At 33.5% G+C, this 72089-nt stretch overlaps 1 non-coding gene across 1 annotated transcript; it reads right to left on the bottom strand.

Annotated features, from left to right (window-relative positions):
• Positions 1-42435: 42435 nt before the first annotated feature.
• On the bottom strand, positions 42436-42509 carry TRNAS-GCU (transfer RNA serine (anticodon GCU)). Its single transcript has one exon. It is a non-coding gene; the product is annotated as a tRNA-Ser (tRNA).
• Positions 42510-72089: the final 29580 nt, after the last annotated feature.

The following is a 72089-nucleotide window of genomic DNA, read 5'->3' as shown; positions in this document are numbered from 1 at the left end:
AGAACTGAAAAGAGACCTAGCCCTTCTACAACCCGGACGACGGTACCAAAAAGAAAAAATAAAAGCTTTCAAACTCCAGCATTAAGAAAAACAAGAAGGCAGATGCACCGCGTAAAGAAACCGTGGTAAAGAGCAACATACAACGTATCGCAGGAGAAATTATACATCAAGGAGAACGCTCCCAGGGCCAGAGAGTCAGGTGCAAACAAGGCCGCCGTTCCGGAAACTGAAACGGCAGCAGGAGGAACAAAAATACCAGGAACAACAGAAGAAATTCAAAAAGGACTCCAGACCGGAGGACGTCAAGACCAGTCGTCCCATGGAAAAACGGAAACGACAACAACCCGACGATTACTCTGCCAAGAGGCCAGCATGCAGAGGACGCAAAAGAAAAACTAATGTGGACGACACTCGGAGGTCAGTAAGGAAACTATTGACGTCCATGAAACCTATAACTTGGGAACAATATTGCCAGAAAAGAATGACGGAGTTTCAATCATCGAAAAGTCAAAGATAAGTTAAAATCTTCTATAATTTTTTTTTCTCTTTTGTTCCGAAATGTTATGCATAAGTACGAAGTTCTATGTTTTGACGAAAGTTAATATGTCTCGGTTGAGACTTAGTTTTGTTTTACTTTATTTAGCTAAGGCAAAAGTATTATTTTCTTTAAGTGTAAAAGTTAAAAACAAGCATTTTCTTTTGGTCGAAAGACTAATTCTGTTATGTTAAAGCCAAAATTTGGCCGAAGATAAAAATAACTTCGTATTCTTGTATTAATAAGAATTTTAGTTTCAGTGCCGCCAGTTTGGCGAAGAATGAGTAAAGTAAAAATTTATTTTCTCTTATTCATTTTATGGTAAATTGTAAAAATCATATGTATTAAAATTTTGTAAATGTACGTAAATACTTGAATGTTATGTAAAAGTAGAATTTAGTCTAGAAGCATAAAATTTTAGATGCTAAAAGTAAAATGCTCAAAAGCAATGAATTTAAAATTTAAGTATTAAACTGTAGATAAAGTCATGCTTTAGAGCGAAAGCCTGCATGTTTAAAGATGAATGAGGGGGAAGTTAGAATGAATGTGTTTTGTAGGGTTCTCCACCTACACTTGAATTTCTAAGAATGTTAAAGTAGCTCATCGAGTTGTAGAATGTCGAGTAAGGTGTGTCTATTTGGTCGTTGAATTCTAACAAATCATGGTGGTTAGGGGAAGTGTTGTAAGACTAAAACACGAATATTCCCGTTTGACACCACACATGGTGGAGAGCCAGGGTAAAGTTAAATTAATGCTTGAAAAAATTGAATGAATGTGAATTAAGCAATAACTAAGGAAAACGAATCGCTTAAAAACAAAAATTTATTGTGTCAAGAAAGTGTAAATTATAATGTATTTAGAAAGATACTGATACTTATTCCTTCCAGATGCTGGAAGGAAAAGAACAAGATTGATTGATGAAGTCCAGGAAAAGTTGCTGTAAGAAGAGAGAGTATAAGTATCCACAGAAATTTAGTATACAATTTGTTACATAAGATTTTTTTTGTGTAAACGAGGTTCTCGAGAGTTAGTTCAGAATTATAGAAACTTACAACAGGTCGTTTGTAGGACCTGCTTCCAAGTTTTCCAAATTCTGGCAGCGGCAAATGTAGGGTTTATATTTATTTTAACTAACATTTATTTTAAGTTTAAACTATCTTTTCTGTCAAGCCTTACTTTACCCTGGAACTGCCAATGCCAGAGTATGTAAATTTTAGTAGAACGCGCAAGGATTCAAATTATCAGCAGAAGTATTCTGAGTTAAATAGAAAGGAAACGAGTTCGAGGTGTGCTGTTCTTACTTCACGAGCGCGGAGGTAGTTAGCCAGAAATTGAAGAACCCCGCGTTTCGGCCTGTGTGCTTGCCTGGAAGAATTGTTAATCGTTCAAGTGATCTTCAAGTTTGCTGAATTAGCAGCGGTATTGTAAAACGCGGTGAGGTTAGTTACTTTTAGAGAGCCTCGTAGTTAGAGTTTTGTCATTAGTTTCTTTTCAGGTTATTATTTTTATTTTACCGCCGAGTTGGCGGGGTTTGTGAGCGTCAAGAGCACGCACTTGTAATTTATTACGTTGAATAAAAAGGGACTTAAATCCTTGACAAGACTCTGTCATTTATCCAGTTTCAACAGTCACCTCTTGGTTGCGTGCAAGTTGGAGGCGCGCAACGCTACAAAGTTACTGCTATATTTACGACTATTCTTTATATATATATATTTAAAGTAATATAATAAGTATATAATAAGTAATATACTATTTATATATATATATAATAAGTAATTGATAAAGTAGTTGGTTTTAATAGACTGAATATGCCTTATTGTGCAGACGTAAGTTCTAAAGTAAGTTTACTTCATAGATAAAAGAATAACGCTTCCTGATAGACATTCAACATAATTTTATTATTGAACAAAGCTATTATGTAGACACAATTATTTGATTCACACATCATTATGGTTTCAATATGCATATTTTTGGAAACTTAGCTCATCTTAAGACTATATACAATACACAGAAGCGAGCAGCAATAGTGTTAGCCAGACCGAAGCAAAGCGGAAAAGAGGATTTCCTATTCAAAAGAATCATGAAATACAGAGTCAAAATTTCCATTTTTTGTTGAAATCTTTAAACTATTTAGAGAAAAAATATCTGAACTGCAACGTTACGTAAGATCTTATGATACAGTTTAATTTTCAAATGACGCAGTTTAGACTGATATCTTAAAAGTATTCTATTTTTAGAACAGAAATAAGCGCCCAAATTAAAATTAAAATGCTATTGCAAAGCTTTTTTAGTTTGCTTTCATATTTTACAACTTACATATATATATATATATTAGTTTGCGGAAGGATCGAGAAAAGAACACTTTGCGTTTTGAAATTTTTAATAATTCTAAGATCTCATTAATTAAAGGATGCAAAGTTGATCATACTTGCACATTACACAATACTTGATAATATTTACCTCATGAAGACAACATGTATAATATACTTTCTCACATTTGAGGCCAAGGGTTTAATATCGCTGAATACTGGGACAAAAAGGGCTGCTATCAAATTTTATGGTTACATACCTAGAATAGATCTCATGCGAAAGGGATAGCTCAATAGTTGATTTTCGTAGCTTTCCCATGTGTTCTGTGAATACGACACAGTTTCCCTTAGAAGGTCCTCTAGAAGGTATTCTTTCCTTTAGACAGACAGCCCTCGGGGGCTTTGCAATATTAAAATATCTCATATAATGTAATTTACTATGGAACGACAATATAAGGCGGTATAAATCATAACAATTAATTAACTAGTGGCCAGCTTCTAAAAACGACTCTTTGAACAAATGAACCTAATCCAAAATAAACCTCTGCTTTCTGCTAAACAGAAATACTCTATGTACACAAAAATATGGCAACTAAAGCATTAATGTTCAATAATATCAGACTAAAACTGACTTTCATTTAAATGAGCCAATTAACTGTTATAGAATCTAATAACCATAAAATCTGATAGAAGCTTTTTATCATACATAAAGATTTCGTTTATAATTAGGATAATCTCTCATGTTTTGTAGAATACCTGTAGCCTCATAACGCGGGTTTAAATTTTAGCTCCATCATTCAAATTATAATGAGCATGCTAAAAGCAAACGCAGTTCTAGCAAACAGAGAAATGTTTGTCTTTAACTTCATCTATTTCTTTATCATTAGTTTACCTTAACTTTAAGTTAAATAAAATTTACGAATTACATAAGCAGTTCTTCGATATGTGCTAGTATTTGTTTCGTGGAGTATTACAGTTTTCTTCTCACGCCCTTATCTGCAAAGACTACATGTAATGTTCTAAAAGTCTTCAAATGGCCTCTTAAGGTCGTAAAAAAAAGACAGAAAATACACATCGACTGTTTAATCAACTGTACTGAAATTTCACTTTCTTTCGCTCAGATGTGAAAAGACAAGCTCTTCTTCTTATAGAAAAACAGATTTAGAAAAAGCTGATAAAGTAAGTATGCTTCCTTAAATATCTTCTTTTATCACGAAATTTTTCCGCTTGAATAAAGAAACTCTCGACAGCTCCGTCTTCAGCGCTGAAACGAAGATAAGAGATATGAAGAGTGAAAAGATTTTTCGACTACTTTTCTTGAAATAAAAATCACATTTGAACCTAATCTTTCCTCAAGGTGTCGTAGCTATTTTTTCCTTATTTCAAATTCATGTGAGAGATTCTTTTTCTGTTACTGATGTAACACGAGAGTCAAGAAAGATTAAACTTCTATCAGATAACAAATCTCATTTTTAAACATTTTTTCATTCAAAAGAAAGCGCTTTTTCTTATTTTAACAGAAGGTTTTAGAACAGAGCAAATCAGTTTTATACCTTTTATTTTGTAACTTCTAAGCTGATAAATACATATATTCATAAATTTCGGTTTAAATATCCAACTGTTAGAGTGCCTGTGTAGTGAATTATTCCCCTTTTAGTATCAAATAAATAATTCTAAAGCAAAGCAACATAAAAAGTCAATCAAATATCATCAAATATCATTAATTAAAAGCTCTCATCTGTAACTGACAAACCAGAACACCTCTAAACAGAAAAACTGTTTTTAGTATTGGGTTGGAAAACAAAATTATAATGATTTCGTCCTTTGTTAGAAATACAGAGCTCTGAACAAGCTAGATTAACTGTGGGTCAAGGAACGAAACTACCGATGTATCCCATCGTCTTTGCTACGAAATTTAATCAAGTACTTATCTTTTATCTATAGCTAATTTCCGGCAGCTAGAGTTTCAAATTTACTCAGTTTCCGGCATCTCTTAGCTCTGCTGGATTGCTTTACTAGGTCGCATTTAGTTAGCTGAGAAATTACTTTTTGCCTACCTTACAGCCATTCTACGTAATTTATTGCAACTAGTGATCGAGTATTTTGAAAGCAGAAAATAGACAGTACAGAACTGTAGCTTTAATAAAATTACTGTATCTTAGAACGTGTGTTACAATAATAGATACCACTGAATAAAGTCTCGGAGTATACGGTTATGCTATTTGAGTTAAAGTTTCAATTATCTTTTTAATAACCGTAAAAGCATGTCGAAGATATTTTGTTTCATTTGATTCTTTAGCCATAAGAATAAAAGTAAAAGGCAAATAAATTTATTTACACTTCGACGTGATGGCATTCAGTTTAATTTCAGCACAAATTGAAATTAAATCGAATGTCGAATACAAAACTAGCACTGGCGTAAACATTGGCTTCCCTTCTCAGGACTTCTGTTCCTTCTAATAGCCTTTAGAAACACCTTTAAATTGTGAATGGGAGCAGGGAACTTACTGAAACTATTCTCGTGTGTGTAGAAGGTACGACAAGGATTTGAAGGATTAAATTACCCTTTATTTCTCACAGTTTACAGCCGTTCCCGTACTTTGGGATACAAAGATCAGCACTTATGATCTAAAAGGTAGAAAATAAGAAGTAAAACTAAACTAAATAAGAGCTAAATTTTACATAGACTAATAACGCAAAGATTGGCCTTTTACCTCCACGTATGTAGTGAGCAGAACACAGAAAACTACAATACGTCTTCAAGTATCAAAGAGCAAAGCCATATCTTAAATACTCAACAGTTTGCAAGCTCATTTGCATAAACAAAACTAATCGCGCTTATTCTGGCCGGAAATGGAAAATAAGAGAGAATAGCAAAGTTTTAAAATAAAATAAACGTTAGTAAAACTTAAAATCTTTACACTCTAACTAATCACTCGCGAATAATTATAGACAGCAAAATTCTGATGAGAAGCTGTTTACAACACCAAAATCTAAAATAGAGTAACAGCTAATCCAAGCTGTCAAACTTTCTCTGATAAATTTTGAAATTTGACGTTTATTTACATTGTAAAGTAATTTACATTCTGTGGGGAAAAGATGAAAAAGAGAAGACGCCCAGAGAAAAATTACGTTCATTTAAACTCTGGGCATTAATTTTTGCTGATAAAAAATATTTTGTATCCTTACATATGCTAGATTTCTGTGAAACTAGATCAGCTGGCTCATCCACTAGCAAAGAATTTTATCTTCAAATTTGAATTAACAACACAATGGCTACATTCACGACAAAATGAAAGATTTGCAATCTTGAACAACTTGAGATATTCGTAATGAACACTATAAAATTAGATCACGTTTATTGTCAAAAATGAACTGACGTTACTTTCATTTTGGTCTTTGTTATTAGACACCTAAATTATTCTTAACAGAAGGCATTCAAACTCTTTTTAATGCAAATACCATCTGAATATTGAAACAACTCTGATCGCTATTTTGTTTCCTTCTAGTGCGAAAATGAATGAACACGTGTATTTAAGTGTAAGAGAGAATCATTAAAGAATTATAATAGTCAGATCTGTTCTACAGAACATGTAAACGCTTCTTTCAACATTTATTTCATTTTTGGTCTATTTAATATTGAGACTGTTTATAAAAATATGAGAAAATAAAAAAATAAACAAACAAAACAAAAAGCTGAAAGGTTTCAGATTTTAAATTACGTCCAAAGGGACTTTTTTTAACACTTTGTGTGTTGCATTTATTTAATCAATATCACGTTTTTCGCACTTAAACCATAAAATTCAGTTCAACAGCAATATCGCAAAAAATTTTAAAATGAGCATATCTTTAGAATTTCCAATACAGAGACTCGCAGGCTGGAGATAATTTTTTTTTTTTTTTTTTTTTTTTTTTCTGTAGAACATTGCCATTGCTCGCTTTGAAATCCTTAAGTTTGTTAATCAAAAATTTGTTAAAATTTTACATAATATGAAATCCATAATAAAACAAATTCCAAATTTGGGCTTTCACATGCCCATATTCGTAGGAGGATTACGTCATTCAAAACATTCGATGGCTCTAGGTACCGTTGTTTTATCACAATGCGAGAAATATACATACATTTATGCAGATTTTTCATTATTTAATTTCTTCAGATATAATGCAGGACTCTAACAATTGGTGTCAACAGTTTGAAAAGTGAAACGCACATTTGTAGTGAACCAACGCAAAATCTCAAAACGAAAACATTAGTTCTTCAGGGACAAAGCCCCTTTAGACTAAAAATCTAAAAAGTTTCAGATTTTAAATTACGTCCAAAGGGGCGTTTCTATAACATTTTGCGTGTTACCTTTATTTATTAAATAACATGTTCTACGTACTCAAACCATAAAATTCAGTTCAACAGCAATATCGCAAAATAGTTTTAAAATGAGCATATCTTTAGAATTTCCGATACACAGTCTCGCGCGCTGAAGATAAAAAGTGTTTTTTTTTTTTTTTTTTTTTTTTTTTTTTTTTTTTGTACAACGTTGCCATTGCTCGCTTTGAAATCCTTGAGTTTGTTAATCAAAACTTCGTTAAAGCTTTACAAAATATGAAATAGGTTATAAAACAAATTCCAAATATAGGCTTCCAGATGCCCATATTCGGGTGGAAACGGAAGTTATTCAAAATTAGATGGCTCTAGATACCGTTGTTTTATCACAATGTGAGAAACATATATACATTTATGCAGATTTTTCATTATTTAATTCTTTAAATATAATAGAGGGCTCTAATATTTGGTGGCAACAATTTGAAAAGTGAACCGACATTTATAGTGAATCAAAGCAAAATGCCAAAACGAAATTAAGCGTCCTTCAGGGCAAATTTCCCATTTGGACTAATAAGAAAAAAATGTCTGCATTAATGCTTAAAATTAAAATAATTGCGTTTAAGTGTCTGTGTCTAATGAGTCTTCCTCTGAACAACTATCCAAAATCTTGATTTTCAACACACAAAAATTTAGTAAAATTAGAAGTAGCATTTTCTACACTTTTTTACACTGCTTCTCTTTGCTCGTTTAATTTAGAAAATACTCTAAGGGCTCAAAAATCCATGTAATACATTGGTAAATATTAGAATGGTTTGAAGGAATATAAATAAGGGCAAGTATTCAATACTTGTATCTTATACTATTTTCGCAAGAACATTATATCGTGGCAGACAAATACTTTTTCAGTGTTCTAAAAATTAAAAGCAGAAATTTCTTCTTTAAATGTGTTTTGAAGTTACGTTGTTAGTGTATATTTTGATATATGAGCTTAATATTTGTTTCGATTTCTCTGCTGCTTTCTTTTCGCTGTTCTAGAAATCAACAATAACCATATATCTTTACTGAAGCTCTTACTGGCTTTTTTGAAGCTCTTATTGGTTTGTCGGAATGAATATTTTTGCTCGTTTTATGCTATAGTAAATCGAAATTTATGACAGTCATTTAGATCAATCCATGCTTCATCAACAGTCGAAACGAAAGTCTCTTTGACTCTGGCTAAAGGATTATGGTAAAGCCATTGTATTCGTCATATGCTTGGATAAAACACGATGAAATGCTGAGTTTTAACTTTGCAAAGTTAAGTCTTTTCTTTATTGTTATTTTCTTAACTGTTGACATAAGCTAGATATATATGTATAAACTGTGCTTTGAAAGGTAGGATTTTATTTTGAAGCGAAAGATTCTATTTTTTAAAAAATAGTTCAAAAAATGGGATCTTCTGATACCTGTTCTTTTTCTCCTTCGTACAATAAAACGGCTCGATGATATTTCCGTTATTATTTATGTTTGTATCTGGCTAAAAATAATTAATTAATAATTAATAAAATTTTTAACTGTAAATTTTAATTGAATTTTTAATTTGAAATGAGACTTTAAACTATTATTGTTTTTTCGGATTTTATAATTATCTGTTATAAGTTATATTATTTATTTTGCATTCAAAAAATTTAATCAAAGACTTTTCGCAAAACTGTTTAATTAAAAAATAAGAGTGGTTTATTTTTTCTTTCCGAAAAGAACAAAAACGCAATTTTTGATTCAGATCTTGCTTACGTACGCTCTTCTTAAAACAGTTTATTTCTAACTACAGTAGACAATAATTCACTTTTAAAATGATGAACTATTATCAACTTCACCATATTTCAGTTTTTTTTTTCATTTTTTCATAAAATTCTTTCTAATATGTGCAGATAGCTTATATATTAATTTAACTGAGTTTTACCAAGAATGACAAAATGATAACATTTAAAGAATGCAATACTTGCTCTAGAATGCTGAATGGAATGTTTACTTTGAGTCAATACTCTTATATGAATTACAGGACTTGATTGTTCTTCATTAAATGTCAAAAAACGTATCTACATGTTTGCCTTATTTTATTAATTTCAAATTCACAAATCCTTTTATTCTAAGATCGCAGCGTCAAGGTTTACAAAAATAGAATTGTCCAAGCAGGTTATTAGCTTTAGAATATAATTAAAGCTAATAAATTTCCCATTGCGTGCAGATGTCTGCAATATTTTAAATTTTTCTGACCGGTCTGAAATATAAATATTCGAGTTGAAAAATGATTTGTAAAGAATCTGTTTCCTGATATATTTACAATTTAATCAGAGATTAACCAATATGTATAGTAAACTAAATCACAAGAAGCAAAGTTGTTCCATGCTCTGAATTCGCATAACAATCGATATGCATTATCTATTTGTTTAGAATGGAAAATCGATAACATTTGCCAATCTGATTAAAAGAACTCGTAGACGCTTAATAGGAAATCGTTTAAAAGCACAAAACGACTAAAAATGAAATCATTGAAAAGAAAAATTTGACAACATTCTTAAACAAAGATGCCAAAACTGAAACGGTGATTATCTGAGATTTGTAACATTTTCAGATGAAAGAAAACTTTTCATCTTGTGTGTGACAGCTATGTAATAAACCAAAACACATGTTCATAATAAAAGTGGAATAACGTCCTTGAAATTCGGAGAACAAAGCAGGATGATATGGCAACTGATTTATATCGATATGACTAAAATATTAAAACAATTATTTGCTTCCAATAACGGACTATAAAGTAGCAGGAACACGTGTATCAGTATGATAACGATACATTAAGAAGGCTATAAAGATATTTGAGTTCAAGGATATTTGAGTTGGCTTGTTTGCCCTACGCAATAAAGCCGATACAGCGCATACAACCTCTTCATAAAAGATGTGTCCTAAATTATTCTGATGTTTCAAACTCTGTGAATGAAGTATAGATATGCGTCAAAACAGAATGGAACAATATTACAGTAGCAGGTTTGTCAAACATTAATGCTGGTTGTATCGCGCCAAATTCGCACTTCAGCATTTGTGAAAGCGAAACAAACCTACAATAAATATTTAACTCAGAAATGTGTTTATTATTCAAACGGAAATTGCGATTTTAATTTAGCATTAAAGTCTTCCCAATGTTTATGTATATGTTGACTTTATTTTGTGGCATGAGATTGCAAAGGAATTCACAAACATCTGACAAAAATTTAAAGGCAGGTAGAAGAGACTGGAAATCAAAACATTTTCTAGTAGAATTTGTATTTGAAAATGGCGCATTTAAACGCTGACGCGCATGAACAGCTAAGTATATTTGCATGCGAAATGTAGTGACTATGATGGCAAGAAATAAGTCTCTCCGGTAGGGTCATAGGTACCGTCAAGATAATTTCCGACGTTACAGCTGAAGTGAGCTAATGTTTCATCGTACTGGAACCATATTTGTATGCGAACAACTGGAGGAAAAATGAAAGAATTTAATTTCTGGCAAAATGTAGTATAATAATGCTGATACGAGCGGATGTTCAAGCAAATAGATAAATTCTAATCTGCTCTATTCTACACTCCCATACTGGCAAAAGACCTGTTGTTATGCTCAAGCTGTTGCTGTGTGAGGGAAACGAATATTGTCTGAGTGCCACGGCCATGACCCTGGAAGGCGTTACAAGAGCCTACAAGTCTCTTGAAATAAATACACTGATTACCTATGCTGCTGCCTATGTTGCTACAAGTGAACAGTATACCATAAGCTTAAAGTCTGCATTGCATAAATAGGATTATTTACATCAGTTTCATAGAATCACGTGCTGTGTTAGATATTATAGAAAACTTTTACAAAATATATGCAAGTATCAAAATAATAATTCACAGACAGTTTTGCATAATATTTACAAAATAATTGTACGACAGTGTGAAGAAAAGATGCGTGTTATAGATTATACGGTAGATAAGACTAAGCAATGTACTTCGCAATAGACAGTTCTGAGTTAGGAGTAATTTGCTGTGCGAAAAGCCTAAATATTATCAGCATTAGAGCTAATACAGGCAATTACCTGAAAAGTTTTCTTTAAACCTTCTTCATTTCGTACTAGCTGAGTTCTCCATGTCTAAAGATTATTTTCAGGGAGTCTGAGAGATGTATTTCCTGTATTAGGGTGCATTCATGTAAGTAATGTACCGAATTGCCTTGCCACAGGAGTACTGGTCTGAGTCTCTAAAGTCGAACTTATGTAGATAGTCTGGCGTAGGGCAGTGTCCAGCGTACAGTGTCAGAATGGAACTTTCCGATTTGAGGGTTGATGAGACTAATGGAAAATAATCATGGGTGATATTCCCCGTTTTCTGTGTATCCCACTGTCTTTGCCAGTTATTGCCCGCATTTAGTTTGAGTTTTCTTTTCAGCGTTGACTCTAAGTTTGGAATATGTCCCGTATCAGGGAAAGTGTGTGGTTTTGCCAACTTTGTCAACATATCCGTCTTTTTGTTTGCCTCATGCCCTGCATGGGCTTTGATTCATTACAGGGTGGTGAAACAATTGCTACCAAGGAGAAGTTCTGGCTACTAAAGGAGTAGCTTCAACACTAGACAACCTGTCTGTGCGTATAACTGTTCTGAAGTTTTTGCCGAGAGTTCACTTTACTGCTTTGAAAATTGCAAATCATTCTGCCTGAAAGACAAATTAAGGTTTCTTAGTCTACTTGACCATTGAAAAATATAGTTATTCCACCATTTCACTGTACCGTCCTCAGTTTTGAATCATCGGACTACATTGCAATTTCTGATGGCTCTCTTGCTATATTACTCATAAAAGCCTCATAATTATATCGTACAGGATAGGTTTTTGCCGACCGTGCTATCTTCTTTTAGTCAGTATTCAAGCAGTGGCATTCGAGTGTGGTAACTTCCACTCTTAAAATCTTGAGATATTTGCCGCTTTGCTTCGTTCTTGCACTTTTAGGTATTATGATTTCAGGCCTACAAGAATCAGAATTGCATTTGCCGGCGCAGGCTTGTATGCTTTGATAATTAAAAGGGATATCCATCCGCGTTTGCAGCCTCAACATTTTTCTGACTTTATGTGCATTTTACTCCCGAGATGTTTTATCTTTAAAATATTCTGTATGCGGAATCCAATTGAATTTATTGTCTAGAAGCATTCCAAAATATTTTAATATTTTTCTTATTTTGATTGAGTGCTTTTTAATACTGAAAATTCTAGGCCAGATTCGGTTTTGGGATTTTCAGTTACTACGATAGCCATTTTTTCATGTTGGAGCTTGTGCTGGGAGTACCAGTTCTAAACAGACTAACGCTTGATTTGCCCTGATCTCTAATCTTCTGGTACTCGCTCCTACTCTTATCAAGATGCATGCTTATGCTTGTGTATGTATAGTCCCAATGAGACTGTTCAGGAAATTAATCGCTCCATCCAATACCACGTTCCACAAAGTTGGACCAAGGCACGATTCTTGTGGGTAGCCTTTGTCTTTGTTTGTAGTGAGGATGCCTCTCTGTAGCGACTCTTAATATTCTTTGTGACAAATAGCTGCTGATTATTCAAAAGACATCATTACTAACTCCCAGTTGGTCTAATGAGACGACTATATCTGGCCACCAAAAAGCGTCAAAATTTCCTTTGATGACAAGCTAGGTTACCGTTTTGCCTTTGACTCTTGCATAATTGCTGTCTTTGATTGTTTTAAGGTTTTGCAGGGAGTGATCCACTGAAAGTCCTTCTTTAAAGCCAAATTGAATATAATTTTTCCTAGAAGCCCTATATAGATAATCTTGCTTTTTTCCTAGGATAATTCTATCAAACAGAATACGTAAGGACAGCAACAGACAGATCGGTTTGCAGGAGAAGGGTAGTGTCGTTGAGCTGCTTTGTTTGAAGAACAGGACTTCTTTACCTTCCTTTAAAGGAGTTGGAAAATATCCCATTTGCCAGCAATGACTTAGAAATCAGATCGCAAGTTTAGGAACAGCTTGAAAATTTTCTATTTTGATGGTGTTATGTAGTCCATCTGCTTCTATAGTCTTATTTTAATTCAGCTTTTCTATTAGAATGGCCACATACGAGTAAGAAAAAGATTTACTTTTGAAGTGACCTAGGCTGCATGTAATGTTTCTTGCTTGTTCCCTAACTACTGTATGGCAAGACGTATACTTATGTATAATATCTTTGGGAACAGATTCTTAATAATAATACTCACTGTTGCGGTAGTGCTAAGGGCTTGTGAGTAGTTGCTTTCATTAAGGATGGTGCTACTGTAGATTGTTAAGGGAATTAAGAACGCTGCTTCTGTTATTTTCCATTTTGGAAGCTGTACCAAATATCTCTGTTGCATTTAACAGAAGGTTCACCAGGCCTTGTTTCTTTGCATCTAGTACTGCGAACATATATCTAGCACATTCTCATTTGAGAAATAATCAGTAGTGCTCTCGTAGTTCTTCATCACGACTGACCTGATAGCGACATCTGCATGTATTACGTTTTTTCTTGTGGATGCGAAAATTTTTGTCCATCAGCTGGGATAATTTTTAATCATAGCATTTTTCAGTTTGTAAGCTGCATAAACCCTGCTGTTATGCTTTCTGTCAGACCTTTTGCAGTTATATCAGCAGAGGCTGTATTATAACTGGAAGCTATTTGCAGAGCGAGACTGTCTTCTGCTTCTTTAAGGGGTGTCTGTGGAGCCTGGAATGTTTCTTGTATTTATTCTTAAATTTGCGTTTATAATATTTAACTGCCCTATGATTTGTTATGAAAGAAATGGTTTGTGGTCGCTGAATGAACCTGTATCGAGGACTTCTCAGCTCTTACCATTATTTGCGAGGTCCTAAGAAATGAGCGTGACATCTGGTCATCCTTTTGCTCTTTATGTTTTGAAAGTTAATGATGAGTGTCTTGAATTGAGAAAACCTAGTCGATAGGCAAGTGAAGCTGAATGGGGAAAGTGAGCTGGGAAAGTTCTGAGTTCTAACATCTACAAAATGGATACCCTAGACAGAGCGTTTCGCGTTTTTTGCTTCTCCAGTTTCATTCCTACATTGTTCACTAATTTTGAAGACTGGAAGAATAGAAATGTTTCTTCCATATCACATGTCAGTGGAAAATAGAAGGAAGTGAGTTTTGTGGATGCAGTTTGGCCTTCTATAGGTATTGAATAAACAGAGAAGTGAAGAAGTGGATCATGTGACCCAGCATAAATTACCTCAGCTTTACCTTTGTCAGAGAAGAATGTTTGCCAGGCTATAGGAAAGCCTGTTAGAGTACCCATGAGCAACAAATGCGGTTCTTGTATGAGAGCAACTGTAATTTCATTTTGTCATAAATTGCGTTACGTTACGGCCGCTCTAGCTGTTTGTAGATTAACTTAATTTATTGAAGAACCTTGCTCAGCTTCTGTTGTTGCATATACCCCTGAGCAGCTCTTTTAGCCGAATTCCTGTATGTTGGACAGATTCTCTCGTTCTTCCCATGATTGATGGTGTAGGTTACTCCTTTCTGAGCATTATGTTTTACGCACTTCATATACTTTTGCAGCTCGAGAGGCAATCTCTGAAGGAATGTTCACCTGCGCAGATTGACTAGCAGACTGGTTTATGGTTTTGATTAATGTGATGCCCTAAACCTTGCAATTGCAGCACCGCATTAAGTTGACGTGTTTTCGGTAAATACTAATTAAGTACTCGCCGGCCCAAGGATCAAATGAGAATCTTTACTGATATTCAGGTGATCTCGTGCTATGTGGATTAGTAAGCGCTCAAAAGTAGTTTGGGTCTTGAACATACTTCGACAGCTTCGTCAGTGAATTGAACATATGAAGGGAAATCCGCAAGTCTGTCCAAGTTTTATGCAAGTCTGTCCTAAGTTAGTGGAAAAAAGTATACACGTAGATCCAATTTCCATCGTCCGCTTTTAAATCCTACATGCTCTGCAACTAATATGAGTGCAATGTTTTCCTCATTCGAAATTCTCCAAATGCGTGGCTCACTCACAAGAAATGCACGTACACAGCTCTCGTGCTTGTTGCTGGATTATCCTCAAATGTATGTATAACAGCTTTCTCCACGCCAGCTCTATGATATCTTCTTCTACACAAATTTAATAAGTTTTATTTAACGTTTACCCCTCTTTTTGGTAAAGTTTTATAAATACATATTTTCTGACTCTGGTGGTAAGGCAGTAAGTGTTGAAGAAACATAATTTTAGAAATAATTACTCATCCGTATTTCAACTGTAAAAACATTTTTATTATATGATTATTTTGATTGAACCGAATTTGTCAAATATTAGTGCCTAAAAAACAGTACTTATGAATTGTTTAATTATGATGAAAATTATATAATTAGAGTTATTTTTCAAACAATATTTGTTGGAAAGGAATTCGTGCTCTCATAATTTCCTTATCTTGGGCGGACAGAGTCCTTGAATTCCTTTGCCAAGCGATGCACCACATGTATGTCTGCGGAATTAGAATATTCTGCACCCTTTATTACATAGATATTTAGTATGCATTTGTTCTACGAAGGATTAATTATGGGGGTAGAATTTGTGGCTAGTTGTTTACGTGGCATTTCAGTGGAAGTTTTTTAACTTCTCGCCATAGCCTTGAGGAGCAGCATTACAGATCAAGTGATTGTCTGCCAACTTCTGGAAGCCGGAAAAAACCTTTCCGCCAGTGAATCTCTGGTGCGCACCGTGGGGGCTGCCAAAATTGAGCGACCGTTCCATCTTCACTCATCGCCAAGTTCAAGGTCTCTGCCAATAAAGAAAAAGTAACTGCAGAGTTGTTCGAGAGCTCGAGAAGCAGACCAGCACATCGACATTTGTGACCGCTAGCTGAGAAGGCAGGTGGGAGTCCTGAACTGCGTAGTATATCCTATCAGAGAAAATGGCATGCGGAACTAATCAAGGTTGGAACCCTACGGATGGAAGTGCAGTTCACGGCGGAAAATTGGAGCCTGGCCTCGTTCTTTAAGTCATCTCCTTTGTCGACTAGTTTGTACTTACCCTTTTCGTTTATTTCTATAGATATGTAGAATGCTCGTTTGCCACGAGATAGGAAAGTCTGTGATACTCTGCAGAAAACACGATATAATTCAATAGTTCCGTACTCGAAGAGATAATTTCTTATAGTTCATGTAATATTGTAGGGTTCCCACGTTTAATAATTTTTAAAGGTATGTCTTTTTTTTCGTTTGTTTGTTTGTTTCGGTTTACTGTATTGACAAGCCACCACTTTTTTTTTTAATGTAACTATGCTTACTTTATTTGTGTTAACCAAAATAAACGTTAGATGTTTCTTTATATACTTGTTTGTTTAATTTTAAATATTTTAGAACACTGGGCCATTTTAACTATTAGAATGGGTTATTGCCCTACAATTTCACAACGCATACATATTATAAATGAATGCTAGGTTATGTTAAATTGACTTATTTTATTTTTGCTGTTATATTTGTTTACACCTCACACCTTGTTCAGTGCATAATGGTTCTCACATGATACACTCTAGCTATATTCTTGAATTGTATTTACGTATTGATTTTGGCACTTTACAATTTCATAAGTAACTTAAGAATGTTAAACGTAACATTTAAAAAACTTTATTGGACAGTATTAGAAGGTTTGGGTTTTGTGCGTACAATGAGCATAGTTTTGAAAAACAAATTTGAAAGCTACAATTCACAAGTAAAATTTTGTTTTATGAAATATTATAACAGTATTATATTTTCTAAATCGATTTCTAACTCTGTATACAATAAAAAAACAGTTACGCATTCTTGAACGAAAGGGTAATTCATTACTGCACTATATCACTATATTTTGCAAAATACTTCATGAGAAACAACTCAAAGCTCTATCAGAATCATAAATCTTCAGCGTAAGTTGACTTGCTAATCCAATCAGTTCACACATGAAGTAATCCACTGCGTAAATTACCAAAGATGAACTTACTTCTTCCTCATATCTTCACATTGCTTACACCTTGGTGTTTCAAAAATTAGGTATTGCTCTCCACCTTCTTCAGAGAATAATAACATCCAAAGCAATTGCTTGTGATAAAATCGGCTGTCTTCAAATATTTTCTGAAACAGAAGGAAGAATTAAGTTAATATACAAATAAATAAATAAGAGTTTTTTCTAGAAATATCTTAATGATCGTAAAAAAGTCGTTATTTTAAGTAAAGAGGAACTATTCGCAAAAATATTCTAAAGGGTAATAATGTAGATGGCTTACATATCTTGTGAATAACATAGAAACTCGAGGTTAACTTGGTTGCAATCTCATTATTCTTAATTTTCACTGTTTAAATCTTTGACTGAATCTATAACAGTAATTATCTTCGCAAATATTAAAAATATATCCAAAAGTACTATTATGATTTCGTTAAGACACTTTTAAAATAAAGCTTGAGAGATTTTCAATTGGTTTCTGGTATATGCTGAAAAGATCCGCTTCTAATTTCGCACGATCCCTTACGACAGAGAAGGGTTTTACTAAGGCAGTCTTGAAATTTTCGTAAGTATAGGTGGGACTTCCCGCTTGACTCAAGAGACTTCTGCATATGCATTTGAATCAATTAAGCACTTGGCCCCTCAAAGCGCTGGTAGCTAAGGTGACTTTTTGGAACTCATGCACGGGATACATCATGAAGTGGTCATCTAGTTTTTCCAAAAAACTGGTTACCGGTGAGTTTCCATTAAATGCTGCTTCTGGTTTCATCGCTGCGCGCATGGTCTGGACGACGTAACCAAATCCTTCCAGGGCGGCAGCTGGCATTTCTGGATTCTGAGCCGCTTCTGCAGGCAGCACAGGTTCTTCTTGAAACTCGGCCATGGTTATTCTTCTTCGTTGGGCGCCACTATCAGGTTCAGTGTTCCGCCTTACTTGCTTTGAGAACATGCAAAGACCTGACTCGGAACAGGGAGCTTACTAAAGCTATGTTCAATAAATGTGGGAAGTAGACAAGATACACAGGAAGGGTATACGAAACCCTTTATTTTTCACTCTTTACAATAATTTCCGAACTTCGGAATACAGAGACCAACCACTCGTGGTCTGAATGTAAGAATATAAAAATATTAACTAAACTCTAACTTAACTTTGGAATAATAAACAAGGGCCTACGTGGAAGATTGGCCGTATATTAACAGGAAGCCGTATGTAGTACAGAGAACTGTTAACACTGCAATACGTTTAAAATTATCAAGAGGATTAAACCTCTGGCCTGGAAGGCAACCAGCAACCGAGTAAAACTGCTAAGGCAAGCGGCCTGCTTCGACTAACTCCTTCCTCTCTCTTGCTTGGCAAAAAGCCCCAACTTAAGTACTTGGCGTTCGCCAGACAAATTTGCATAAATAAGTTAAAGCTTTTAATTCTGGCCGGAAGTAGAAAATAAGAAGTGATAGTAAAGATTTAAAATAAAATAAACGTTAGTAAAACTTAAGATCCTTACATACTTCCCGCCAGAGTTAATTAGTTTGAAACTGAGGTCTAAAACGACCTTGTTAAAAACTTTTAGTTCTAGAATCTAACGCGAGGCCAATCTTTTACAAACATTTCTCACTAGAAACTAGAAATTTAAAAAAAAAATGTTTTACATTATCAGCTCCATGGACAATTACTTTTCATCTGTACTGCATCTAAACAGGAGCTTTTATTCAAATCTGGTTCCTTCCAGAGATCTGGAAGGAAAACTAGTTTAATAAAATATTACACAATTCAATGGAAAGTAACATGAATATTTATATTTCTCTTAACATTCTTATTTCATTCATGACTTTGTTTAATTATCTCTCCCCGTGCTCTCTGACATGTGTTGTAAAAGAAAACACCAAACACGAATGTGTTTATGTACCAGTGTTCAACACCATCTCCTACCATCAAAACACTAACGTGTTAAAATTCAACATAACAAGACCTCGTAACACACCTTATCTTCATATCTAAACCCTGAGGTACTATTCTGAAAGTGGCTAACTCTGAAGTGTAGCGTCAGAGAGCCTAACTACATTCATTCTATCAGGTTCAATGTTCCGTCTTACCTTCTTCGGGAACATGCAAGGACCTGACTCGGAACAGAGAGCTTACTAAAGCTATGTTCAATCACTGTGGGAAGTAGACAGGATACACAAGAAGGGTATACAAAACCCTTTATTTTTCTCTATTTACAATAACTTCCGTACTTCGGAATACACAGACCCACTACTTGGGGTCTAAACGTAAAAATATAAAAGATAAAACTAAACTCTAATTTAACTTTAAAATGATAAACGTGGAAGATTGGCCTTATATTAACAGGAAGCCGTATGTAGTACAGAGAACTGTGAACACTACAATACGTTTAAAAATTATCAAGAGGATTAAAACCTCTGGCCTGGAAGGTAACCAGCAACTGAGTAAAACTTCTAAGGTAAGCGGCCTGCTTCGACTCACTGCTTCCTCTCTCTTGCTTGGCAAAAAGCCACAACTTAAATACTTGGCATTCGCCAGACAAACTTTGCATAAATACATTAACGCTTATAATTCTGGCCGGAAGTAGAAAATAAGAAGTGATAGTAAAGATTTAAAATAAAATAAACGTTAGTAAAACTTAAGATCCTTACATACTTCCCGCCAGAGTTAATTAGTTTGAAACTGAGGTCTAAAACGACCTTGTTGAAAACTTTTAGCTCTAGAATCTAACGCAAGGCCAATCTTTTACAAACATTTTTCGCTAGAAACTAGAAATTTAAAAGAAAGAAATTTGTTTTTACAATAGCAGCTCCCAGGACACACAATTTTTTTCATCTGTACTGCATCTAAACAGGAGCTTTTATTCAAATCTGGTTCCTTCCAGAGATCTGGAAGGAAAACTAGTTTAATGAAATGTTACACAATGAAATGGCAAGTAACATGTATAATTATATTTCTCTTAACATTCTTATTTCATTCATAACTATTTTAGTTATCTCTCCCCGTGCTCTCTGACATGTGTTGTAAAAGAACACCAAACACGAATGTGTTTATGGCTATGTGTTCAACACTTCCTCCTACAATCAAAACACTAACGTGTTAAAATTCAACATACCAAGACCTCGTAACACACCCTAATTTCAACTCTAAACCCTGAGGTACTATTCTGAAAGTGGCTAACTCTGAAGTGTAGCGTCAGAGAGCCTAACTACATCATTCAACCTTTAACACATATTCACCATGATTTAGTCTTTTTACAGTCACACGAATAAAAAAAAATTTTAACATTACTTTCACTTTTACCATATCACGGTATTTCTTAACATTTGAAATAACAGTTCACATTGTATATAAGAACATATTAACATGCCGTTAATTTTATACATTTGAAAACATACATTAGTAGTACATTGTTAACTTCTATTCTTTTCAAAGAAAGTGCCAATTCTTTCTACATTGCAATAATATATTTCAAAAAGTCTTTCAGACTAAAACTTCTTTCTTGCCAGAATTTTTTAAATAATATTTATACAATAACTATTTTTACAATATTTAAGTCTTTACACAACGCTATTATACATCAACTTTAGTTTTACGCGCGAGTAATTGAAAAACATAATACCAAAATCGGTAACAACTCATTTCTCGCCCTTTTGGCGATAAAGGTAGACCTCGCATGAGGTAAAACTTCTTGAAATCTGCCACTTGCAGTAAGAATGAAAGATTAACTTAAGTTTGCAAAGTAACATAAAATTTTACTTATATTTGTGATATTCGGACATTCTTTTCTGGGCCCAGTCCTCAAAGGTAGTGCAGATTGTTGTTTGATTTATCCTCCTTCTTGTACGGGCTCGCCCTTCAGTGCCTTCCTCTAAATGCTTTCTTTTTTCTCCAGTTCGGTCACCCTTGAATACCTTCTTTTTCGCTTCTGCCTGTGGTCTTGGTCGTTTGATGGCAGCTGGTCTTGGCGGAACCGGGAAACTTCTTTCGTGTTCCTGCTTGGACCTCGTTGCTGGCCGTTCAAATTTTCATTGTAACTTTTCCTCCGCCGCTGATGGCCCTTCCGCAGTTCGGCGATATTTGCTGCGGAGAGTCCTGTCGGATGAGTAGATCTTCCGTTTTAGAGCCGGGTTATAGTTGCCGTCATTTCTCCTGGCTCTCTTTGCATACGTCGTCCTTCTCCCTTCTTCATTCTGGGGGTGTTCGTTAGCTCTCTTTTCTGGACGGTGGAACGGCTTCTTTTTCTTGCCACCTTCAATTTTTCCGCGGGGAAACTTTCTTTTCACTTGCTCCTGCCTCTTAATGGCTTGCCCTTGTACTTGTCGTTTTTCCACCTCTGGAGCTTGTGCCTGCGGTATCTGCCGTGCCGGATCATGCAAAAGATCTTGGAAAATTTTCATTTTATTACGATCATAGTAGGGTTTGATTTGATTAATGTTTCCGGAGCAGGTTTCACCATTTCTAGCTTTTAACACTACTACAGCGTGAGTTATTTTTTCTATGACATATGGTCCTTCAAATCGTGGAAAAAATTTGGCAGTTTTATCTTCTGGTGCTGAAGAAAGTGAATGCTTAATTTTTAATACTTCATCTCCTACTTTTCTATATCACCCATTTTAAATACTGGGGCTCTTTGTTGAACATAAAATAATTTATCTGACGGCGTTATAATCTTTCTGCCTAAAAATAACTCAGCAGGAGTTTTGCCCGTTGTATCATATTTTGCGGTCCTAAGGGCGAAAGCAAATTCATTGACATAGTTATCCCAGCTTTTATGAATATTTTTAACATAACTACGGATAATTTTCACTATATTTCTATTGACCGTTCCGCTATATTTGATTGCGGCCGATACGGGACCATTTTTAAATGACGTATGCCCAGTTTTTGGCACATGTCTTCAAATGTATTACTTACAAATTGAGGACCATTATCCGATATAACTTTTAGGGGCGCCCCGTATTTTAAAATATATTTATTTAAAATAGAATCAGTAACTAATTTCGCGGAGGCTCGTTTTAAGGGAACAATTTCGGTCCACTTACTAAAATGATCAACCATAACAAGAAGATAGCGACCTTTATTTAACTGACATTTTGGTAAAGGGCCCAATAAATCGATGCCATTTATTTCATTTGGAAAATCGGATTTAATGCTATTTAAAAACCCGGCCGGGCGGAAATTAATATAATTAACTGCTTGACATGTTGGGCAGGACTGGACATACGCCCTTGTTAACTTTTGCAGTTCAGGAAAATAGACTGCCTCGCGTACGCGTTGGATAGTTTTTCGAATACCAGCATGAGAAGCTAAAGGGCTGTCATGGAGCTCTTGCAGGATATTTAATCTAAGACTAGTTGGGATAACAGGTCGAAATTCGTTGTTGGAATTTGTAGTTTTTGTATAAAATAATAGACCATCTCTTAGTTCATAATGGGCCGCCCTATTTCTTATCGCCACAATATCTTGGTGGCTAAAATTTTCACGATCATTTAAATACTCATAAATGTTTCCAAACTCAGGATCCTTACCCAGTTCGGTTATTACAGTTTCTCGGGAATTTATTGTACATGCTGTGAGCATTGCCACCTTTACAGTATTACCTTCTTCATCTATTTTTATTCTGGATAGGGCATCTGCTACGATATTTTCCTTTCCGGGGGTATACTTGATTATCAGATTATATTCTTGTAGCTTGAGTGACCATCTTATTAACCTTGGGGATAAGTTTTTCCCTGAGTACAATCTAGTTACCGCCGCATAATCAGGATACACTGTTATTGGCGCTCTTCCAAAGTAGACTCTGAACTTTTGCACTGCTAACAGAACTGCAAGTGCCTCTCTCTCAGTCGCGGAATAATTTCTTTGTGTTTGATTTAAAGTTCGACTAAAAAATGCCACGGGCTGCTGATTTTGCGAAAGTACCGCTCCTACCGCATAATCCGAAGCATCCGCTGAAATTTCTAAATTCTCATCCTTTTCAGGAAATTTCAACACAGGGTCTTGCGTTAATGCTTGCTTTAATTTTTCGAAAGCACTATTGGCTTCGGCAGTCCACGAGAATCTTGCCTTTTTCCTTTTTAATTTTAACAATGGTTTAAGCAATAGCTGCAAAATCTTTTATAAACGACCTATAATATGAACAAAGTCCTAGAAAAGAAGAGAGCTTCTTCGCCGTATTTGGCGGCGGATACTTTTGCACAGCGATTATTTTTGATTCGTCTGTCTCGATTCCTTTCTGAGATATTTTGTAACCTAAGTATTTTAATTCAGGGGCTGCAAATTTGCACTTTTCGACATTAACTTTTAGACCGGCCTCATTTAATAATGAAAACACCTGTCTTAAATCCTGTACATGTTGGTCGAGATTATCACTAGTAATAATGATATCGTCTAAATAGATAAATGTGGACTTTCCAAGAACAGGCCTTAGCACCATGTCCATACATCGCTGAAATGTTGCCGGTGCCCCTGAAAGGCCAAACGGCATACGCAGGAATGCATAAGTGCCAGACTTGGTTATAAAAGCAGTCTTAGGCACGTCCTCCGGTCTAATCCCTATTTGAAAATAACCAGTCGTTAAGTCTAAAGTCGTCATATATTTGGTAGACGTTATGTTCCTTAGAATTATAGCGGATATTTAGTTATGGAGTTTAATTTACGATAGTCAATCGCGAAACGCCACCTTTTTGGATGTGTCAATGGATAGTCATTGTTTTTCTTACATAAAACCACCGGGCTAGCATAACTACTTGAGATGGGCGTTATGATCTTTTTACGTAGCATATCGCCAATGTGCTATTCTATAATTTTTTCTTTATGCTTATCATACCGGTATGCTTTATGGCGAACTGGCATTGAATCTCCGGTGTCGATACTATGGTTAGTAACTTAAGTAAATCCTGGAATATCACTAAATAACGAAACAAATTCACTTACCACTTGTCGGATTCTTTGTTGCTCTTCCTTAAGCAGGTGATCAAGGTTTATCTTTGGCGGTTCCGATTTTTCTTCTCGAACTGGTTTCATCGCCATCTTAAGGGACGCTTCATTAAAATCCAGCGTTGCTTCTGCCTCTGAAAGAAAATCTATCCCTAAGTTAATATGTGCTTGCAGATTCTTTGTTATAAAAAACATAACCTTTACTTGTTCGTCCTTGATACGAACGTATAGCGGTAATTTACCTATGCACTTACATCTTTCTCCTTGCGCCGCTAACACCGTCGTATTATCCGAATTATATATACGGTATTTCCGAAAATACTCCCTAAAAAAATCTTCTGCCACACAGGAGCACTGCGCGCCTGTATCCAGGAGTGCGGTGGCTGGGATATTATTCACCAACACTTCAATCTTTGGAAGAGTCAAATTTTTCACCATTACTGTATTTAACTTGAAGGAAGAGGGGTTTTCTTGGCCTTCGGATTTCCGCACCCTCCCGTCAGCGGAAATCCGTTTTAGTTTAAATCCTTTTTTCCTTCCATGCTTTCCTTCTTTTTCCACTGGCCTTGAGACTTTTTTCCTGAATTTCTATTGAACAGTCGACGTTCGCCGGCTGTTTTTGGATGCTCGGGTTTCCTTGCCCACTGATTCACTTTGCTTCCGTAGCCGTGTGCTTGACTTTGCTGTGGTCTTGGCTCACCAAATTGGTTTCGTTGTTGATATTGGCGTCTTCTTTCAATGTCCGCCGTTCTTCGACTTTCAAACTGGATTGCTAGCTCAAATAACTTTTCCAGTGTAGTCAGATTCCTTAATTCAATAAAGTCTTGTACTTGGGGAAGTAACCTCGGCAAAATCACTTGAATTATCTCAGGATCCGGACGGTTTCCATACAAGAGTTTGAAGACGTGAATTTTTCTTAAAATAAAGCTTGAGAAATTTTCAATTGGTTTCTGGTATATGCTGAAAAGTTCCGCTTCTAATTTCGCACGATCCATTACGACAGGGAAGGCTTTTACTAAGGCAGTCTTGAAATTTTCGTAAGTATAGGTGGGTATTCCCGCTTGACCCAAGAGACTTCTGCCTATGCATTTGAACCAATTAAGCACTTGGCCCCTCAAAGCGCTGGTAGCTAAGGTGACTTTTTGGAACTCATGCACGGGATACATCATGAAGTGGTCATCTAGGTTTTCCAAAAAACTGGTTACCGGTGAGTTTCCATTACCGGTGAGTTTCCTTCTGGTTTCATCGCTGCGCGCATGGTCTGGACGATGTAACCAAATCCTTCCAGGGCGGCAGCTGGCATTTCTGTATTCTGAGCCGCTTCTGCAGGCAGCACAGGTTCTTCTTGAAACTCGGCCATGGTTATTCTTCTTCGTTGGGCGCCACTATCAGGTTCAGTGTTCCGCCTTACTTGCTTTGGGAACATGCAAAGACCTGACTCGGAACAGGGAGCTTACTAAAGCTATGTTCAATAAATGTGGGAAGTAGACAAGATACACAGGAAGGGTATACGAAACCCTTTATTTTTCACTCTTTACAATAATTTCCGAACTTCGGAATACAGAGACCAACAACTTGCGGTCTGAACGTAAGAATATAAAAATATTAACTAAACTCTAACTTAACTTTGGAATAATAAACAAGGACCTACGTGGAAGATTGGCCGTATATTAACAGGAAGCCGTATGTAGTACAGAGAACTGTTAACACTACAATACGTTTAAAATTATCAAGAGGATTAAACCTCTGGCCTGGAAGGCAACCAGCAACCGAGTAAAACTGCTAAGGCAAGCGGCCTGCTTCGACTAACTCCTTCCTCTCTCTTGCTTGGCAAAAAGCCCCAACTTAAGTACTTGGCGTTCGCCAGACAAATTTGCATAAATAAGTTAAAGCTTTTAATTCTGGCCGAAAGTAGAAAATAAGAAGTGATAGTAAAGATTTAAAATAAAATAAACGTTAGTAAAACTTGAGATCCTTACAGGTCTATCCATAAATTCCCTATTTCAGCTTTTATTTCTAGGAGATTTATAACATTCTTTGCAATATAATTTAGCAGCCTTTTGTCAGACGCGTGTTTGTGTCAAAAGTGTGCCTTTTGTCAAAAGTTGACTACCAAACAAGTATTAACTTAGAAGTCTAACAACAAAAATATTGTTATATTTTCAAATCTTCACAGGACTTGTTTCGTATGGTTTTACCGAGCCTTCATCCTCAGCTGCAAAAGCGCAAATGGTAATATTTTCCCATTGGGCTTTTGCTGCTGAGGATGATTTTATCACCATTTGCGCTTTTGCAGCTGAGGATGATTGTTCGATAAAACCATTGAAACTAGTCTTGTGAAAATTTGAAAATATAACGCTGATTTTTGTTGTTTGACTTCTCAATTAATACCTGTTCGGGGTGTTATTTTATCTTAATTACCAAACAAGTATCAGTGTTTCATCTTTAACACGGATCTTATGTCAGAAGGAAAGAAATAAATAGCCAGCTGTTAAATCTGAACCATAAAAACATAACCACCCAAAATTTCCATAATGGAGCCTAACTTGGTCATCAAGGAACATAATGGAAAATAGTTAGTAAAGCAGGGCTAGTACAAATCATGTAAGACAGTAATATTTTGTGGGATTAATAATAAGTGTGTTAGAACTGAGGAACAACTGATAATTGTGTTTGCTCCTCATTCTATGAACTTTTCTATATTTTTCCCGTGCTAGTTTAGCATACTTCGCATAATCAAGAAATGAATTTGTTAATTCATTCATGCATCTCTCCATTAACTGTAAATATTTAATGTACTTGGCATATTGTTGGAATTCTATTGTATATTGTTAGCTATTTACTTTATTCTATCCTGTTGTATGTTTCAAGTATTCTTTCTGAATTATAATATATATAATCTTAGTAGTGAATGAAATCTTATTAGTGAAACACTGAATTCAGTGTAAGCACATAACCTTTAGCATCATAGCTGCCTGCTGCCAGATGAACAATGGAAATACAGTTGCAGACTTGCAGCGACCTTTGTTCTCCTACTGTGTTCGTTTGCCACCTTAACGGACGCTCTTTCACACGATAATGTCGGCCGTGTCCAAAACTGACTAATTTATGGTAAATAGACGGTGCCCTCGTCCTCCATCAATAGTCAGCAGTATAGATGACTATATATAAAATTACAGATAATTGTACTAAATAATAATTGTACTAAAATACCGAACGTGACGAATATCATTCTCGGAGATTTCTGGTTTGTGTAGAAGAGTTCCGAGTGCTATAGTGGGCCTGCTGGCTGAGTTGTTTTCGGTGGATGGGCCTAACTTTATGTACTGGGGCCAAAATCGAGTTGCGGCGGTCATCGATTTTCCTTATCTTCTGGAGAATACATAGCAACTTAGATTGGTAGCATCTAGAATTCCGCTGATGTTCACAACTATTATATCAACTTTTTAGCTGATGGTGGGAATTAAAAAAGAGAAAAGACATTTAAGACTTCCTCTAATCACTTACGATAAAGTCCGTTTACCTATCTTTAAAACCTAAAAACAGTTAAAGTTCTAAGCCATCGAAGAACACAGCAGCTGCACTTGCAAGGTTTCGATTTTGATAGCGAAAGAACTGTAGTATCTCGAAATAGTGTATTATCCTCTCAAAGAAAGTGCCGCTCATATTGTGAAATGCAGCACATTCAAGCGAATGGGCAGTTTTTGGATATAGGAACGTTATACTCAAGCATATAAGGGATTTCAACTGTCCAATTATACCACTGAATGAAAGGACAGAAAACTTGAGCGAATGGTTATTGCAGAACCTACGGCCATATCATAAATTTTATCTCAAAACTTATTACTTTGGCCAGAACGTATGCACCATATGTTCAATCCACATCGTTTGCAGCATCAGGAAATTTTTTCAAGGCACCCATCGCCTCAGCTATATCTAGCTATACATCATGGGCATCTAGAACTACAATACTGTTTAGAACTTTGCGAATAGATAGGCAAATCACATGATATTTTTTTCGGAAATATCCCGCTTCTGTCTACGTATGCTATATGAGTCTGCATTATTCATCATTTTGCCCATCTGGCGTTTGCCATTATGGTGGGGGAGTGGATAAATATATTCCTTCCTTGCTCGGGCAAAGTACGCTTTTCTGATACTATGAATGACCAACCTTACCTCTGAATGGTATCAATATATCTCATATTATTAACTACCAATAATTTGTTAACTTCAATTCCACTGAAAGTTTTCAAAAATTACTCCAAACAGTCAACAAAAGTTTTTTAATGGCTCCTCAGTTATCGAAGTCTATGACCTTCCCTTTTTATTTTAATTTTAATCCAATGTTCTCCGAAATTCAGATTATTATCTCATAGTTGTTTAAACCTTTCCTTTTTATTTCGTTTATTTTACTTATTAGATGTTTCTTTTATTTTGTTTATTAGATGAAGTTATAATTTTTGTTTTTCATTTTTCTCTTTCATGCTTTCAAATGACATACTTCTGATAAATAGCAGAAAACACTTTTGTGGCTTGAAGAAATGGGACCTGTGACAATCTTCCTCGAAATGTATAGAGCTTTTCTGTTTCTGCAAATACGAATTTGAAGTTGAGTTTTGCCTAACTTAAAATTTTGCTTTCATTAGATTCCGTTGTAAAATTATTTCCCAAGTGAGAAGTAACAGGAAATTACGTACCATTAATTGTACTATTTCTAAATATTGTTCCATTAGAGGAATCAAAATTTATTTCTGAAAAAGTATTTAATACACAAAAATGGTTGTTTTAATTTTTAACTTTTAGCCAGTCAAGTGAAATTCCTTAAAATGTTCCCTTGATAATCTTATACATATGATGATGTTTCAGTAATGAAGAATAAATGTCAATTTCAGTTCAGAATAAAGTTCAGAATACAGATCAGTTTATGGTCATTTGTATATTCCTTTTTAGAGATATTTAAAAAGAATAATCTCACAAGTAGCAGTTACGCTTGGTACACCAAACATTTACAAAATCTATTAAAGGAAAAATTAAACTACAATATTTTTATTTTACCGCATAATATCCGTGAAAATTGTAAAAAATAAATATTTGTAAGTAACAGCTATCTTTGAGGAATAAAATTACTCTTTGAAGCTGTGATTTTTTATCCATCGTTCACGTTTATTCCGTTTGGAAAACAGTGCAAATTTTGTCTTGGAAGTCCGCCAGGTCTCTTCGTTTCACTTGTGACTTTAGTTTACTTGTTTATGGGAAGAATTACTTTTTCCTTTCGTAATTTAGGTCATATCCGATGTTTTGTTTATATGCATGATCTAGTTTTATCCGACATTTAAGAGGCATCTGAAGTTTTTCTCATAAACCTCTATTTTCTTTTAGTGCTTGATAATAATAATCCATGTTTCTGGCCGTAAATTACGGTTTCTGTTGCCTTGAGGTCTTCTCATATTATTTTTATAAAACATTTATTAGAGTACCCTGCCTTCTTTCATTTCATAGAGCTCTTTTTCTAGTTCTTCTAGTTGTAAAAGGTTTTTCTCTGTATCTATCTTAATATTATAATACTGAATCAGCATACTGAAATATTGTTCCAGTTACCAAACTCAATTACAGTTAGGAATGAGAATGGTAATCGGTGTAAACAATTGATTGGTATAATCATAAAAAATGAAGAAACATAACATTAAGTTAGCATAAATAAGCATAAATTAAATACTGACTGGCTGTTTAAAATTCAGACCAACTGTATCACATATATTTGAAATTACAATTACTATTCCTGCTATAAGGAAATAAATATTTCGAAAGAAAACTGAAGTGAGAGCCCAGTAGAAAAAGATAATGATTACGAAAATATTTTTCAGCGTTTTTGATGAAAACAGGATCACATCATTCATAAAGTAGCAATTATGGAACATTTTTTTTTTAATTTTAGAGGCTAAATAACAAATGGACTATTGAAAGAATAATTTCCGTCTTGAAAAATAAAAAATTTTGTTTTTTAATTACAGTAATAAAACTTTGTAGTAGATTTCTTCACACCTTTCTGCTTATGCTGTGCACACCTGAATTATAAAATTGTCATTGCCGCATGGATGCAAAAGTGCGTTCCCAAGGAATTTTACAAATGTCCTATGAATGTAGGTCTTCTATTCCACATTTTCCTTCTTCAAAATTTCATTTTGTTCAAACGTTTCCAACCGCAGGCAGCATTTAATTTCTCTTAGTGGTTTGTTTTTACTTTAAATTTCTTGATTTCTTTATTATTGTATGGCATGTAATGTCACCATTACAAAACTAATCCCATTTCTATATTTTGAAATCTATTCATAAAATTTAAACTTTAAAAAAATTAGTCTAATTTGATATCTTGAATGTAGCAGATAAGAAAGATCAGAAAGTCATGTAGATCCCTTTAAGGGTCCATCTCGTCCCAGTGGAGGGGCGGCAGCGTTCCGAGGTCGGCGGGCGGCTGAAGCGACTGCCACCACACTGCTTGCGGTCTTCCAACATGCGGGGCATAAGCAGTTTCCTTAGTGGTACGTACAAACAAATCAAACTCACAAAACGTGCTTAGTAGTGAGTACGCTCATTCGGCTGCGATGCTTGTAACGGGGTCGTCATGATGACGCAGTTATATGTTTTACGAGGCGGTGATAGAACGTAACTCTAGTCTTGTAGAACGTTAATTCAGCACTACAAAATGTTTAGTTTTTTAAAAGATATAAACTTTTTTCATCCTTGATAATACATAAATCATACCTAATAAACTTCTCATGCTATGTTATGCAGCTCTAGAATGGGAAAATAATGTTTGAATAAAATTATGAATATTTGATTTTGCTCTAAAGAATAAATGCTGCAACATTTTGTAAGACCTATTAAATGTGCATCATGCGCAAATATTTTTCGAATGAAATATTAGGAATACGCCTGAACGTTTCAAACATTTGATCGTTAATCAAAAATGCATGAAGGAAAGAAATTGACAAGCAGAATTGTTGTACCATATAAATTTCCATCTCAGTTTTCAAAGAAACAGGAAAAACTGACAATTGAATATATATTTTAATGTATTATAGTTTTCTTGGGTAGGGTTGTCATAATGCTAAAGGAGGAAGTGTGAATAAAATTAAATATATTTATACACTGATGAATAAGAAATTTATTTCTCAGATGTTTTGCTCTCTGAAACCAAAAGAAAGTCAGTACCTTGCTTGAGAAATTTTGCTTTCAAATAGCATTTAGAACATATATTTTGTGGGACAATTTTTAAACAGAGTAGTCCGTCTTAATTTGTGAGTACCACAGTCAGCAGCATGATGGAATCAATCAACGTTTCATTTGTTTTGAGCTAGTGGAAGTTAATGGAATTTTCATATTTTGTATAATCTTTATGCAATGATCTCCGTGGTCTTCTTCGAAAAGCGCTCATTAGGCTAAGACAGCATTTTGCGTGTATGAGATGTATTCATGTGTACATTAAATCAGCTCTTACAATCCTTGTTTGAGTGGTTCCCGTTACGAAAAATTCCCACAGATCTCTTGCAGCCCGTCATAACCCTTGGGCATTCCGATGATGGTTACTAGCAGTTAATTTACTTTTTTTTAAGTTTGTTAACGATTTTTAGACAAACCCAGTACAGGATTTACGTATAAGCTACACAAGCTATAACTTAGGGCCCCCACTTTCTTGGGGGCCCCCATATAAATATAGTATAAATTTTAAATGCAGATAAATATAGTATTAAAATATAGTATAACAGACTTCTAAAAGGCCCCATATTTCAAATAGCTTAGGGCCTCATCAAGACTAAATCCGGCCTTGGACAAACTATTGTCGCCCTAATCAGTATAATGGCAGTGTTGCGGCAGTCGTAACGTTGAGTCCGGATTCAAGTCACGGAGAAGGATTGGATGTGTTGCATTTCCTTTGTAGCATAGGACACTCAAAATGACTGCGAGCAGAAAAGCCTCTCTAATAGCATTTTGTGGTAAAGGAAAAGGTATGAAGTACCCTTGGATTTCTCTCTCATGGGATTCATCTTCAAAACTAGGACGCAAGTGAACCAGGTCTTGCTATGGTGCCCAAGCTGTTATGATGCTATGGTGCAAACGACGGACGTAATACTTTACACTCCTAGCCACGTAGAAGTCGTAATAATAAGAAGACGAAAATACTATATACAGGAAGTGATAAAACTAGAAGAAAAACATATGCAGGATAAACATTTTTTTATAAATTTTTGCTTTAAAATTAGAAATGTATTTTTGCTGTTTTATCAATTACTTTCAAGTATTAGGAATATAGTACTGTTTTCATGAAAAAAACACATTGTACTTTGCAACTCAAAGATTCATTTCTTTCAGTTTAAATTTAAAAATTATACTATTCTTTTCCTACTAAATACAGTTTAGCATCACTTACATCAATGTGACTTAAATAAATATTTTAGGTTTTCAAATAAATTATCAAAAATACTGTAACATTATAAAAATGCTGCAAACCAGAAAGCCATTTCTTATCTTGGAATTAAAAAAAAAAGAAAAAAGGGATAAAAAATACAACCGCTCTTGGACAGGTCATGTCACTTTATTTGACAGCAACACAAAATTAATGTTAACTTCTATAGATTCCTGAAAGAAGATATTCGGGAAAATCTAGAATCGTCATGTTCCATTTACTTGAAAGGAAATTTCTTAGAATAAATAGCATTACTTCGCCGTCCCCTTCGATTTAATAATCTTCATTTCAGTCCCAAACAGTTTTATGGCAAAGCGACAGTTGCGTCAAGAAGATATTTTGTAATAAGGCTATCAAACATTCCTGAAATAACATTAAAATTTTATATCTTTTTTTAAAGCGACAATGAACACAAAACACATTCTTCTTCCTTTAAATTATAAATGCTTTTATCAGCACTATGTATTTAATTAAAAGTAATTCTGCCTCAATTTACACGAAAAAATCTCTTTACTCTTTATATATACGGGAAGTTGTAGGACAATGATCTCAAACTCAAATTGCGCGCGGGCTAAATGCGCGATGTGAAAATAACTGATGGGCAGCAATTTAAATAAAGGCAGGGATGAACAAGCAAAGAAAAAAAAGATTTTCTTTTTTATGAACAAAGCAAAATTAAAAAAGTTTTTAAAACTTACATGTAAAAATAAAGAAAAAAATTCAAATTTTTACTTATTTTCTGCTTGAAATCTGAAAATTGGTATCTGCAAGAAATTTCTGTTGGTCGTGATTTTTAATTCAAACGTTTTGACAGCTTAATATTAAGATTTTCAAATCGGCGTTTTTTTAAATAGTTATAATGTATTTAACTAATCAGCAAGAAACTTATTTTTAACTTAAACTAAAATGAAATATACGAAAACTACCCAGGAGGGACAAAATTTGAGAATATACAATGAAATCTACTATCTTTCATTTATTTATTAAATTTTCAGAAAAAAATTATATTGTATGCAGAAAAAATAATTTTTATATGTAAATATCTAAAGTATAAACTTCTTTGTTTCTTACTATAGCTTTCAGCTGCAACCCCTCATGGTGTTTCGACTTTCATAAGTTTTGTAATTTTGAAAGAAAATTACTAGAAATTCTCTTCATCACAAATAGTAAAAACTCATAAACAATCTTTTTTTTCTTATATTTATTAATTTTCAACTACGAAAAAGAAATTGTTCGTATGTACATGTGCTCCAAAACAAAGCAAATATTTTAATTGCAAAAATTCGTAACTGAAAATATTTTGATAGGTACTAATAAAAATAATTTGTGTCTACAAATCTCTGTATAAGATTTATATAACAGTATAAATTAGTTGACTCCATTTTCGTATTTGCCGTAGAAATATTTACGTTCTTTTCTGGCAATGAAAGTAATGTGAAACTAGACTCGAAACCATTAAAATCAAACTTTTCTTCAAATTCTTGTCATGTTCAGTCTAATTGATTTACGGGAAATGTATTCGAGGTCTGCACAAAATTGCTTCAGGGATCAGATGAGGCTCGAGGGTTGTCAGTTTGAGATCACTATTGTAGAAGATTCACGTAATCCCGAGAAACATTTATGGGATCAAAAAAAAACACCTCCCTCAAAAGCACAAAACAAAGAAGTTTCATCATGAACATTATGAATTTCATTCATTATATGAATACTTTCAAACTTCAGGGAATTCTTTTTTTTTGGGGGGGGGGGATAATTTTATAAAGAAAACCTGATTAATATAAATTGTGTTCTAATTCGAAATGCTTAACATGAGAAGTATTTCCAAAACTCATGTCCATTTTGCACCAGATAAACGATGCTTAAAGAGACACTTGCAACAAACAGTATAGGGAGTTCATCCATTGAAAAACATTGCGATTAATATATCCACAATCTTTAAAACTTGGTCACCATGACTTTTAAAATTCTGATGTGCGTGCGCGCGCTAACAAGTAACACAGAGCGCGATTTCTCTACTGTGAATGCACGTTTGTTAATTTCTACCAGCTGTTAGTCTTAATAGCGGCTACGCATTTTTGCCGTCGAATTAGTATCCTACCGTTGTAGGTTTCTGAGTCAACCTGTTAGTTTAAATTGAATTGTATAATCTCGCAGTACTCTTTACCTTTAATTTAGTGTTACATTATCTTTTAAGTTCTCTCTGCAAGTGGTCAGTATTTTTTTGTAAGCATGTAAGTCCGTGCTAACCGTTGAATATTTTGTGCTCAATAAAAAGGGTATTTTACACCCTTCCCTGGTTGTTTCCATCTTCATACCTGTGCGAAAATTCGCACGAATGACACTTAGGTAGGTCTAGTCACATTTTATGATAGCTAAACGTACTAGGTCGTATAAAACTTCATTGCATTACACGAAATTTTTATTCATTCTTTTTCATACTGTCACACCTAATTTTGATGCCATCATACCGTATTTTATACCATCATATCGAATTTTCGTACCATCCCTTTCATTTTCAAGAGGACTGCATTATAGATGAATTAAATATATCAAGTTCTGTAGTAAAAATAGAAGTCCCAAAATAGAGCAAGCATCCAACTCAATCCGCACCAAACGTTTTACTTTTATGAAACATATGGTATACATTTGGAAACACCAAGTATATGGCATATTGTGAATTCCCCGAGGAAAAGAACTAGGAATTTTTACAGGTGGTTCAGAGTTCCAAGATAAAGTTTGAACTGCATTTATCGCTTACTAAGCTACACAATTTCTAATATGTCAAAATTTTAGATTTAATAATTCAAGCATAGTTTATCATGCTGAAGTAATACTTTTCAAGAAATGCCTTGCTTAAAAATAATAAGTCACAATGTGAGAGCATTTAAGAAACAATCAAAGCGTTTTAAAGGCATTATGGTCTAAAGAAAAAGCATTTTTACTTATTCAGTTTCTCCAAGAAATAATAAACGTGGAAATAAATATTTTTTCATTAGCCTAAATTTGATACTGGGAAATACAGGTATAATAGGGAATGAAGCTGTTACATTCAGCATGATATTCCTTAGCTACTATGATACAAAGCGAAGGAAACCACATCAAAAGATGTGATTGATATTCCTATTTATTACAAACAAGAATAAAATTCTTGAACAACCTTTAGTAAAATAACGCATAAAGATGAAATGAGGCAAATGCGGAATATAAGCTCGTGAATACTTTCCAGAAGTATCATTAAAAAGATAAGCAAAGCAAATTTTCTGCTGGTATAATTAGTAACAAATCGTAGAAAGTTTCCGTCTTATTTCCAGCAATTCTTAAGAAGAAATGTAAGATGTGAGTTGGGAACGCCACACAGCCTCTATCAAGATTCGCCACAAAAATTCCAGCGAAAGATTTATTCTACAGAACAAAATGCATGTTCGCATTTCAACAAATTATGAAATATATTATAGAAAAAAAAACGCACGGTGATTATAAATAATCAGACATATTATATGAGTGAATTACCAAGTATTAAGAGCAAGTAAAAATTATGACATGTTCTATCTGATTTTGTAAAGAGCAAGAAAAAAATTATAGTGATTAACATATACATTGTTATTATGTATATTATATGATTAATATATACTATATATATATAAACTAATAATTCGTAATAATTTATAATAAGGAAACTTTTCATGTACCATCTCCAAGCACTACAAATTCAATTTAAGACCATGAATGAAAAAAACATTTTTTTAGTCAGAATTTAAATTAGTATTTTAAATAGTAATTTCAAGTTCTAATTTAAAAATTTGCTAAGAAAAATCTTAAAACGCAAAAATAAGAAACTCAAAAGTAAATTTTAGATATTGAAAAAGTAGTTATTGTCATTGATCTCAGATTAATCGACTTATCAAAGGGATAAACCAATCTACTATCAATTAACAACAACTAAATTAAGAAAGTGTTTCTTCTTACTTCCAAATAAGCATCAAATTATTTGCTAGATTCAAACCATAAGTCAAAATTAATACTCAATCATAATAAAGCCATTAGTCCATTTAAGCCAAGAATCTTGTTAAATAAAATAGCAAATAATCTTAAAATTAAAGTCTCTATTAAGAGCATAATTAATCTGAACGAGATGCTTATTTTAGAGGACATATAACATACACTCTCATTTCAATTTCAAAACAGAAATATATATATAATTAATATTTTTTAAAGAAGAGGAATGTTTAAAAGCGAATGCTAAAAAATACATTTGACACTGTAACCCCTGAGCAAAAATGTAACATCATACATTTTTGGTATTTTTAATAATTTGGTAAATTTTAATAAAATTAAAAAATTAAAAAATAGATAAATAATAATAATTTTTAATAAAATGTATCTATTTTATTTTAGTCTTCTGCTTATAGTTACAACACTTCGTTGATTTTATGATACGTTTAAACTGTCTCATTTTAAGGCTGACTGATCCTAATTTTGCAAATACAATCATAACGTCATTTTATGCAAAACCTTTAATAACTCTGTGCAGGAAATGAAATACGTTATACTGAATCTTCAGAAAGAGAAAATACTATTATCTCAAATTCGCATGTGAGCAATCTGTAATTACAAAACATTACAATCCTACACAGCTCTGAATTTCTGTTTTCCATCTGGGGTACCTTGTCGGCACTCAAAGCTTTCCTGACTTTTAAGTGTACCGAATTTCTGTTCTTCTGATTAGAGATATTTGAACTGTTGCTGAATTACGCATAAACCTAAGATTTGATTCTGTAAGAAGATTAAAAGTATTCTTTCTGTAAGTAAAGTATTAAAAGTCTTTAATTTTTCTTCTGTAAGAAGATGAACTATTCTAAACATAGGAAATTTTCGGACCTGTTTCAGCAGCTTATATAAAATAACGAAACATTCTTGAGAAAGATTCAAATTTGATTATCTTCCAGATAAATTACAGTATAATTACCTAAACGTTCATGCTTATTAATGCAACATTTTTTTCCACTCAGGCACGCAGATGGACACACATGTAATTTTTTTATTATAAAATAATGAATTTTCACCTACAATATTCGTCTCGCACATCAGCATAAAGCAAAAGTTCTCAAAATATTAATGATTATTTTCCTTTTGGCTGTATCTACAGAAAGTAATATAATCCAAATACATTGTGTTTTACACATTCTTTTATAACAGCTCAGATCTACTGTTATTTTTCCATTAGAAAAGAGCATGATGTTACATCATTTCGAATACAAGTGTATAGACAAAATGGAAGACATTACTAGAGTCCCAGCTGCAACCAAAACTACAGTTCAAACACCAATTAAGGCTCTCATTTACAATAGGGATGGTAAACATTGCATCGTTGTCATTAATTTCCACTCGACAGCTCGATAATGCTAAACAAGACAGCACCATTCGAAACTTAAACCAGGATAGGTAACCATTAAGCTCCTGATGCGAAAGGTGCTGTGTGGGGAGCGTATAATAGTTTCGAACTTATCTGGATGGCGCAATTATGAACACAGGTATGACTAAACAGATCAATTTAGCCTTCTTTAGTCACCAAATTTGCAACCGAATAATGCAACATGCTTGAACAAAATTTCACTTAGATATTAACTAAAGATGTGATTGATCTTTTTGCATGATATTATACTTATTCGTATATGTAAAACGATGCAGTAATAGTGACATAAACATACAACAGTGTAAATCAAAATGAATTCACCAAAAATTGATGTTATCAAGCCTCAAGGAATCTCCTGAGTTCAACAATAAGCAAATTATTTTAGTAACACTTGCACATAATTTAGAAAATTTCAATACACACGTAATGGGTTATGTCGTCTCAATATAATCTTTGTGTCATTGGTTTCATATAATATAAATATGTCTCTGTAACTTCCAGTACCTATTTCTGTAAATTCAAAGCACTGTTCGATACATCATTCATTGCTTATAAAAGGAATATTTCTTCACAAAATTCAAGTAATTATCACTGAAATTTTGATTTAGTCTTTTTGCTCATCAATTTGTAATACATTAATATAAATTTAATAACTTGTTTTGAATCTGTATCCTCCCTACATTTTATTATTAAAGTATTAAAAGTTAAAAACTGTGCTTTAATTAAAGACACGATTAAAAGTTTAATTTTGAACGCCTGAATGAATATCTAAGACATTAACGGCAGTAAACGGAGCTCAATGGCATAGATCCTACTATGATATTTTCAGGTTGAAGCACATCTTTCCAACTTCCTTTATTTCTTATTTTCTACGATGAACAGACCATCTATTGCACAGAAAACCTGGAGAACGAATAAAACATGCAGAGACATAAACCACGACATCTGCAGATATCTCCAGATGAGATAACCCTTTTTCTTCTCATCATAGCTGAAACCAGAATGGCAAACACCTCGCCAGAAGATTAAGATCTCAGTTTGGAAGCTACGGAATGCCAAAAATTCTTCACTCTACTGTATCATGTCGCAATAATACAAAAACGTTTATGTCACAAAGCCATTTCTTTGTGACAATACTGACATTCAAAATAAAAGTTATTATGAGAACGCTAAACTCGGAGGAATGCTCACATACCTATACGAAGTATGTGTGCACACATAATGCGCACATACTTAGTATAATGACCAGTTTTCCTGAGATTCTGCCTTTAAAGTGAGTGTCACATCGATTTGAGGTGCAGTTTATGAAAACCCTCCTCACTACCATGCTAAATTTCATTGAATAAATATGCCTGCGACAGGAGCAGCTAAAACATTATTTTCGAGAAAAGTTTGAATAGACAATTTTAAAATTTTGGTTTAATTTGTATCAAACTTTACTCAAGAGTCATTATAGCTAAATTTATATGTAAGTCTCTTGAAGACTTAAGACCAGTTTATCGCCATTTATATAACACTGTGTAAGATTACTATTACTAGACCTATATATCAAGTGTAAGGTTACTATTACTAGAAGCTAAATAAACCATAATAAGGAAATGGAAAGTCCTTGCAGACCAGTTTATCGCCATTTATATAACACTGTGTAAGGTTACGATTACTAGACCTTTATATCAACTTCTCCTTTCCATTTCCTCGTCAGAACAAAAATCAGTTTAGAGAGAAGCTAAATCAAGAGTTTGGATTGTAAGACAGAGCGTGTTTCTACCTCTTGAAGCTACGTTACTAGGATTCGCTAGTTCTGATAAGATTGTAATTCTTTTTAGCTTTGTGTTATTGCTCCTGGTATTTCATTGTTACCCCGGTGAGAAGTTTTGAGCCAACTTAACGTTAAATCAGATGTGTAGTCCTTGATTGCTTAGTTTGGTCTTAAATTTGACTATTACTTTAAGTTTCATCGTCACAAGTAGAGGGTGTTTTTTTTTTTTTTTTTTTTTTTTTTTGTTTTTGTTTTTGTTTTGTTGTTGTTGTTGTCGTTGAGTCGTACGTTTACGTTAAATTTCTGATTTAATAAAAAGGCTGTTTTGATCTCTTGAAGGAATCTGTAGTTCTTTTCAGACGAACCCATAATTTGCTCCAAGTCTGGTAAGAGGTAGATGCTAGTTTATGCTATCGAAAAATAAAAACCTTTATACCTGAATAATTAAAAATAAGCAAGATGTAAACGGTATCCTATCACACTCTTTATCTTTAAATTTTAGCATATGTCCTAAGGCTAATTAGTTTCGATGTAGGGTACAGTTATTTTTTTTAATATTTTGAAAATAATCCTACTTTCACTGTAACATCATCATCAATGCGTATTTGTTAAAAGTCAACTATCTTTACAACTTTTATTTGTAACTTAAATAAATGTGCTTATTATTAAAAGAGGAAATGATTAAGAATTTATAATTAACTCCAGTGCGTTTTAACTTTTAAATTAGAGGTTTATTTAGTATAATTTAGATAAGAATGGTATTTATAACATCGAATTAAAATATAAGCTAATGGTATTTAATAAGGAAGTTTAAATCAAATGTAGAAAACTTAGATGTTTCCTTATATCTTGCTTTTGGAAAAATCACTTCAAAAAATATTGATGATTTAATTTAGACATTACTGTATATCTTCCCATATAAAGTGTTTGAATTTAAATTATTTGCGTATTCGTTTTCGATTTAATAAAACCCTTTCGGAAATATTTTCATCAAATGAATACTAAATTTCTTTCAATATCTTCTCAATTATGAATGCGTAAATTAGTGAAATAAATTAACATTTTTAACATTGAAATTATCCTGAATTATACGAAGCCTATGACTTATAAACTGATGATAAATCAAAGTATAAAATTAAGTATTAAATAACCTTGGATAAGTTTTAGTTCTATAAAACGCTCTATCAATTTCAAGCACCGCGAATGAAGGATTTCTCGAGAGCCAAAGATAATCTGTATTCCAGAAGATAAAGCATTAGATCCTATTTTCCCCCCTCAAAACTTTTAAAACCCTTAAAACTTTTTATTTATCAAACAGATTAGATTAACTTTTTTTAATTTCACTATAACGTCCCCTGTCTGTAATGCAGAAAATTATCATTCCTTGGAGATAAGTAATTCTTAATGTTATGATAATTTGAAATCGGTACATTTTTTATCAATTAAATTTAATCCAAAGTTGTTTTACACTTGGTGTTAGCATATGTCTCCTCTGTACAACATCAAAATATTTTTATTGCCAAAAACGTTTTGGAAGATTATTAAGGTATTCCCCATTATTTTCTTTGACTCTTACAGTTTTCAGTGCACATATTCATTGTTATCCATAAATCTCCACATGAACGCGTTACTGGATTGACACCTTTAGACTCCGCCGGAAATCCCATACGAACTGAACTTTGACATTTAGGTGATTAATACATTCTTTCTTCGCAAGAATCAATTTCATCAGATTATTATCTTGGCAATACTTCAACTGTTTGTTCCATTAATTAGAGCTAATACAGCCAAATTATCCACTTCGAGAAATAATCACTGCGTTGAGAAATTACTAATAGTACATGATGACTATTTTTTGTGTCTTAACATTTTTCTGTTCTTAAATAGTTCGAAATTATAGCTCTGAATTTGTAGATACTTTTTATGTCTATTGTTTTAAAGATCAAATGAATAAATAATGAACTCTATTCACAAAAGGCAAAATAACCTGAAAACTTAACTTATGCGAATGAAGAAAACTTTCGTTACTAATAGTTGGAACAAATTAGACGACAATAAGCCACGGTGGTTCTATTTTTAATGAAGGCTGTGATCTAACAAAAAATAAAAACAATTTTATATGTTTATCATGAGCAAAACTATAGAAACCTTTGTCAATAATAAGTAACTCATAAATAATTATGTTCCTAAGTAATAGAAAAGAAAGCAGACGTACGTAGAACAAGAATTGGAAACAAAAACAAATATTTATTCTATAATGTGAACAAGATTTGCCATGAAGAGAAATGTAAACATAAAATAGTTCACGGTAAACTCTGCAACACTTAAATTTATTGAACTTTATTGGATTGTTGAGTCAAGGAAGGAAATTAAAAGACTTAACATGAAAAGCGAATGAACAAACTGATAAAATTCATAAGAATGTTTCTCATAACCAAATTTTCTGATTAAGAGTTTCATTGTTTTGGAAAGCAATTTGCATCAAATTTTAAGTTAGAACTTCATCAATTGCAGTATATAAGTGATTAAGACTCTATGCGTCTTTTATCATAATATCAATAAGTACTGATTTGAACCAATAAAAGAGACTATGTCTGTATTGTGGAGAGAAGTACTCTTGAGACTGTTTGCCAACTTGTAGAGACATTAGGTTAATTGGAAAAGCCGAAGAGATGAAAAATGAGCAATCGCCTTCGCCGGGAATCGAACCACGGACCTCTGGAATAGCGGCTCAGCGTGCAGAACCACTACACCACGAAGGCACTCTAAGAAGGTGGGAGAAATGCCTTATAAACTCAGACGAAGCCTATATGGCATGAGCTGTTCTAAGTTTAGGAAAGGAAGAAACTCTGCTCAATATTTGTCTGTATAAAGTTTATATAAGTTTTAAATCAAAAATAAATGGTGAATATTTCATTTGCGAGTAGGTATTTCAAGTTTTAAAAAGAAGCATGCTTGATTTCAATATCGAGAAACGTACGAAACATCGCTAAAATATATTATACGTTTATTTTCAAATAGGCCATGAATATATTACATGATAGTTTCCTTACAAGAAATGAGGATTAGAGTATACTTTAAAGTACCCCTTGTATTATGGCGAAGTTGTTGTTTCATTTATCGCCAAGTTGTTGTTTTATTTATGGCAGCCTGAGTAATTGAATGTTATGGAAACCCTAATGTGACGTAATCGGGTGCATGATTCTGGGAAATTTTGAATCATGGGATGTTTTGTAAGCGCTTTTGTAGTATGTGTTGGTTTTATTGTTTAGACGGTAGAATGGCTGAGTGTAATAAGATTACTAATTCAGAAGACAAACAACAAAAATCAGCGTTATATTTACAAAATTTCCACAGGACTAGTTTCGATGGTTTTACCGAACCACCATCCTCAGCTGCAAAACCGCAAATGAACAAGATAGGAAATGATTAGATGAAAAATCATATTTTCCTATCTTGTTCATTTGCGGTTTTGCAGCTGAGGATGGTGGTTCGGTAAAACCATCGAAACTAGTCCTGTGGAAATTTTGTAAATATAACGCTGATTTTTGTTGTTTGTCTTCTGAATTAGTATTTATTCGGCGTGTTATAGTGTCTTAGTAATAAGATTAATTTGAAGTTTCTGTAAGATTTGGAATGAAAGAGGAAAAGAGCGTTAATTGACTGATGTACAAATGAAGGTTTACTTAGTAGCCATAAGTATCCTGTATATAGGAAGGACATGTGTCTAGTAGAACATAAAAACCGTTTAGATGTATTTGAATGAGTTTGTAGGAAGAAAGGTTCAGATGTGGTGACGCTGACATACGGATTCGAGTTCAGATAATTTTAGGAAGTTTTTGGATGCTGTTAAAGAATTTTGTGTGCCACAGACGAAGGAACTTCTAAGTAGGGTAAGTGGATATTTGCTTTTTGTAGTGCTTAAATGTATAACATGGTTTTCCTTTATTATATTATTTTAGTGTTTGGTTTGAAATGTAATTTATTGAGATTATGTATGTTTTGTTTGCCTATATTGTAGAATTGGATACTCCTTTAACTTTTTAAGTGAAAATATATCAATGTGTACATGGAAAAAGTGAAGGGAATGCGCAATGCAAGATTGTGCAATTCTTGGATTTTTTTAAGTGAAAATAGGTCGATGTGTACATCGATTTTTGTGTAGCGGCGGTAGTTGTGTAGCGGCGACTTTTGGCGCAAAAATTCGCCGTTATGCAAGTCAAAATAATAAGTCAAAGAATTGCACAAACTCGGTATCCAAGTACCGCCAAAAATCGCCAAGGGGTACCCTAAAATATACTTTTACCCAAATGAGATAATATTCAGTACAAAATTTTAGCACTACTCAGCTAGTTTATTAGTGCTAATCCATTGGAAAATTGGTTCATTTATAGACTCTACTGTAATTATGTAAATAATACAATTGGTTCAAAACTATAATTAAACATATACGAGAAGCATTTAATTTTACGTTCACTAATATTGGTCACGTTTAGTAATTAAATTTATCAAAATTGTTATCTTCCAGAGTATTATTGTAAGCAAAATGTAATGTAACCAAACCAGGACCCAAACTGTAATGCTTAGTAATACACCTGATAATAGGTAGAAGACATATTAGGAATAAGCTTCCTAGTCTAATAGTAATAAACGTGACTATAGACAGGAAGGCATAATAGTATTTAGAATTTATTAAATATATGTATGCACTTAGGCTAAAAACTAGTACATAGGGGGATATATTAAAGTAAAATAAATAATATTCATTGAATGTATCTATTACCCTTTAGTAAACATTAGATTCTCAAATAATACACGTCAGTAAAGCAGTTTATATGTTTGCAACGAATTAAATATGTGAAGAAGGGAAACTATTATTTTTAGGTTGCGAAGTTATTTATTGCCTTTAATTAGTGCTTCATTACTATATATTCACATTAAGCTACAGAAGCTAAATTTTGCCGTTCAATAAAATGTAGGTTAATATATTTACTTTGTAATTTTTCTTCTAATGACAGTATTACAAAATCAGTTTAGCAACAGACAAGCGTTTAGCTATTATTAGGAGACAGCCCCTTCTCTTGTACAGGGCAACTCTGTTTGCTTTGCGAGGAAAACTACGGGAAACGTAGAGTTAAGTGTGCTTATTAAGGGTGGCAGGTAACTCCATGATATTCACATCAATGGATGCTGCCATGTTATCCGCAACGCTAATGCGCATTCACAGAGAGGGAATTTTGACAACCAGTCAAAGTCCAAAGCAGAACTTAATTTGTTTAGTAATACCTGCCTTATTAGTATGTTAAAGCTCTCTCGGAAATCTGATGGGCATTGGCAGTTTGTGCAGTAACTCGTAATGAAATGTGAAATAATTAAAATGAAGCTTTGGCAGTTTATTAGTTACCTAAACCTGCAAAATAATCAGTCAGATATAAATGCGGCCAAAGAAGCAATAATCCAGACTTACGGCATTATAATCTAGACTAATGACATCACTGTCCAGTAAAGCGTATTCAGAAATTAACAAAGCGTATGAATCAATAAGAAGAACGTACAGTTCAGCAAGTTTATTTGTATATTCTTTTATTTTAGACTTTCAGAGATCAAGAGGATCAAACGGTTTTGCAGTGATATGAAATGTGTGACAAAAACAAACTAATATACTTTGTAAACACCTTGAGATAGATAGATCAATTAAATTTAATGCGATTTTTATTCATTTTAAAATAAACAATTGGTTATATTTTGAACAGATCTGTTTCATTAAGAAGGCTTTTACTTTGAGTTTTATTTCCCTAAAAGTTTTATTGACTTTTGTTCAGTGTAGAATTTCGGCTTTCATAAATAATTAATCATTAATAATTAATAATTATTATCATTTAATAATTAATAAAAAAACATTAATTATCAAAAATGAAACCTAAAACATTTTTTAATTACCTAGGATTTCCGATAATTTTTCATCGAACCTTCATTCAATGAACTTCTTTGAATTCATATTATTTACTTGATTTAGATTTCCTGTGTCTTTCCTAAAAAATAAATTTTCTTAAATATTTGTCTTTTTCCTAGATAGTTAAGATCCAAACCACTGTCAGTGCGATAATTACTCTCATCTTAACTCAGCCTAAATTCAATATTGTGATGGGTCTTCGACCAAATATTGACTTTCCTTTCTCATGTCTTAAACCTGAGGAAGAGCTGTATGGAAGTACTAAATATTTTTAAAATCCTGGCAAACACCTCCTGGTGTGCAGGACGCTGCTCTGTGCTTCGCATTTATAGAGCGCTTGTCAGCTTTAGACTTGTCTTTGGCTAAGGACTTTTGTTTATGGCTATGCTTGGTCTTCAGTTTTCTTAAAACTAGACCCTGTTCATCACCAAGCCCTACAGATTTGTTCTGGAACTTTCAGGGCATCTCCTTCCTTTCAGAGCCTTATTTATATTGACTCTTACAAACCATCACTCCATCTGAGGCATGAGGAGTTCAAGCAGTACAGCATTTTGAAATCCCACCTTGGGAAAATGTACAAATCTTATTTCTTGATGTTTTCCACCACCACGTCAAAAGTAACACTAACGAGATCGTCTACACATAACTTTTTTCTGATCGTAAACATAGATATAGCAGTTATCTTCCCATATATACAGATGGATCCAAGTCAGCTGGTCATGTTGGAACAGCATTTCTAATTGGCGACCACATGGAAGACAGAAGTTTGTACCACGCTTCCTCATTCTTAATATATAAACCAATTAAATGAAAATAGTAATAACTGAATGAATGAAATTAATGAATTAAAATAGGAATTCCGACTTGTAAATGGTTAATGGAAAGCAGAGCTTTTAAAATTAGAGAGCTTATTGAGAAAATGCCATACACGTTTGCAGCTGATGTAGAGAGTTATTCAAAAATTGATCTTTTTGTAATTAGTATAATTATTATAAGAAGAGAGGTAAAAAAGAAACTCTGAATTTTTTTAAAATCACCAAAAGTAAGAGCAACAGTTACAATCTTTACGATGTAAAATAATTTATAACTATTATATTTGTCTTAAACACTTAACACTATCCACAAAGTTTTAACTACGCTGCAGAGAGAATTTTCACTTTTGGTTAACTATACTGTTGTCCAAAATTAAGTGAATTCGCACATCATGTCAAATTTCTGAACACCTGACGGAAAAATTTTCAGTAAATTTGATATGAATATGCATTTATAATAAAAAAAGAGATGTACCATTTATATATGCATCATAATCAGTAAAGTTCATAGTGCAGGAATGTCCAAAATCCAGGTTGTGATAGTGAACTAAAAATGAGTCTAACATGGGATATGGTTCCATCTCGCAGCAAAATAGGTAGCGTAGCATGTCAGCATACTGAACAGGAGGTCTCTGCGGCAGCTGATCCCACTCCTTCACCGAGGCAGTTTTCAACTTCGGAATGGCTCTTGAAGAGAGATGACAAGATGAAATTGCCCTCCCAAGAGGGTCCCATACAAGCTGCATAAGGATAAGATAAGAAGATCAGGATGGCCAATCTATTCTGCGAATGTCTGCTTTCCAGGTAATCGTTGACCCTATGTGGACGAGCGTTGTCGTCCACTAACAGGAAGCCAGGACTAACTACGTTCCTGAGAATTCGAATATAGGGCTCTAAGATCTCCTCTTTGTCCCTCACAGCAATCACACAGCCTTTGTCAAACTCATGTAGAGTTTTGTGGTTGTTCAGCATAATGTCTGCCCAAACCATTACACCTCCGCCACCGTAATGATCTCTTACTCTGATGAGGGAGGATTGTTTCGAGTTCCAGGCTCTCTCCGATGTACAGGTACGACGAGAATCAGTGTCTTGGCCGAATCATGATTCATCTACGTACGGTGATTCTCTGAAGTTCTGTACAAGATGCATGTTGTCTGCACTATAATAAACGCGCTCTCTTGTGTGCTGCAATGCCCGGGAGCATAATGGCAAACCGCACATTGCGTTGATCAATGTTAAACGAATTTCGCGAACTGCGCATGCCCAGAAGAGAATTTTGCGCAATTACAAGTTTGGCGCAATTTTAAAAGACGATAAACAGGGTATATGGTTTATACTGTGTTATCTACGCGTAAACAGTTCGGGGTTTTAAAATTTGTTAGGTTGTAAGTTGCTTCATTACTTTGATTATAATTATCAATTGTAAACTACGCACATTTTCATTTAAGAAGGATTACAAAATAGGAAACATTACAAGATATATTAGCTGAATGCTTATTAATTATTGAGCATGTACTATACGTTCCTTTCTTATATATTGTCAAAAATGAAGGAATAAATCCAGTTTAAATTACTGAATTAAAGTCAAATAACTGGTGTTATATTAAATGTTTATGAACAAAATAAAACAGAACGAAATGAAACAGAAGCACATGCAATAAGCACAAACAAATTTCCGTAGTACTGCAATTGTAAAACAGAAAAACCAACATGACTAACAGGCTTGTGTAGGGTTGCCGCCTTAGTCGCCAGTATTTCCTTCCACGCCAACGGTACGGCACTGAGCATGCGCACTAAGCGAAATTCGTTAATATTGATCAACTCAATGTGCGGTTTGTCATTACGCTGCCCGGGAAGCTTTCGGGTAACTGTAGACCATGAAACTTGGGTTCCAGTAGTAGCATACAGCTCATTTGAGAGTTGTGAAGCTGTAGTAGTCATAAGTCACCGCGATGAAAGTGCCAAATAAAGATCCTTAATCGTCACTGTGGATCTTGGTCGACCTCGTCCAGGTCTTATCGATATGGATTCAGTGTTCTGAAGTTTTTTCCACAAACTGCAGATGACATTAGGTTTTATATTAAGCTCTCTAGCCACCTGCGCTTATGACTGACCTGCCTCCAGTACACCGTTAGTTCTTCATCTCATTCTGTCATCCATACGCTCGTGGCTACTTATTTTACCTGATGCCATATAAAATTTATCCAAGCCTTGTGAGAGACGCGACGAATGTCATGAGTACGAGTACACAAATCGCTTAAAATGATGCAAGAACAAAAGAAATTTCTTCATTTACAAACCTAGATGCTTTAGTACTTTCCGCCTGAAATTCAAATACAAGTAATCGATCTGCCATACTATAATATGTTAAAAAGTCAAATATCTGGAGAAGAATCTTATATTTATATATGTCTTCAAGTCATGAATATGCTCATTTAAAATCAGATATACGTGAAACTTATGCAATAAATATTAATATTCAAAAGCAAAATTTGTAAAACCTCTTAACTGATCATTAATTGCGACAAATACTTGTAATCGATTTTAATAGCAGGCACACAAATGAAACACAGTTAAAAAAAAAACATTGTTTGTGATTTTTACTTCCTTGTACATTTCTTGTTCGTATTTCAACGAAAATATCCATTTTGACCGCCATCGAATGCAATATAAAGATGTTTTGCGTGACATCTGTACGTAAATACAAAATAAAGGATTCATTTTCCCCAAATGAATTACAAAACTGATTTAAAATGGATTCAAAAGAGATTTTTTTTCATGGAGTCTGTACATACGTACGTGTGTATGTATATATCTCGCATAACTGAAACACGAGTAGCGTCAGCACGTTGAAATTTTGTATATAGAACTGCTATAACATTTAGTTCTGCATCTCCCTTTTTGGTAGCAACAAAAGTATTCATATATATATTTGTGCACTTTTATATTTATACACACACACACAGAGTGGGTAAATTATTGGTAAATTGTGCATTTTTTTGCTTTAAAAATGATTAAAATGATTTAAATGATTAAATGTAAATTATTTTGTTCTTATCTTCCGGTTAAGGTTTTTATTTAGTTAATTTGCATGTATGGGTTTTAGTTAATTTGCATGTATGTTTTTTAGTTAATCTGCATGAAATAGTTGTAGTTCAACAAACAATTCAACATTTCAAAAGTTTTTTAAGTGCGGGTAAGCCTAATTTTTTTTTTTTTTTTTTTTTTACCACAGCAGCCATATTTGTTTATATTTGAAACTTAGCAGAATAGTGAATTAAGTCTTTCTGCACCTTCAGTATCTTTTTGCTGATTGGGACCAATGAGAAACGTTTAGTCGTGTGCAGCGAAAAATTCGCCTTCTTGCCTGCTGGCCAAATTTCTTGTTTTTTGCGTAGAAACTTTATTTTACCTGTAATTTTTGTTTATTATTTTAACTGTATTTGGTGTTTTATGTTTTTCTATATCTTTCAGGTTTTAATGAAGATATTTTGAGCTTTCATGTATTTTTGCCTTGCCGCGAAGTGAGAACTGAATTAATTAAATGAGAAATGTATCTCTAATGAAATTTGAGGAAATAAATTTAAATGAAATGCAGGAAAATAATGCTTGTAATTTAATATTCCATCATGCGGTGTACACATCAGATTTGTTTCTCATCTTATTAGTATGGCAGTCATAGTATAATTATCTTATTACCAAATGGTGTTAAAAAATTATTATACTTCTTGTAAACATATTTTTGATTTTTCGATAAAATATTTTTAAAAGCATTTTCCATAAACGTTTGCTGACATTGTCAACTGAGTTTTAACTTTTACATAGCAAAGTGTAAAACTAATCTAATATCGTGCCCTTTTATAAAACCGCATTGCCTATGGTTAGGTTAGATAAATCTGTAAAACAGTTGAGCGTAAGCAATTTATCATCTGTCTAATCAAGCCTTTAAATGTAAAAAAAAAAAATGCTTTTGCATTTTTTATTTATATTGTGGCAATATGACGTTTGACTGCGTCACTTCGCCCTTAGCTGGAGAATAGGATGTTTGAATTTTAGTTTAGTGTTTTTTGTTATACTTTCTGGTATTTCAGTTGTGTTTAAAGTTATGGTGTGTGTGAATAAAGGCTATGTTTAAGGAAAAGGAGTCATGTCAATTCAAGGATATACACTAAGTACATAACCACCACGCCACTATAATATTGACTAACAAATGAGTTTTTAACAAATATAACTATTAAAAAACGTAAATGAATAGTTTTTAAGGATATTCCTCAGTCATGATAGCACAGAAACTCACAAATGGGATATGTCAATACATAAACCAATTTAAAAGCTGAGGTGTTCAACTGAAGAAATAACTGAAGCTGTAAATCATTTAATTTTCGAAAACGATGGTTCGATTCCGGCGAAAGCGTTGCTAATTTTTCATCTTGCCTGCTTCCAAAAATACCTAATGTCTCTATAGGATACATTTGCAGAATTAAATATATGTACATCATTTTTTGACATCTGTGTTACGAAGTACTATTCCAGATTCCATTGTAGGGAAAGTATATGGCAATATCTCTTGAATACTGGGCATTTCAAAATGTATTCATGTTTTAAGAATTAAAGGATCGGGCCAAACCAACTGTAAAAGAATTAAAAACTCTATTATTAATATTTTTTCTTAATTTATTAATCCTTAATAAATATTATCCTCAATAATGTCCTTAATAAATTTAAGGAAAATATTATCAAAATGTATTCATGTTTAAAGAAGGAAGAACAGGCCGAACTCATTGTAAAAGAATTAAAATCTTTATTATCAATGTTGCTTTTCTCAATTTATTAACTCTTAATAAATACTATCCTTAATAATATCCTTCATAAATTATCCTTAATAAATTTAAGGAATTAAATATTAATCTTAATAATTGTAAGGAAATTTATTATAATTTAAATTAGTTAAAAATTCTGCTTTGTCTAGAAATTTACCACAATATCGCAATGTAGAGCCATTACCATCTGAAGTTGAAGTTGTGCAGCATTTGAGACAATTACACGTATGGTGAGACATTTTGTAATTATCTCTTTTAGTTTAAAACATTATAATAAGCAGTATCTGAGATATGCCCATAAATAAGAAAATTTGACTTTTTAAAATTTGTATTATAGGAAATAAATAAATTATTATTAATTTTACTGTATTTGATGAAGACGTTTCATACAACGATATATATACCTTACATTAGTTATGATTACTTTTGATCTTTTTCCTATATTTCTTTCAAATAAATTTCAGTTTTTTTTTTTTTTTTTTTTTTTTTTTTTTTTTTTTTTTTATACTGTCATTTACATCTGTTATTTGTATGCAAATTTGGCAGTGCAGGAATAAAACGTAAGTGTGCTAAATTTCTTTTAAAACATTTATACAGTTTAAAAAATATATTTCCAAATGTTACTTTCACACTTTTAAGCGAATATAAAAATCTAGCAAAAACAACATTGTCAAAAACAATATTGTTATTTATATAGTCCTGATATTCGATTTCTTACGTTATAATGTCAATTCACTAATAGTTGCTTTAATTGGTGGTATTGCATAACAGAAATATTTTTTTAAATATTTTTGGAAGATTCGACAGACCCTCCAAAATTTCAGTAGTGCGAATTACCACAAAATGCTACTAATGATTAAACTGGAATCTAAATTTTGCAATTTATTATTCGGTTAATTATGCCATTTATTATGTCAATTCTAAATTAACGAAAGAAAAGTGACAGAAATAATGGATTTGAGCATGATATACAATGTTTTAAAGCGTTTGGACTGCATGCTTTCAACTACGAACTAAATAAAGAATTTAATATTTATCAGCAACCGTAAGAAAATCTATTTTTTATTTATCTATTTATTTATTTAGACAATTACATTTATTTATTAACCCAAAAGCTATTTACTGAGAAAATATTCGAGCACGACATTTTCAATGTGATTATTGAATCTGTTTTCTAATATTACAACATTTAAGCTTTATTTGAAAGATGGCGAAAGAGTTTTGAAGACCACCCTCAAGATACTTACCTGAAAGCTGCGCCTTTTTGGAACATTCAGTCTCCATTCCACTTCCACCCCATCTGAGTCTTGTAACTCAAAGCTCAGAGTTTGCAGAGAGCTGTTGCTAGTTCCTTGATTTTTCTCATTTTTAATTTTGGGAATTTTTTCTTTATTTTGGATGTTATTTCCTGTACAGGTGGGGTAGGCTATTTTTTATCAGATTTTTCACGTCTAGGCTCCTGTTGTTTTGCCTGTTAGTTTTCTAAGAAATTGAATATTGTTTGGCAAGCTATTTTTCTTGTTGATTTAGTGACACTGGCATAAGAAGTATTCGATCGCAGCTTATAATTCTGTACTATTGTTCTAGCTTCTGCATATGAAACATTCCTCGTCACTTTGATGATGTGAACTTCTTTTTCGGCTTTCCACTTAGGGCAATTGTGTTAGAATCCTGCATGTCCATCCATGTACTTTTCAGCCATTTTAGTGCAACTAATGCTGTCGTGGTCTTCTCCAGAGCACCAGATGCATATGGGATCACCACGACAGTACGTTTTAGGGTGACCAAAACGCTGGCTCTAAAAGCATCGCTTAATGTTAGAAACAGAAGATATGATGGGACAATTTAAATAACCGGTTTTAATGCTAGTAGGCAGATCAGGATAACATGTCTCGGGTTAATTAACTTGATCCGCCTAACTCCAGAGGCATTTTGTGACGCAAATTCTATCACAAATGTCTCTTCTAAAGTAGATAAAAGATCTCATTCAGAGATAACTCCAGAGCAGGACTTTAAGATCTTATATGAAGACAGAGAGATATTTATTTCTTCTTTATTTATAAGCACAAGAAGAGAAGCAGATGATTGTATGAACAAAATGGTTTTAATAAGGATGTCTCTAGATCATAAAAGTTTTATATTTTTGCCCCACTAATACTATCAGTTATGTATTTATGTATTAGAAACAGAGAAATTTTGCAGTTCACCAGAAGACTTGTTAATAATTATAAGGGTGGAATGTTAGATAATTTAGCATTTTCAGGGCCAACACGATATTTGAATAACATTGACATTTGGGCATGTCTTCCTTTTTTTACAGAGATGTTATGTGATTATCCATTTTGAAAGAAAGTAAAGATTCGGATGCGGCCGCCCCACCCACCACGGAGTCCAACGAGGGGACGAAGATTCCTGCGTCAGGGTAAAGCGGGTCTATGCACAAACTGAAGCTCCACAATCAGCTTTCCCTAGAGCTTATCACGAAGCCAATAACACTAAAGACTAGTGACCAGCCGACTAATACTCGTGAGGATAACTAAGTGCCTTCCGTTTAGCTGAAGCAGCAGCCAAAGCAGTTCGCTGGGAACAGTATATCGGCTCTCAACTGCCAGCATCCTCCTTTCCAACGACGGTCTCCACGCACGGCAGACATGTGGACAGTTTTCTTGCCATTTAAGACAAAAACAAGATTTGTAATTCATCTCATGACGATACCCAACCTCTGGAGAGGAAACCCATAAGGAAGAAAGGTAAGATAATGTAAGAAATAAGAGAAGGGGGAAAGAAGATAGGAGACGGATCACTGGGCTCCAGAATTGTGACACTCGTCTCACCAAGAAGGTGATCCTCTGAAGAGCTGTGGTACCTTGGGATTTCCACACCCGTACTCACAGAAAGTGAGCCCCTGAAGACCTCCTCCTCCTCCTCTCTCCTCCGTTGCGAAGAGTCTAATCTTATTTTTCTACAGACCTTGAAACTACCTCCTGTTATTTCCAATTTTGTTTTTTTGTTTTTTTGTGAAGGAGGTTTCTTTGATGAAGTTCAATATCAATTTTTATTTCTGTTTAAAAAGTACCGGTGACCTATCATCGGTACTCGTCTACTGGAGGTGACTGGCATAAAACATTTCCTATTACTTCTGTCCCCTTTAGTACTTAATGGAACAATATAATCAGGAAAAATTATTGCATGGAAACCCATTCACTATAATGAATACTCCTTTCTTAAGGAAGTTTATACAGTACACATTTAAATAGTAATACTCACTTTCTTATTTTTTAATGCTAGTGAAACAACACAAACTGGAAAAATCATTGTATGGAAAGCTGTTGGCCATAATGAGCACTTCTGCACCTAAGAAAGTTTATTCAGTGCAACTTTAAATTAAAAAAACCCATTTTAATGCACATTAAACTTGAATTTATGTAAAGTTTTGTTAAGACGGCGGACACAAATAGCCTCAGGTTTATATATCAGATAAGCATATTCAACACCAATGATGATCAAATCAAAAAACAATGTATTTACAAACAATGCAAACTACGAACAGTAAACTATTCCAAAATGAATAATTTGATCAAAACTGAATCCAGCTGGAAACGTTCTGCTATAATCTTGCAAAAACTTTCAGGAGATTGCCACTACCAAAAACTTGGATGTTTACAAACTTGTGAATGGTTTTACTTGTGAATGAAGTCTTAAGAACCTGGGTGGGCAACATATCTTTAAAACTTTACATTTTACGTTTGTATCTAAATTACTTTTTTGACATCCTCGATGCTATGAATAATCATCAAGAACAGAAATTTTACCTGGAAATATGTGGTAGTGAAAAAAGTTATCAAAGCTTTTTGGATCCTCAATATCCTTGCTAATTTCAGTTGGGGCCATAAGATAGATATTTCTAAGGACACGTTTCCGTTCGTCGTTTATAAATTTATATAGGAACTTATGTACTTTTTATGAACTTAAATAGTGTGTTACATAAAAACCATGCGAAATACGGAACACCTGATTAAAAAATTAGAATTCAGCAATGTAATCACTATTACATTCATAGATTTTGATTCTCTTCTATTAAGTGGAAATTTGTTTCGTATCTTTCACACAATAACATTTTTTTAAATTTTATTTGCCAACAAGCAGAGATAACTTAACATAAGTATTTTTCTATTTCTTTAATTATATGAAACTTCTGAACTATGAAAAACTATGAAAAGATTCTTTTAACAAGATTCCAGCTTTTATGATCGCAAATTATGAATTGCTATACTTATCACACTTTGAAATTTTTTAATAGTATTTGATGTTATACGTACTTAATTTTTTTTTAATTTATTTATCGAAGGTTATTATATTTTATTACCCCATGTACATAACTTCATGATAATAAAAAATTCCTACCTCTTTTTTTTCTATACCTTTAAGTTACTTATTTCAATAAATTACATAACTTGATATTACATAGCATAGATTGAATGAACTTCCTGTTAAACATTTTAATAATTATTTCATTGGCATTAACTTTTATATGGAAGGGGGAGATCAACAGACCTCCAAGCAATTAGCTGACCATATGAATAATATTGTATTTAAGATATATATTCTGCATTTCTTGACATATAAATTCTACAACAACTTGAGATATATATTCTACAACTTCTGATACGTATATGTAAATTGAGATATGTTCTGAATCTCTTATTTTAAAAGCAAACATTTCTTTCATATGTTAAATAACGTAGAAATGTACTTTTCCATATATTACTGTTTATGGTAATGTACCATTCGAAACAAAATACTAATAACTGTCAGGCTAATATAAATAGCATAAATAAAACATAAACTGTAAACTGCATATCAAGTTTCTTCAGCTTGTATTTGACAACAGCATTGCTTTAATTTAAAATAAAGCTTCTCATGTATGAAAAACAACCTTTAACTCACAGCTTGTAAACTAATGCGGAGCACGTTCTGAATGCATTTACTGTACTTTTCAAATAATATTTTCTAAAAATGTAAAAGCGTGAAACAGAGCTGAACAGCTAGTAAAATTAACGAGGTATACACGGTGGGTAGAGTTTGAGATAGCTCCAATATATGTTCGTTCTGTGTATAATTATTCCTAAATAATATCACACTAAGAAATTCTAGGTATAAAAATTCATACTTACACATAGTAAACCCACATGCTACCCAGAGTTATTAAGTCACTAAAGATTTATGAAAGACAAGTTGTTTCATTATATTCTGTTCCCATTCCAGCTGAGTTAAACTAGAGTAGTTGTAGGTATACACAATAAATGTAGAAAAGAGTGCCTTAGCTTTATATGTGTTCCGCGCAAGGTTATATTTTTGAACATTTTAAGGAGAATAATATTAAAAAACATGGTATAAAACTGTTTCTAAATAGTCTCTTAATTGCATAAGAGTTACAGAAATCACTCATATGGATTTTTAAATAAATTCGCATGATAGTTAATTGTTTTATCGCATTCATCAACTTTTCATTTCACCAAAGTAATTGCTCAAATCATCAAAATTATTTCTTTAAAATGATTATGATTATGTGTGATGTATTCAGCACAAATTATTTCATATCCGTTAGTTGTAATGTATTTACAACATTACAACTAACTAATGTTGTAATGTATTCAATTTATGCAACTGAACAATCTTAAGCTCAGGTCTCACGGTTAAACCTAACTCTTCTGCCAGTACATTTAAATCTTGTTTTTTACTCCTAGCTAAGAATGACATGTTGAACAAGTTACCTTTAATAAGTTTTTCTTAAATTTCAATCTTATAAATCGTTCTTGTATTAAATGTAGATATAAAATTTTGGCAAGATTTAAATTGTCAAATACAAAACTAACACTAACCAATTGGAGAGAATTGTTTAAACATCTTTGCCAATTTGGCACAAAATAAAATAATACTACGCCGGATTGACTTTTTAACTCACTATTCACAAGCCCCGTTGGAGATACTTACTATTCACACGCCCCATTGGAGATACTCACTATTCACAAGCCCCTTTGGCGATAATTATATAAACACCTTTGCCAGTTAAACAGTACAGTGGAATTTTACCCACGTCAGTTTGACGATTTTACTATCTAATTTCGAGGCCTGGCTGGAAATAACAAAAACTTTTTTTTTCCAATTTGACAATATAATTTAGCTGTAATGCGTCGGGATGACTGTGCTATCTACCATACTCCTGAATGGCGAGAACTAAGAAAATACTTTTGCCAGTTTGGCAGAACAATAAAATCACACTACGTCAGTTTGACGTTGCTGCTTATTTCCACGCGCTTTCTTGGCAACAAATTTAAAAAGACAGCAGTCCCTTTTTCTTATAAATGCCGGGATGGCTTACACATATCAGTTATCAACATAAACATCCGATACAAATAACAGTAAAGCCTAAATAATAATTTTTAAATACTTCTTTACTACAAATATCAATAATAATTTACGCCTAATATATTTAGTATCAGTAATTTTAAACAAAAACGTACACTATTTAAATATAATTCTGAAATTAAATACTAAAACTAAATAAACAGTTGTTTGGTACTAGCAAACTTGTTCTCAAAATTTCAGCAATGTTCTGGGGTTAGGAGACCAGCACCATCGCAATTGATAGTTGCACTCCTAATTTCCAGTATCTCGTAGGAACCTCCAATTTTATAAGACTGTAATGTATTTTGCAATAATTGACAAAATAACAGATAATCTTCTTAGTAAAACATAAATTTTATTTTTAGTTTACGGAGATAGATAATTTGAATACAGTCTTTTAGTTACAAGTTTTTCTTGCATCTACTCGCTGATAAAACTTCAGAATTATCATTTTTAATATAACATTTATTTATATTATTCTCAATAAATATGGCGTTGCCACTTTAATAATAAATATAGTTATTTGTTAAATAACAAAATATTACACAGTATTGAAGTAGTTTTAAAGTTACACAGTACTAGTCATAGACAGCTAATATTCCTTAACAAGAAGCAACTGCAACAGAAAGAGTGAGAAATATTCATAACGCAGTAGTAAGGTTTGGATATAACCTGATGGCTCTAATCTCTGAAGTACAGAATGAAATTTGAATTTTAATGTTATGTACATATTTGTGCATAATAGCTAACCTTAATAGCAGCTTACTGTTGGAGCAGATCGTGTTTGGAATATTCTAACCACTACGGCTACCTCCATGGCTTCTAATTCTTGGATGCCACTGATTTCCCTTACACGAGTTGTTGTCATGAAAGTGATATATCAAATTTCATGCAGACTAGAACTCAGTAACGTTTAATTTCGGTGAGTATCTATTTACGAATTATTTAACATACAAACACAAATAACAGTCCACTCCAATATCCAGACAAACGCTTGGAGTCTCAAAGTGCATGGAAAGGTTTACGGGAAAATACGTATGTAATAACTGTATTCACAGCTTGTTTGAAACTTTTTTTATGAAATAGACAGTGGTAATGAATTTATGCCGAGACTAACAACGAAATTAACAACGCCTTAGCCGGGAATCAAACCACGGGTCTCTGGAAAACCGGTCCAGCGTGCAGAACCACTACACCACGAAGACACGCTAGGAAGCCGGGAGAAATACCTTATATACTCCAATTTTAAGGGGCTACTGGGGTTTTTAGGGGCCCCTTTCGCCAAATCCTGGGTGTGGAGAATCCTCATCCAACACCCTTTTAGTTCGGTGGCCATTATAGAGACATTAGGATTTTTTTTTTTTTTTTTTTTTTTTTTTGAGGCCGGAGAGATGAAAAATTAGCAATCGCCTTCGACGGTAATCGAACCACGGACACCTCTGGAATAGTGTGCAGAACCACTACACTACAAAGGCACGCTAGGAAAACGGGAGAAATACTTTATATGTACCTCTCTCGATGATTATGTATCTCTCATAATGATTATATACCTCTCGATGATTAAATAAATCAAAACCATACCACGTATGCATGTTTTAATTATTATTTTTTTTTATTTCAGGCTTTCGTGCTCTTCTATATTTTCGTGTAAAATCAACCCTTTGCACTCGAGGCCTTTTTCGCTTAGGCAAAACAGCAATTCGAGAGTATTTTCGGCCTATTTGATGAATTTATTAAAGTTATCATAAAATGATTTCACTCACGATTTAAGGACATATAGTGTTTCTTTTAGGTTAAGATACTTGCTGTCCTGTGGCTCTTTCATCGGATACAAACAGTATTCTTTGCGGTATTTCTTCGAAATCAGAGCACGTTATTCATGCTGCGTTTTCTGTCTCTTCTGCGGAATCACTGTCGTTTCCATATTCGCTATCTATTATCCTGATTTTCCGCCTTCTTACACCTCTTACTTCATCGCTGTCTACATCATTACTTTTCCCTTATCTATCATCAAGTAGTCTACGCATAGACTTAATTTCGTTCTTCATTAACGAAAAATCAAACTCATCTTCGCTTGAACTGATTCCTTCATCGTATTCCATGTATTTTGGGCTCCAAAACTTTGAAAATAATATTCTTGTTGCCACGAACTGTCGAGTTCAAACTAACGTCGAAGATGCATACATAACAATAAATCTAAAAAACGCGTTCAAGTTTAAACATTGGCAGTTGTTTTAAACGCACGTACATTCATGATACGATAATACACAAACCAAACCTAAATGAACGTCGTTACTGCTCGAATTACCGCGTCAAACCAAGTGGTGATCGAAATTCACCACTGAAGTTACCGCATCATATCAAGAGGTGACCGAGTCACCTCTCAGTTGCAAAGGGTCAATATTTTGGTTGCGAATAGTATCAATTATACTATAATCCGTATTTTTACTTCGCATCACTGTGTAAGGTATTTTCTTCCTCCTCACCAGGGGATTTTGTGGTGTAATTGAAAGCACGTCCTACCAGTATCAGCAGGTCTGAAACTTGAATACTGGCAACATCGCTGATCTTAGTGTTTCCAGGTTCTAAAAATTTCTACATGACTCAAGAAGTACCGTCCAAACTAAAATGTGGTGGACGATAACTCATCACCACTATCAGAATCTGGCAACTGGGTTCCCTCCTCTGCAGTTGCCCTTTAATTGGGGAAGAACGTCAGGTATTTTCTACCTTCCTGCGACGTGCCTTCATGGTATAACTGGAAGCACACCCGACTAGCATCGAGAGGTCCGGAGTTATCAAGCCGAATTCACTTATATTTGAAAAAGCGAACAGGAAGAAACGTGCGTATTGCGGACGCCCTCAGCTGATGAAATTTTACAATTTTTCTACCCAAAACATCGTATACAATAAGAATTTTTATTAAACTCATGAGTTGATTTATTCTCGTGACTTTGCTGTCCATTGTTCCGCAAACTTGAGTTATGCTCTAAAATCAAACAACAAAGTAAGTACTATTAACCAACTTTTTATCTTCAATTGTCATTCCCATGTAAATTATACTGTATCAAGTTTCATGAGTTCGCTTATTCGATTCATTAGAGAATCGGAAGCTTACTAGTAATCAAGATGTTGTGCATATTCTTTGAATTGTTTTGGGCTTAACATATTTTTGGCACTTACAAAGAAAAAAATCAAATCTACTGGAAACAACATTTTGGCTTCTCTTAATATTATATAATAGTTTTTGTAGAAAAGAGTCCTAAATCAATTGTATTGAAAATCTATCACGAAAACTAGAATCTCAATACTTTCGTCACTTCTGCACTTTTACGTGTTTCAATAAAAAACAAGGGGAAAAAAATTGAGCTGTACAGAAGCGCTAAGCTTTCATAAATCAAATCACAACTCAGTTAAAGAACTAGAAAAAAAAAAGGCCTTGGAACAATCAGGCCACTTCTTTGTTTCTAAGGTTTTTCCATGAACAACGGCTGGGGCAATCAAAGATGAATGACGTGTATTGCCTTTTTTGCGCTTTTCCCGCGTTAGAGAAAGCACTTGTTGGGTGGAAAGGGGTCATAGCTATGTTACGATACTGAAAGTTATATCTTTGTCGATGGGAATTGAGAAGTTTTATCGATTCAGAAAAGTCACCGCCGTCGTGTATAAAGGAAACTATATTTGTCAAAATAAATCCTTGGGAAACACACTTCCGTGCATTAAAACAAATCTCTGACGAAAGAAATGCTGCCAAAGTCCAGAAAATAAAATTAGTTTTATGTGTATAACCTATAAGAAATATTGGATAAATCTATACCTATGTGTCCCCCTTGCAGGAGTTGGAACTGCTTTTTTTCCCATTTTCGAAAGACGTGAAATCATGTTACCGATACTGTATGTCGTTAAAATGTATCTCAAACAGAACAGTACTGTCGTTGAGCCTATATCGATTTACGTAACGATTTGCATTGTAAACAAATAACTCTGAAATTTTACTGAGTTTCTGTGATAAATATTAATGGTGTCCTTAACTTAATGGTAAGATTTAATATTTATATATGCATAAACAATCATTGTGCAGTATGCCTTGAAATATTAATGCTGTAGCAATCAAGAGCTGCTACAGATTTTGAAAACTATTGGAATACTCTTGAATGGCATCATTAAAAACACACTAGACATTGGAACAATATCCAAAGGAAGAAATGTTTGAAGGTTAATGAATCCAATTCCTGCAATAGTTCCTTGCACGGTCTTTGCCAACCCTGTTAATGCGTAATATTAATTCCACGTAAATATTAATTTCATTAAATTCTTTTATATCTCCGATGAACGAATGCAAAAGTATTTGAGATATAAAAACACAAGCTGCAGGGTCTTTTGGCTTTGAACCTCAGGAAAGATGCTGCTTTAAAACTAGGATGGAGGTAGACAAACTCATGCTGCCACCTATAAAAATGCCCAATGATTAGGCTATTCAATGATAGAGGCTACCCCTTGCCTCTCGGCAGCAATAAAATTCGTGCACCTGATATGGGTGAGGTTCACATTATCAGGATTAGTTAAAACAATAACAGATGCTGCATTTGGCAGTAAAGAAAAGCCAGCATTACTTTTCAGCTCGAAATTCGAAGAAATTTGCTTGAAAATGTTATGGGTAATCTGTTTTTTTATTTAGCTTATAAGATATTTTCTATCTCCTTCCAGCATGCACTCGTAATGAAGTGTAGTACACTCGGCGCGTATTCGAGAGGTCCAGGTTCGAGTCCCGCAGAGGACAATGCTCATTTTTCATGTCTCCTGCTTCAAAAAACCTAATAAATCCACAGTGCGGCCAAATTAAAAGATAGTGAAAAATAATTGGTCACCACCGGGATTTGGCGACTCGGTCCCGTAATCCCCAGTCTCCTTAAAAGAGGTTGCGTATAAGTTATTTTCTCCTTCATTCGAGCAGGCATTCGTGGGGTAACGGTAGCACACTCGGTTCGAGAAATCCAGTTCAAGTCCCGGTAAGAGCATTGTATATCTTTCACGTCTCCTGCCTAATAAAAAAATCTAATTACTCTACAAGTTCATAAATTCTCGAATTATTTTTTTAATCTATGAGAAGACGTGGATGTTTGTAAGCATATAGTGTCTGTGCGGCATGAAGGTTTTTCAAAATATACGGCGAGACGCCAAAAGTTCTCACTACTGCTTTGGTGGTAGGGGAACAGGGATAGGGTCCATTAAAATTCGTATTTAGCAACCCGTCTCGCGGTTCTAAATTCTGCCTCCCCCCCGGGATGCATCTTGCGCAGCGTTGTCCGTGATGCGGCGGCTAAATGATTGATGGTATAGGGATAGGCTCTTGCCGACGAATGCATTAAATTGCAAATGTCCGACCATTGGAAATAACAGCAACATATTTTTTTCGTTCTAAAAGTATTACTTTATCCTAAGCTTCCGTTTCTAGTACGGATGATTGAATTAAAGGAAACTGAAAAGGTTTCCAACTCGTTGGAGCCTTTGGATGGCAGGGTTTATCAAAAATTTACCACACTGTCACATCTCTTGAGAAAAATAGCCATGGGTCACAGACGCTCATAGCCACAGAAAAAAGGCACTGAAGTTAATATTTATTAACAACCTGAATATAATCTATAATACCAGCAAGTCAAAAATTGTAATATAGTCATGGAATTAGTAAATATACTTCTAATTATAAACTAAAATAGTGAAATTATATTTCGGTTTTAATGTAAAGCGTAGTTATTAGGAAACTAATATGGCATAATATTTTTCATTTGAACATTGTGACTTTCTGAATATCAGTTCATCTGCATTAAATTTGACGAGTAAACTCTCGATTATCTAACGAACTGAATACGCGAATATTCGCTGTAGTATGAATCGCATGGGAAAGAAAATGGGAGAATTAAAAGAAAATAATGAATCCAATTTTAAAATTGTATATTTTTTTAGACTTGGTGATGAGATTAAATGAAATTAAATAATAAATAAATAATATTTAAAAAATAAGTAAAAAAAATCTGAAAGCTTTCAGATTTTATATTACGCCCAGATGGGCTCTTTTTTTTATTATTTGCATACATATACACGTTTCCAGAGTACTTGGTCTAATGTTCCTTTGGGCTAAAAATATTTAGAAACAGGCTATCTTTAGAATTTTCGATAGAAAATCTCGCGCTCTGGAGATAACAATGTTTTATTTTGCCGTACAGTGTTGCCACTGCTCGCTTTGAAATCGCTGAGTTTCTAAATCAAAAATTCGTTTAAGTTTTATAAAATTTGAAATACGCAATAAAATATTTGGAATCAGCATTATCTTTAGAATTTTCGATAGACAGTATCGCACTGGAGATAAAAATGTTTTTCCCGTACAGTGTTGCCATTGCTCGCTTTGAAATCATTGAGTTTGTTAATCAAACATTCGTTAGCGTTTTACAAAATATGAAATACACAATAAAATAAATTCGAAATTCAAAATTCAAGCTTCCAGGTGTCCATATTCGGGCGGAGAACTACGTTATTTAAATTTGATGGCTTTAGGTACTGTCGTTTTTTCACAATGCGAATGTCCGACCATTGAATGAGAAACATTCATGGATTCACGCATATTCTTCATTATTTAGTTTCTTTAAATATAGTGCATATCGATATAGTTTAGTGGTAACAATCTGAAAAGTGATTCAGACTTTTATAATGATTCAACGTAAAATCCCGTTTTGAGACTAACAGGTCTTTTGAGCTAACTCTCCTTAAACGAAGGTGGCTCAATTGTTTTATTTTACAACATACATCAAAATTTGCGCAACAATGAGGAATAAAGTTAACAAAATTAATCAACTAATCAAAAACTTTACTTCACACAATGTTTCCTATAAACACGTTGTTAAACATTAAGTGACATTGATCAGGCAACTTTGGATCAGCTGGGTCACAGCTGACACTAATCAACCACTTAATACACATTTTTTCTCTTCGTCTTAAGAGTGATAGCTTCAACAAAGAGTATGTTCAAAATGGTTGTCTATTTTTTTAACCTTCGGAGGTTCTATTAATCTTTACTTTTTTGCCTGTCAAAACTTACCATCAAATTTCATCGCCATAAATTACTTTTTCTAGAATTAATATAGTGAATATAAAAAGGTGAGACAACACATATAAAATGATGTTGCCACTAAATGTTGTCACCATAAATGTGTATGTCGAAAAGAATGAAGAGAAATTTGTGTGTCACGTGGACTCTAAAAAGTGTTAATTGTGCCAAACTTATTTTTATATTTACTATACTGTTTAATTTTGGAAGGTAAATTGATGAAGGTATTGGGACTTGCTCCAGATATCTCCACTTTTATCTTGACTAGTACTGCTTGTTAATAATGGCTCAAATCTTTTGGTTGGTATGTTTTTTTGCTCTTCTGTCAGGTTTATTTACAAAGTATATACGAACTGTTAACAATGAAAAAAATAAATACAATATTTGAAAACAATGGAAAATATCAAAGAGTTTAATTATTCTTTGTTTTGAAGCTGAGGATGGCAGAGATTTGTAAGGGAATTGAGAATGGAGTCCTAAGATTTAAGACTTTTATTTTAGAAAACAGGAAAGATGTTAAAATTGCGAATTTTATGATTCCAATAATACAATTAATAGGTTGTTATAAGTCTTAAGTTTTGCGTTTTCAGAACTATTCTGATGCTAGAACTATTCTGATATTGTGAGAGGAAGGAATATTAAGGCAGGAGTTGTTTGCCTATTTTAGTTATTATTTGTCGTTATTTTGATTATTATTTCTAGTAACATTGTTTTTAACATCGTCCGAAAGGCCTTGTTTCTCCCTCGGTATCAGCTTCAGACTATGGCTATTGGAACCGTTTATTTTCTAGGAGGTTTAGTTTTCAGAGCAATACTTTTATTGTTCCTATTTCGTTTGTTGCTGACACGTGTTCTCAGTCGTTTTAACGTGATAAAAGTTTTTTCTTTTCGGTTAACCGACGTCTTAGCGTCTGTTTAATTGAAAACTGATGTAGACATTAGAAGAAATACAGCGCAAAAGTAATTCGAAAAAAACTGAGGATCGAGACTAATAGACCTTTCGGGCTAATAATAATAATAATAAAAGCTGTGTTAGTCATCTTTCTGTACAAGCTGAACATTGATATAATGAACTAAGAAAAGACTGGAAAAAACTTTAATGGTTGCACTTAACATTGTATCATGAAATCTAAACATATGCTGCTTTTAAAAGCTTTCTGATTTTGCTGTTGAATTTTATGTGACGTAAGTATGAAGAAAGTGATACTTGATAATAAAGTTAAAAAGACTAAAATGGTTCTGTAAGTCATCTAGTTAAGAAAACTGAATATTGATATTATAAAATATGAAAATAATGAAAAAGGTAGAAAAACGCATTGCAACATTTAACACTGTATCGAGGATTTTAAAAATATGCTTCTTTTAAAATTTTTGTGACTTTATTGTTAACTTTTATATGGCATAAGTGCGCAGAAAGAGGTGTTTAATAATTAAGTTTAAAAACATTGCTTTAGCAAGAGTGAGACTAAGAGCAGATTGGTTAATAGTGAGGTCTGAGAAAGCATGAAAGACCTTAATAAAGCCTCTGTGAGTTTGTGGTCCTTTTAGTCAAAATCATCAGTTAAATCAGAAAGAACAGAAAATCGGCTGATAGTGTCGGCGGTTACTCAAAGGAAAATTGATAGTTTAAAGTAATAAAGTTGTAGAGACATTATATATTTTTTTAGAAGCACGCAAGATGAAAAATCAGAAACGCCTTCGCCGGGAATCGAACCGTGGACCTCTCGAATACTCGCCCAGCGTGCAAACCACCACATCACGAAGGCATGCCAAGAAGGTAAGAAGGTGGGAGAAAGACCTTATATACTCCCCCTTTTAAAGGGCGACTTCAGTTTTTTTTTAGAGGATCCAATCGCCTAATCCTGGGTGTGGAGAACCAGCATCCAACACCCTTTTAGTTCGGGCGCCACTGTAGAGACATTACGTACATTTTTGGAAGCAGGCAAGATAAAAAATGAGCAATCTCCTTCGCCGGGAATCGAACCGCGGACCTCTCGAATACACGCCCAGCGTGCAGACCACCACACCACGAAAGCGTGCCAAGAAGGTGAAAGAGATACCTTATAGAGTAGCCGTATAAACTTAGAATGTATTCTCAAGAGTTCTGCAGTATAATGACATGTATGATAAAAAAAATATATAAATTCATTCACCAATTGCTCAACCACTATTTCGAAATTTTCTTTCTCATTTGATTATTATTCTTATTTTTGTTTCGAGCATACAAATTTCCTCTGCATTGAGCTTCTCTATGCCAAAAGGATTAATTATTCCCATTATAATAAAACATTATATAAACAATAAACTATCTCTTAAACGTGTTGCCTTGTATGTAGAATCTGCTCAATGAAAAATTGATTATGAAGTGGAATAAGTACAGTTTAATTGTAAGTTTGGCAATATTTTCCGTACCAAATATACGATATAAAACTATAAACTTTCTTTGAAATAATCCTTACCATTATTATAAAACGAAATTTTCTTCAATTTAACCACCATAATTCGAAACATCTAAAGTGTATCAGCCCAAATGGAATAATTACTTTGATTATGAATTAAATATGTCATATGTCTGCGCGATTCGAAATATAATGTTTGAAACAGAAGTGTGATTTGTTAGTTATGAATCTTACAAATCATTTCGTAGATCATTTTTAGGAAACAACAGTTAAATAAATCATTAAAGTTAAATGTAAAGCCGATACAATTTTTAATACCTAGGATGCGCGTTTGCTTAAGAACATGCATACTATGGACATTTCCCCGTACAGAATGGTGGTTTAGGGAGGAAAACTAATTGTTGTCAACAAACTACAGTTTAAACAATATACCACATTTGAAAAAAATAATTCCTCAGTATTAATCAGATTTGAAAATTTTAAGTAATTTTTTTTTTCTTTCTTGCAGAGTGCATTTATCTAAGACAGGTGTTTCCAGCCTGAAATGACCTTCCAGCCAAAATTATTTCTCAGCCAACTGCTACTGTGAAAATGCTAGATAGCGCAAGAAATCCCATGTAGTAAATGTGAGCTCAGATGTAAAGGGTCAACTGTATCCAAACATTTTCTAGTGGTGCCAAAAGTAAAAACGATTATAAACTTTTACTGCATAAGTGATAAAGTTTTAGCAGGCAGGTAACCAAAATCCCTATGCTTCATATGAATTCTTTAAAACTAAATTCACAATAAATATTTATATGATTCTTTTGATTCTATTTCGAAACAATGGTATATTGTTGGAGTGAAATATTTTTTTTTTCTAATATCTTCCTGAGGTTAATTCATTGGACCATTTCCACTGTCATTTAAATTTACAGTCTTTGAAGTATAAATGAGCCTTAATTTTTCAGTTTTACATCAGTTAGACATAAAAGCTTTTATGTATTTCAACTACTATCATTTTTTTCTTTTAAATTTTAAAATTCCTTAGATGGTGACATCCCCTTCATACTGCGTTCTTCTTTTGTGATAATTTCTTTGCCTTTTCCCACATGAATAAATACCTTTCGTTCAAAGTTTGAAGAAACAGTAATTAAATTATTTGATAGAGATGGAAAAAGATATAAAAAAGGTGGCTAGCTTGAAAATGTTCATATTAAAATGTTCATGATGTCCAAAATTTCCAAGATGGTACGTACGGTTACAGATGATGATTCAATAGAAGCATTAGAGAAGTAGATATCTGTGAGTATTCGCGTAATAGAAGTATAATTAAAACATATAAAATATTCATTACAGTTTAATGGAAAATTCACCGGCAGAAATTCACACATTAGAGCTCAACGTTAGTTTAGATTTTCGGTATTATTATAAGCAACATCAAATAAAACTAAATACCTAACTATATCAAGAAATCTTCGAAATGGGAATCGACACACGTAAGAAAATGTTCATCAGTCATATAGAAGTCGAACCAAGAACACATTTCACATTTTCTACTGCCGCATTTACTCCTTAATATTTATAACTGCACTAGGGCAATTTTTTTCATCCCCTTGCAACAGAAAACGCTTATGATAATTTCCAGCATGATTAAATGAAGTTGCTGTGAAAGAAAGGAATAGTAAAGATGGCGCTTCGGAAAAAAGTTCACATTACAATAGCGGTCATGAAACTTAATCTGAAATAATCGAAAAGTGTAGAAATAAAATTGAAATTCCAAATTCATATGCATCTCTCATACACAACTGCATTGTTCAAATGCTCACACCCTTTTCACAATGCCGTAACCCTCATCATCTCGGATTTAAATAGCCCATTTTACTCAGTTCATAAAAAAAATTTTCAAATTATGAAATTTAATTTAATGGTTCTATTTGTCTTATCATACAAAGATATCAATATCATGCAGTACCATATAATAATATTAAATTTTTAAATTTAATTTAACTGTTCTATCGTTAGTCTTATTAAACATGCAAAGAAGAATTAATTGCTATTCGAGCATTGAATAGCGATTTTCACCCATATAAATTATAGGGCAAAATAAAATAATAAAAATGGAAAGAAAACTGAAAATAAAGGCAGAAAAATCCACTTTCTGGCAGAGGTTTTAAATTAAAAGACTGCTAAATGCATAAACGCCTAATATGCTATGATTGCCGAAATCTGTTATGTAATGTGGTTAAAAAACTGTAAAATTAATAGGAATAAAGAAATTAAAGTGTGAATAGTTCAATTCGAGTGTTACGTTGAATGCTTTTTTGATAGAATTGATTTTAAGGGAATAAATTTAATTTCCTGCGCTTATTAAAATTGATTAAAAATTCCATTTCGCTACTTTGGAATTAACTGCGATTTTATTTAAATTCAAAATTAACTTCAAACAGCCGCAAATCCATAGACGTTCACCGTAATTGTGCCTGTGCTTCCTTTTTAACAGTTAAATAGGGCTGGGTGTATGTGGTTGTCGTGTTTACTCCAATGTAATGTGAAATTCTGGTAAGTTTTCCTCAGAAGGTTTTCTACCTAGGCATGCTTTTCTAATATAATTAAATAAATTTTGATATCTTTTCTATATTTAATCAACCGGTTTCATCTTTACTGAGTCACACCAATGACCGAAAAGCTTAAGTCTCAAAATACTGATGATAACTTGTCTCCTATTACTTTCCCATCCACTAAATAGTCTAGATATCAAAAGTTTTCATACTTTTTCATAATGTAATATTAAATGCAACCCATTTTTCTTCGGAGAGCCTTCTTAACGGTTATCTTAGTCTGTCGTTAAATATTTTTTGCATATTCTTTAGGAAAGAATGCTTTCTTATACATGTGAGGCAGGCAGCCTTACTGTGCTTTGCCATAATCTAATAAATCTAAATATCCTAGAAAAAAATCACATGCTTTTCTAAGTCTTGCAAACAAGGTTGCAGGTCATATTTTATTTGCTATCAAATACCAGCAGCTGAAAAAGCAGCTGGAAAAAACTAGCAACGAGACAGGGGAAAAATACCTTGGAATTCTCTTTGAATGCTTACGTAAGTCACATTTCTTCGAGATAAGCTTTTTTGCGGCGGGACCTGTCATGTTTTACTTCGTTTCTGATATTTTTTTTTCCTTATAGTTCGAACATATTTTGTATGAGACCTTTCTCACGTGGTGCATTGCTTTACCTTATATAACGTTTGGAACATTAACTAAAAGAAATGTGAATATCATTTCTTTATACGATGCTAGTTTACTTTTTGATAAAATCTGTGTGCAAGTTGTATCATTAAAAAACAATACCAAATACCTAATATTTGTTGTAAAAATGTTTTTTTTCCTAAATATAGTCAAATATTTTAATAAATTGATTTATGTGAGTTATATATATTATTAAAAAATATAGTAAGCATTTGTAAGCTTAAGTAACTGATATTTGATAGCGTTAGAAAGCGTTACAGTTCCAAAATTGTGAAAATACTGCGTTAACCCTTTCGCGCCTAACGGGACACACACGTCCCAAGCAAATTTCAAAAAATACTCTTGGGATAGAAACGCTTTTCTGTCTAATGGGAGACTTTCCCACCAGTCCTGCCAATATTTTTGAAGGTATTTTCATTCACAGAACATAGATGGCACTAGCGTACATAATGCAATTCCCACGTTTTTGAAGTGTTGTAGCAGCTCATTCCATACTCTACGAATGTAAATAGTTTAGTTTTGGGAAATACCGCCTATTTTCGATTAAATTTTGATTTATCCATAAATTTAAGGCCAGATAAGTTACTCACGAAGTGGATTACCTCTAATAAACTGGTAAGTGGTTAAGTTTTACTTCCGTTTTTATTATCGGGACATATGTGTCCCTCTCGTCTTGGATAGTGGGAACACATTGTCCCAACGGTCCTATATGATCATTTCTCTAGATATTATATTTTTCGGTTACTTTTGAAATAGTTGCTTATTATTTTTAATTTAGGTACATATTAATTCAATCTAAAATGACTCGACGCCGGAGACTTACTAATGAAGAAATAAAAAAAATTTTAGAAGAGTCAGATGACGAAATAGATGATCCCGATTTTCAAGATCCAACACACAATTTTCAGTACTCATCCGATTCAGACGAGTGTGAAATGGATATCGATCATAATACCATTCCCCAAAATACAAAGAACAGCGGTGCTTTGAGTGATACTGATACGGCATCACTTTCATCAGTTGATGAGATACCATCAGCTAATGCTTCAGGCAGCAAACCAATCTTATGGTTTCATGCAGATTCAACTTTCCAACCTCGAATGACAATTCCAGCAGAGTCATCGCCTAGTTTGTTATTCAAATTAAATCGTTCAGCTACCGAATTGGACGTGTTTGTCAAGATATTTCCAAAACGTCTTATGATTTGGATCTCTCAATGCACAAACCAACGAGTCGAAAAGTTAGGACAAACAATTGACCCTACAGACCCCTCTGAAATTATGCTTGTCCTTGGATGCATGCTTGTCATGTCTTACAATAGGGTGCCGAAATTCTCTCATTATTGGTCATCTAATCCTTCTTTGGAAAACGTAGCAATAAAAAATGCTATTTCAAGAGAAAGATGTAAAACGTTGCTGTCGAAACTATATTTTGCTGCACCAGAAAAGCCTGAAAATGCAAGTAAAACATATTATATTTACGAGGTTGTTTCGTGCCTGAAACAAACCTTCAAACAGTGCCGAAGCGAAAGCTCATATCAAGCTATTTATGAATCAATGGCAAAATTCAAGGGACGTTCATCCCTCAAACAATATATGCCGATGAAACCTGTGAAAAGAG

Source organism: Stegodyphus dumicola, chromosome 8, assembly GCF_044657685.1.
Source record: "Stegodyphus dumicola isolate Sdum_Otavi_A_Nest chromosome 8, ASM4465768v1".
In the NCBI taxonomy this organism is placed as follows: domain Eukaryota; kingdom Metazoa; phylum Arthropoda; class Arachnida; order Araneae; family Eresidae; genus Stegodyphus; species Stegodyphus dumicola.
The sequence above is the reverse complement of the archived record's forward strand: the minus strand, read 5'-3'. Positions and strand labels throughout refer to the sequence as shown.